General features: G+C 43.5%; 1 protein-coding gene across 1 annotated transcript; it reads right to left on the minus strand.

Moving 5' to 3' along the window:
• Positions 1–21,111: 21,111 nt before the first annotated feature.
• Positions 21,112–42,002, minus strand: LOC126426922 (uncharacterized). Its single transcript, XM_050089025.1, has 3 exons — positions 41,840–42,002; positions 34,015–34,223; positions 21,112–23,633 (listed from the first exon to the last, which is right to left on the minus strand). The coding sequence occupies exons 1-3, from the start codon at positions 41,968–41,970 to the stop codon at positions 22,156–22,158; spliced, it is 1,818 nt and encodes a 605-aa protein (XP_049944982.1). The 5' UTR covers positions 41,971–42,002; the 3' UTR covers positions 21,112–22,155.
• Between the last annotated feature and the right edge of the window lie 30,087 nt (positions 42,003–72,089).

Genomic DNA, 72,089 nt, shown 5'->3' on the forward strand with positions numbered 1-72,089 from the left:
AACCTCCATCCTGATCTTCAGCGACGGAGCAACCTAGAATTTATCTGAAAACTTAATCTCTGCAATGTGAGTGTGGGCTACTGAAAATCCTCATGAAATTGCGGCGCACGAACCAGATTCTCATATGGTTAATGTTTTCTGTCGAGTGTCACAGACAATGCTTGAATGGGCCGTTTTTATTCTGTGAAGGAACTACGACGATCCTCGGTACGCCACACTCTCACATGGCGGAGATAAACATTTTCGGATAAATGCGAGGTTGCTTCGTTACTGAATATGAGAATGGGGACGAAATGTCCATCAACCGGTCCGTGCATTGTGGCGCAAATCTGAAGGCGCCGGCTGCAACCTTCTGCTTCTAATAGTTGTGAGAAATGCAGACGTCGCGGTTCGATGTGTGACCGCCGACGCACGGTGTTCCACACACTTTGCTGCGGTATTTAGAGTTCGCGGCTTGTCGCTGCTGTTGACTTCTGTGGACCGCGTACAGAAATCTCGTTCATCCCCCTACACGGTTGCAGCTGCCACATTTGGTCAAATATCCCGCATATTACAACACGAGAAAACTATTCTCTCGCTTTGTCGGCATTTTGGCAAGGCGCTGCATTGTTAATGTGAGGTGGTCAGCACAGTTTAAACTCGCCGAGTTTGCTGTTATATTCGTGCTCCAATCATATTTCTACATGTAATATTTCGGAAAATTTAGAATTCTGGAAACGAGTGAATGATTCATGGCAGCTCTGTATTTCGCCTTCTGTCTGTCGTCTTCCGTTTCTCTAACAGTATGGTCACTGAGCGACTCAACTCATGGTTTCGATCCGCTTGCTGGTTTTATGTTATGCCAAAAGTTAGTTCAATTTTTAGTCAGATTGGTTGACAATATTGTATTTACGAATTCTTTGAATAACGTAGGTATATTTTTGCAGATATTCTGTCTCCAAGAACACCCCCTACAATGTTTACAAACAAAATACTTCCGCGCCCTTACTATTAGTCACAGCAGCGCCTAACATTTCTTTCACAGAACGTGCTCGCACTTTGCCCCTTCCTGACCACACAGCGCCGACACTGAAGGTACCGCCTCTGATGCCAGTACTTACACTGTGTACGTTACTGTCCGGAAGCTTTCCGTAAGCAATGACCGATTACGTACGTAAATGGTGAGAATATGCCTACTTGTATCGGACCCACAATACTCCTTTCTGGTACACAACTTATGTACGTACAGTCATGCTCAAAAGTATCCGAACGAACTGAATTGCATTTCGCCGGATTCGCATGCAACCCGCATACCGCAGCTGTTTAGCAGGTCCTCTAATCGCCCCTCAGTACAGTCGTTTGACTGTTGAAAATGGTTCCAACAAGTCACCACTAGGAAACACTGCTCTGTATCGCAGTAACTCAAGATGTAAAGTAATACCACGACACTACAAATATCAGGGAACCCCTTATCACATATAAACTGTCCTTAACGCTTGTAAGCTCACATTTATTACAATAAATGACATACCTCAAATGTTACCACTCTCATTGTTACGTCGGATAGGTAATGCACGTAGTAAGTTCGTCATATTCATGGTTTTTTCTTGAAAGTAACATACCGTACTTATTATTTAACGCAAAATGCCATTAAAAATAAAAGTTGTTCACGAGCAGCTAGTTGAGAATATCTATGGACTTCAAATGACACGACGAACCGTCTCGTTCTGCATATGGATTCAAACCCAGGTCATGTAGACTAAGCAAAGATTTCGTGACTGACGGAAACCTACAGTCATTCCTGACTAGGCATACAGAGATTGATATGCCTCGATTTTAGACAGTATCAGTTAGCAAATATCAACTATAAATTACATAATGTAAACATTTTTAATGGACGCGGATTCCTACCCAGCATCTATTGTCCTTGTTAACGAACTACGAGAGATGTTAAATATTGCTTCTTCACATGTAACTTATTTGAAATGCCGTGACGTGAAGCTTTGTGTTGGACTGGGGTTCGAACCCAGAACCTATTCTCAGCAACATTTCTCCTCACACTGTCAGCCGTCTACTCCTGTTCCGCTCGCGAATGTCGCGTGGTTGGGGCGATCCTCGGCAGGGCCTCTTATATTGGCTGCAATTCCTCATTTTTTATCGTCGTGGTCATTTCGCTGCAAGCCTGAAAGCCTCGAGGAGACGCGTTGGCACGCCACTTTTTCAATTACAGGCCACACGTCCTGTGGATACATTCAGTCGAGACCGTTCATAGCGACATCACTTTTAACGACTTATTGGCTCTAACATCGAAATCTAATGGTTCTATCTAAACCTCACATCAATGCTGTATTTAGGCTATAACACAGGAATCTAATGGTCCCATCTAAACCCTATATGAACTCTGTATTTATAAAGTCCCTTAGGACGTCTCTTTTTACGACTTACCCATAAAAACTGCGTGTTTTTATTCCATTTTAGGACAATTGTATCGGCTGTAAGATCCAATGTTAGTTTTTTCTTGTTGCTTATTTCGGGAGGTAACTCTGATTTTCAAACATTCGATTTCTGCAGATTTTTGGTTTCAAATCAGGCGTCACAACGAATACATCGTCAAATGCAAAGTGAATACGTTGATCTTACGTGCTAAAAGCAAACTAATGTAACAGATTACGTTAAGTAGGGCACTATATTTTAGTACGTGTTGCTGTACAGCGTATAGTCCAGGATCGCTAACAAGAGATCAATTTTTTGCATTCACATGATACAATTGTATCGTCAGTTGTTTTTCTGTTTTCAGGAGTGAAAATTTTTTTGATTGATTCAAATACTTCTTTCCCAGGTGTACTTCTTCTCTAAGGTTTATGGGCCAAGTTCGCAGAACCACTTTTACATATTCTTGGAGCTGCTTCTGGATGCACTCTACCAGAACTTGTAGCATTTTGGGAGTGTTGTCTGTGTGCATTGTTTCTTCATTGCCCCCCCCCCCCCCCCCCGTATCTTCTTTATTTGTATTCTCTTCAATGTCTATATAATTCGACTCGAAATCCTGTAACTCGGATACTTGTTCGTGTATTAGATGTTGAGCGAAAATTTCCGCCTCGTTCCGGTCTCTATGACTCAATGTAGAAATTTTCCTCAAACGAAACACGTTTTCTCTACTCTGACAAACTGCTAATAATAGTGGTTAGTCTATAAATCAACCATGAAAATGAAACTAAGCAACTAGACATTCAACAATGCGCCATCAATCTTGCATTCTCTGTTGCCAAAAGAAATTTAGACCGAATTAGAATTGCAGTCGCAGGTGGCGTCAACCCAGTGCAAGAAATGCCCTTGGGCATAAAAGTTACACTTTTTCTCGTTATTATTTCCCATTTCCAAAAGGGATGATGGGCGATCTGTTATGTTAAAATGTGTGGATAAAAATCGTATTTCAAGATCGCTAAAACTCCTCTACTGATTACTAGTTTCAGATCATTGACGAGACTTCTTCAGATCAAAAACACAAAAAGGTAGCATAACAGAGGTCAACTATAGCATAATATGTTTTATGCTTAAAATTCCATTCACACACAGAAGTAGTAATATTTATTGGTACGTATCAGCCACCAGGCATTACACAGCGCCGTAATCTGTTGAGCTGAATCGCTCTTGTTGCCATGCACACACTGAAAAATTTTATATACAGTGAGAAAAATAATGACATGATGTGCACTTGGTAAGTGGTGTACAGCTTTAACCTCAGCTAGTGCTTGATTTGTAAAAAACGGGTTCCGATACTGTGGTAACCTTCCAGGGTGACACTGGGGGGGGGGGGGGGGGGGGGGGGGCAGGGGGGTCTGGTGTGTGTTTCTGCAATTGACCTCTTCAGACGGTATTTTAACGATTTTCTGCGCATTTCAAGATTGACAGTACAACTTCTTTACTACTAAAAAGATAATGTTATATCATACCACATCTCAAAATTTGCAGTATCGATCGTTTTTTTTTTTTTTTACCCAAAACCGAGACACCAGTGGGGAGTACCTATGCGTACCGTCACAAATCAAGCACTGAACTTGCCAAAAGTAGGTCGTACTGGATACGCAGTGTGCAACGTCAGCCATACAGGTCCACTGCTCATAATGCCACTATTGTGTTGGAATGGACAGACAGTGACAGAGGTAACCGTCACACAGCCCATGTGCGGATGTAGGTATGGCCCGTCACTCGCAACGCTGCAGGAACCAGGGAGTGGCTGTACTACGCCCGTCAGGGAACTGGCCACGTATGTAATGTATATATGTATGTATGTTTTTACTACACGAAAGCGCCGACTACCGGATGGCGCCGCTAACCATGGAGTGTGTAAGCTCGATTCACAAAAATCTGCTAACGCTATTGACATCAGTTTATGGAGAGGCAAAGTACAGGTGAATTTCACAATTCTATATATTTACTCATTTTGAGGTGTAAAAGAATCTTTTAGTGATTTCAAAATGTACTAGAACATAGGATGTTACTTTATTGACGTCATTTACGTCGCATCAGTTCACCTTGCTACCAGATGATGGAATGGAAAAAAAACAAAGTGAGGATTTGCTCAGAATAGTCCTGTTACATAAAAACTGACACTTTAGCCTCAGAAAACGAAGTAGGGCAAAAGTTCTACAAATGGTAGACAGCAGAGTTTGACTATATAAAATTACCTGTTAAGGGCAAGCGTTGGTCAAAGTAAAAACGGCACCAGTCATAGTTGTAGAAGTGTGTCTGTACTCTGGCAACCCGTTAACAGCGTCAGTGAACTACAACCGACGTGGCACAGTACAGAACCGTTTCACATAGACATGAGCGTACGGCGTAGATAAACATTCCACGTCTAGATGTGTTTTGACCAGTGTCGTTAGATGTGGCCGGGCTGCTCATCCAGTAAAAAGTTAGGGTCAAGGTTCAAGGCTGAAGTGTCATGTAGGACACGAAAGTCTGACCGGTTGACGACTGGGCAGGTAGATCGCCATCGCGAAACAGTTGACTGCCGGCTAGTGATGGGGAGCTCGTGAATGAGTCGTTCAAATGAACGCTACACTCCAGTGGACTGTGAACTAACCACTCAATTTCAATGATCTGGTACTTCAAACTCTTCACAGATAGCACACTCCACACTTTTCTCTAGTTCACTCACTCTCTTCCCCTCTCCCTCTCCCACTACATCGGCGCTACGTCACTCATCCTCCCTTCACTTCAGTCCTCCCTCTACTGCCTGTCGACGTATCGCGCGGCGTTTGTGGGGAACGACAGGTTTAGGAAGGGTTGGGGATGTGAGGGGCGAGAGGAAGGCAGCCTCAGCTGCTTCCTGCAGGGCTGACAACGTCACCCGTGACTATTTGTGCAGTTATACTTCGCGTCTACGGGTACCCTACCGTTGGCAGCGCTTGCGGACAAATGAATATTAAAGATACAAACGAAGAGGCTGCCTGTGTGAGCACGCACAGCCAATATGAAAGTAAAATGCTTACCTTCTGAGTCTGGAACTGAAGCATGAGTCGAATCAACGCTTGAAAGATAATCGTTCATGTTGGATTGTTTATCTCGTACACATTATTGAAATAATTACACTAAATGTCAATTTAAGGATTGTCCTAATTATATTAAAAAATACATATATATTTACGAATAAACATCAACGGATTTGGCGAATGTTCAGAGATTTCCGTTTGATGACATGATTTGTTCCACTTTTTCCTGTCAGGTGATTTCTTCTGTCAGTTATAAGATGTCCTGCCTTCGACACTCTTTCACACGGCGTGGAGGTTGCAACAATACAGAGTCGTATTTCTGCAAGTTCAAAGAGCGAGGGGTATACTGACAGCCGTTCAGACCACCACTGAAGTCGATTGCCTTGTCTCTGTAGCAGGGGCTCTTGTAAATATTTGTCCACTTCCACCATTGCAGCAGCTCTCGGGTGTGGACTACTCTGCAGCCTGGAAAACACTTCGTCAAATTCGAGCCAGAGACTTGAAGTAGATTCAGTGGTTGGAACTGAGATTGTTGCAGTAGCAGTGGATGTGTTCGTCACAAATTTCACACAGTGCCTGATCAGGTTTAATTTCACCTTCTCAGCAGAATTTTTATCAGAAAAGCCATGTAATTTGAACCGGGGATTTAATGAAGTTGCTTTTGCGAAACTGGAATTTTCCTCTACATTTCGAAACCGTCATTTTAGGTCCTTAGCTAGCTTTTCGGCCATTTGCTGCACGTCTACATGAATTTCAGTGTTATTAACAAACCTGCAACACCATTTTTCCAATGGGCGACTAAGGAGTATTGCTTTAGAAGCAGTGTCAACATTTTCACTTGACTTTTCCTTCCTGCAGTCTTTGAAAACTTTTAACAGGTCACAGGCCTGTGTTATACTTTCAATGTTCTCTGCAGTCAGACTTGGAAGATCCGGATAATTCAGAGTGATAACTGTCATTAGGGAATTCTTAACCTCGATTATTCTTCTCAGCATATCATGGGTTGAATTACATCTTGTAACAGTGTCCTGTCTTTGTGTCAGAACTGGCTCATTTAACTGTTCCTGCATCATTTTCAGTTTCGTGCAGGCCTGTAAACTTCTTTTAAAAATTGAACAATTTGTTTTTACTTTATTCAGAATGGGTTGAATGTGCGGAAGCCCATTCTGAACAATTAAATTGAGTGTGTGCGCAAAGCAGGGGATGTGTTTCCAGGCTGTAAGTCTTATAGCTGCCACAATATTAGCAGCATTGTCGCTGACATCACACACGACTTTTTCTTGAATGCCCCATTCCCTTGTGACACGACACAGTTCTTCGGAGAGTTTTTCTGACGTGTGCCTTTCGTCGTATTTAAAGCACTCTAGGAGGGAAGACGCCAGCTCCAGGTCTTTAACGTAGTGTGCTGTCACCGACAAATAACTCTCATCTGTGGCTGAGGTGCACCCATCCATTGTCAGCACAACCGCTTCCGCAGAATTAATTTTGACTCTCACAATGTCTTTCATCATGGCGTACTGTTGTTGTACTAGTGTACTGGAAATGGTCTTCCGAGCTGGCATTCTCTAAGCACCATTCAGTTTCATGTCCATTATAATTATCCGGGCTGTTATGCCGTGGTCGGTTGATGAATTCTGTGTCGATTCCCAACGTTTCGTCTCCGACTGCGGGAGACACCTTCAAGGGGGTCCGTAGCTCGATGGAAGGTCCAACACACCCACTGGCTCGCTACTGACTGCCGCTAAATTCCGTGTCCGCCCACCCCGCGCCGCGGCGTGACGTCACGTGTTTTGAAAACGTCAGTGCAATTGGCCGCTGTCCGTCGCCGTCGATCGCCGTTGCCATCACCCAGTAGTGAACGGGTGGTACACATCTTCTTTAACACCGGCATCCATATACCGTTTAATTTCACGCCCTCCTCCTTTCGGTTGAAATTATTTGGGTGTTTAGCGATTTCGATTGACTCCCTGTAAAGCCTTTCGCAATATCCGCATGTGGCCGCTAGTACTTGGCGTCTCCTCGAAACGAATATTGTGGTTCCCTGGCTGGAAAGCATGCTCCGCAACAGCTGATCGTTCCGTTTCTCCTCTTCTACAATTTCCCTTGTGCTCTTCCAAACGTTTAGAAACAGTTCTTTTAGTGGTACCCACATAAACATCACCACAGCTGCATGGAATCCTATACACTCCAGCTTTTTCCAATGGTTTGCGAGCGTCCTTGGCAGGCTTAAGGTATTCCTGTATCTTCCTGGTGGGCTTGTAAATTACGGTAATATTCCGCTTCGTCAAGATCCTCCCTATTCTTTCCGTTACATTTTTAACAAACGGCAGGAAAACCTTAGATTTTGCAGTAGCCTGTACGTCAGTATGATTTCTGCGTGGCTGCCTCAACGCACGTTTTATTTCGGCGGACGATTATCCGTTCTTCATTAGTGCATTGTGGAGATGTTCCATATCAGCGTCGAGCAACTCAGGTTCACAAATGTTTTAGCTCTGTCCGCTAACTTGATAACACCGCGCTTCTGTTGTGGGTGGTGGTTCGAATCCCGGTGCAAATAACGGTCCGTGTGCGTGGGTTTGCGGTACACTGAGTGGCCCAAACTACCATTTTCGTGTCTAAAAACAAGCACATCGAGGAAATGTAATTTGCCGTCTACCTCCTCCTCCATTGTAAACTGAATTCTCGTGTTTATACTGTTCAGATGTTCGTGGAACAGGCTTAGTTCCTCCCTACCATGTCTCCACAGCACAAACGTGTCATCCACGTATCGAAACCATACATTTGGTTTTTTGCTGGCAGTACCTAAGGCCTGTTCTTCGAATTTCTCGATAAAGAAGTTTGCAATTACGGGACTTAGGGGGCTTCCCATAGTCACGTCATCCGTTTGCTCATAAAACTGTTCATTCCACTTGAAATACGTGGTCGTCAAACAACACTTAAACAGTTCTGAAATGTCGGCAGGAAAAATTCGATCCAGCTGTTCCAATACATCATTAAGTGGGACCATAGTAAACAGCGATACCACATCGAAGCTCACCAATATGTCCTCCGGCTGGACCACTATGCCATTCAATCTGCTGATGAAATGTGTCGAATTCTTTATATAAGAGTCCGAACGGCCCACATGTGGTTGTAACAGCGTAGTCAAAAACTTGGCTAACGAGTAGGTGGGCGAACCAATGGCACTTGGTATCGGTCTTAACGGCACATTTTCATTATGAATTTTGGGCAATCCATAAAGCCTCTGTGGTAGCACAACCGAATTGCAGAGACCTTTCTGTACACTCTCCTCAATGGAGGACTTTTTTATTAACCGTGACACAGTTCTGAGAAAGTTGTTAGTGGGGTCCTTATTCAGCTTCCTATATGCTTGCGGATCCAGTAGATCAGTGATAGTCGGCCACATCCATAACCACCGTTGCGCTTCCTTTGTCAGCTGGGAGAACCAAAATACTATCGTCGTCATTCAGGAGTTTTCGAGCTCTTCTCTCACCCACAGTTATATTACTTTTCGGCGGTTTTGCATTGGCTAATATTCTCACTGTTTCTATACGGATTTCTTCAGCTGTTACAGAATCCACACTGCGAATTCCTGCTTCTACACTGGCTATAATTTCTTCCGTGGGCACAAAACGCTGACTAACAGCAAAATTTCCTCCCTTGGCAAGCACAGATGTCTTATCGTCAGATAACGAACGTTTGGACAAATTGATAACGGTCCGGGAAACGTCTAAATGCCGAACAGTCTGATTAGGTAGCAAATTATCAAACTTCTTCTTCTGTCTACTAGACGTTGTCAACATACGCTTCCCCATGGTATCATGCAGTAGTCTATCAATTTTATCCCAGTCACCGCTGCACAGTTTATTACTGATCGTAATATGGAGAGACATTAACTTACACCACCCACAACAGAAGCTGGGTGTTATCAAGACGTTAGCGGACAGAGCTAGAAACATTTGTGAACCTGAGTTGCTCGACGATAAGATGAAACATCTCCACAATGCACTAATGAAGAACGGATATTCGTCCGCCGAAATAAAACGTGCGTTGAGGCAGCCACGCAGAAATCATACTGACGTACAGGCTACTGCAAAATCTAAGGTTTTCCTGCCGTTTGTTAAAAATGTAACGGAAAGAATAGGGAAGATCTTGACGAAGCGGAATATTACCGTAATTTACAAGCCCACCAGGAAGATACAGGAATACCTTAAGCCTGCCAAGGACGCTCGCAAACCATTGGTAAAAGCTGGAGTGTATAGGATCCCATGCAGCTGTGGTGATGTTTATGTGGGTACCACTAAAAGAAAGGTTTCTAAACGTTGCTAGCCATTGTATAAGAGAGTGTTGGGACGAGACGACGCCACCGCTCGGCTGATAACCCGAGGAGAATTCGTCGAGTGACCCCTCGGTTTCCAGGCCCACCAGACTCAACTGTCTCAGCAAGCTGGAGAGAGCCTTTAATCTCCCCTGCACAGCCGACACAGCTGTAAGACTAGGCGACAGTGGTAAATGGTAGAATGGCGATGTTGAACAGCTGAAAAAAATTTTTTTTGCCATAGTCTCTTTCATGGTTTCACACCACTCTTTCTCACTTCTCTTTCGCACTGCATTTGTCATTTCCTCACTGACACAAAATTTCCACTCTAGTTTCGTGTTGCACTTTCTCGCTCTTTGGCCAGCTTGTGTCCTAATTCATTCACAGGACTGCAGACTTCTGATCATTCCAAGATGAGGTGCCACTTCCCCTTGCGCAGTTCTCATTTATGCCCTTATTTATCTAAGATTGCTGTAATTTTTCAGGGAATCCAGCGTAACTGGACTGTCTGTGCATATTTCTCGTGAGTCGTCCTGAGCTTCTGTGCCTATATCCGTAACAAGCAGCATTTTCTAAAATATATTTTCCAGTTCCTAAAATTATTCTCTGTTCCATGGCTCGAAATGCCTCGATAATGCCCACGCGTAGCTCATACATGTCAACAGTCACAGTTACTTTCATCATTTCCACCGCAAGATAGCGATGGATTTGCAGGTATGTGGGCAAACTGAGGAAGTAACTTAATGAACCATGATCGTTGCACCTCAGAACTCTGACGATGCTGAAATGACGGTCGAGCGGAGGATGATTAAACTTTGCTATCAGCACACAAGTGACTGGCCTTTTCCACAACTATAGACGTATTCGTAAGGTACAAAGAACGAAAGACAAAAGGACTGACACGTCAAAAAGAGCGAGAGGTAAACTATTTAGTGCTCGTTCCACAGGATCGAACGTGAAAAAGTGCTCATAGCTCATAAGGTATGCATTTTAGAACTTCGTTTACTGGACCGTTTCTCCCTGATCGCCCTTTATAGAAGTGTCCATTCTTATTCTACTGAACTGGATAATGCGCTATATTGCAGTATTAGTAGCTTCAGAGACATTTAAGCTTGCCTCTCCGTTACTTAGTACTTACGTATTCCACTTTTTTGCGTATTGTTTCTTCCTGACTAATGTTTCAAACTTCAGTCTACTCTTCACCACTATTAAATTGTGCTATAACTGCTCCTGGGTATGCGTTACAATCCAATACCTGATTTCGGAACCTCTGCCTGACTATAACATAATGTAACTGGAATTCTCCTGTATTCACGGCCAGCATGTTCTCCAGACATAAGCCCTATCGAACATGACGTGACCCACCAACCACTCTGAGGGATCTACGCTGAATCGCTGTTGAGGAGTGGGACAATCTGGACCAACAGTGCCTTGATGAACTTGTGGACAGTATGCCACGTTGAATGCAGGCATGCATCATTGCAAGAGGACGTGCTACTGCGTATTAGAGATACCGTTGTGCACAGCAATCTAGACCACCACCTCTGAAGGTCACGCTGTATGGTGGAACAATATGCAATGTGTGGTTTTCATGACCAATATAAAGAGCGGAAATGATGTTTATCTTGATTCTATTCCAGTTTTCTGTACAGGTTCTGGATCTCTCGGAACCGAGGTGATGTAATACATTTTGATGTGTGTATCTACAGGCAGATCAGATTTGCAAACCTTTTCAGCATCAAATGCTAAGCATTGTCCTAACAGAAAGCCTGAAGGTAGTATTAGTGGACCTCCATTTACAAAGTCAATACCCTCTTCGATTGCTCATATATCAGTTTTAAGTATGTGGGTATTTGCAAGTAACTTGAACCCTTTATAAACTGTTTTAAATGTGTGTTTATATCGTCGAAAGTTATTGACAGTGTACCATAGTGGCTCTGTTCACTCAATGAGAGAATATATTTACTGTATATATGATTTAGGGTTTGCGGAATAGTATGACGTGTTTATCATATCTGTGAACATCTTGCATAATATTTGTTTTGCACTGGTGCTCTTACAATGAAAGACAAGTACACATTGTAAATAACTTTGTTTATTTACGTTTTGTACATGCAGCAAATAAAATAATAATTGTTGACACATTTCTTATTATTCATTCTATCTTATATCCCTACATTATTCTTTAAATAACTGTTCTTTTTACGCTATAAATTCTGCTTCCATTGTGTTCAAACCAACAGGAGCAACGACGTATTTCCGTTCTCTGTCTGTAAACAAGGCTCTACAGTTTCAATATTTATAGGGCATCGGTGCTGCAAGCATACATATATTTACATATTCTTCTAAATCATCTTATATGCAACATTCACTTACATAACATACAACATCGTTTAATAACGCTTTCAAATATAGTTGACAACGTATTTGTCTGTTGTACTGCATAGAGCACTGTATAACCAATACAACTTCACGACACTTCAAAGTTTTAAATAAACACACTGTGAAGAGTCCTCTGCTGACGATGAGAACTTTAATTAGGAGTTTTATACAGGTCGATGATGGTTGCCTTATTGCTACAGATGTTCATGCCAACAGGAAGTTGAAATGGATCGTAGTGTGTTGTCATCAACCTCTCAGTGTGCTTCATCGGCCAACATTGCTCGCCCTAACTCGTATCTGTAAATTGTGTTTTACATTACGACGGACATCAACAGTTTCTACTATAACTCTACACTCACGATCACAACTTAATCCTACATTTACATGTTTTGAACCATAAGCTAACATGTATGTACTGGTAAAGAGTAGCATTCTGAAATGAACTGACAATATAAGAGAGCTGTATGGTTTACATACCTCTCTGCAGTCTAGATGACCTCGAAATCGCAAGCCTTAATGCAGTAAAATGTAAAAATTATATAGCACAATGGCAGGGGAGTTAACACACTTTGTGAGCAGTGAAGACATAGTGAAAATGACACTGTGCAACGACTCTCGTCGGTAAGTACTATTTCAGTATCCACGGCCCAGTTCACCTCAGGATACAGAGACCAAGACCATAGGAGAAGCATAATTGATAAAAACGTATGTAATTATTTGATGAAATTATGATATACATCTCAGGATCCAGAAGACAGCCCCAGGGTAATTACATATCATGATAATTAAGCATGCATATAATCGAATCAGCACGTTTGATGATAAAAGATCTCTGCAATTAGCACGATTTGATCATCATGTGACGTCACAGCAGCGGGCAGGGCATGCAGCTGCCTCAAGGGTGTTGCAACATGTGACCCTGTTTCTGTTATGATAATACTGAGACCATTGAAACTGGAATATTTAGAAAGCGACATTGAATTGTCTGTAAAAAGAACACTTACCCCATACTTAAGATAAACACGTCAGCGTTCTCCGCTGCTAATCCATTTCAAGATCCTCTACTGATGTCTGGGGAGACGTGGGTCCTTGACTAGATGCTTATTGACTACTATGACGGATCCCACTGAATTTTCCGTGAATGGTTGACAATCAAAGAGGACACAACAAGGATTTCTGCTGTGCATGATGAGGGTTTCCTTGATCTCAAGTGTTGATGTTCTGGCTGTGCAGCATCTCGATGACTGGCTAGCTGAGGATTCTTCAGAATGTTTTTCCAGACCTTTAGGAGAGCTGGTCTTCTTAGAGGTGGAGCTGGGATGATGCTGAGAACAGTGATTGCACTCTGAATACATCTCGTAAGGCCTGATTCAGTTGGGCATCTATCTTCTTAGTATGGGCACTATTGATCCTGATCGAACAGTAATCTTCAGCAACGGAGCACCTATGATAGGGTTAGAGCTATGGATCTCAAAACACGAGCATTAGCTCCGCATAAGATAGCACCAAATTTTTGAAGACTGTGGTTTCTCGTTTTGACTTTGAGTGCTACTTGTAAGTCAAGAGTTCTATCTAGCGCTGTTCCTATGTATTACGGTGTAATGCAGTACAACGAGACTTGGTCTCTGAATCTGTCTTCTGGTGTCACTCTGACTGTCTTCTGCATAGATGTGATGTAGATACAATTATTTTCTGTGGATTTAGGTGGAGCCACTATTTCTTGATGTATACATCCAAGACGTTCATGTCAGTGGATAAAGAGGTTTCAGCATCAGAAACGTTGGAGATATGAGCCACGAAGCAAATGTCATCCGCATAAATCAATTGTTTTGAATAGGTTTTGGTAAGCTACCAAAGAGGTAGTGGATTCAGAACAGACATTTGAAGTAAACTATCATTTGTTTTAAGTACCCTGCATCTGTTATTATCAGAATAGATATGAAATGCTCTATTGCTTAGCATGTTGTTAAGAAAGTCCTTAAATTTACGACACAATCGTGAATTTCTAAAGAAGTGCTTCTCACCAAGCAGTGTCGAGAGCAGCTGATAGGGCCAGAAAGGCAGCTACACTTACTAATTTCTGCTCATACTCATTTTCGATATAAGTAACTAGAGAGAGTGTCTCTTCCTTAAATTACTTTCGCTTCTTAGGCTGGGCTAGCGCCTTTATTCTTAACGAAAGAATGTGTTTTGATTGTTGCTATATGTTGAGAGTTGCACTCTGTAACTTCGTTGGTGTAACCAATAGTCTATGGAAAATGTGGTTCATTAGTCAGTATGGTATGTTTTCATTATTTCTATTTGCTTATTTCTTCAATATCTGAAAACAGTTTACTATTCACATTCACCTGATAGGTACTTTCGAATTACTTACACAGCTCCACGAAATGCTATTAGATGATGGGGCTCAAGCCTACAGAATTCTTAGCCAGGTAGTATTTACCATGATTGGCAAATCATCACGCAATACTAAGTAACTTTATTAAATTTGACTAAATCTAAGGCAATTCCCTGTTTATTGTTTCTTTTACAAGCCTGACAATAGTTGATTGGCAACCAAAACGTGTAATGAATGGTAAAGCAATGTGTTTTTGCGATCAAGAAAATTAAAAAGGTTTCATAATTTAGTTTTAATCTTTTAGTAATACATAAGATCACTTATCTCCAGGCCCTGAGGAGTCAGATCTTAATAACATGTGACTATGGTCAAGATCATTCGTCGACTACTTCAGACTGACTTTGTTAAAAAATATCTGTTTCTGATCCCAATTACAGTCACAGTTGACAGGAGAGGTGAAAATGAAAATGTTTAAGTTTAGTAGAAGCAGTAATGTGGCTTACCAAACGTGTTACTCTTTGAATGGAAATGTGCTTAATGAGCTGGCCAGTGTGGCTGAGTGGTTCTAGGCGCTTCAGTCTGGGGCCGCGCGACCACTACAGTCGCAGGTTCGAATCCTGCCTCGGGCATGGATGTATGTGATGTCCTTAGGTTAGTTAGGTTTAAGTAGTTCTAAGTTCTAGGGGACTGATGACCTCAGATGTTGAGTCCCATAGTGCTCAGAGCCATTTGAACCATTTTTTGTGCTTAATGATGTGGTGACGGTGTTCATCTTTAATCTGAGGCTCTTATTTGGTTTGGACGCAGCGAGTAATCCTGGCGGATTGGAGGACGATGTTATTCTTACAGCTCAGTCCTGGCATTCGCCTTATGAGTGGGTTAAAACCTTCCTTTAAAAAAGCAGCACCTGCGTTTATTTGTCCATCGTTAAGGCATTTTGTTTCCTGTTACATTGTATTGTTAGTCTTTAAGACAAATGCTTAGAAACTAATCTCTAGTATGATACGAAGGGATTTGTAAGACAACTTTGTAAGTCGGAGGTAAGTGGTATGTTATGTAGGAGAAACTGCTGTCTGAATGGTGTAGTGATCTATGTCTTTGTATAGTCAATAGCATAGCTACATCATATTTATAATTGCTGCTGTCATGACATTACATAGGTTTTGTTTTCAGCAAATGTAGTTATGTCAGTTATATATCACTGAAGGTAATATTATAGATAGGGAAGTGGTCATGGATGTAAATGAGGTGGGAGATGTAACTGTGCGAAATCAAATTTGACAGTGTTCTGAAATATCTAAGTCGAAACGAGGCCCAGGGAGTAAACAGTCTTCAGGCAGGATTACAGGCAGCCTCGGGAGAGCCGGCCACGGCGGAGCTCTCCCACCTGTTGTGCCCGGCGTATGAGACAGGCGAAGTACCCACAGACCTTAAGAAGAATGTAATGTTATCAATTCCAAAGAAAGCAGTTGCTGGTAGGTGTGAAAATTACTGAACTATCGGTTTAATAACTCGTCGTTGTAAAATACTAACTCAAATTCTTTACAGAAGAATGAAAAAACTGGTAGACGCTGACCTCATGGAAGATAAGTTTGGATTACCGAGAAACGTGGGAACATGCGAGGCGCAACTTGACCAAATGGAGGGGCGGTTGGTAGGACACGTTCCGAGACGTCGACAGGTAATCAATTTAGTTTTGAAGTGAAGTGTGGGTGAAAATCGTAGAGGAAGACCAGGTGGTGAATACAGTAAGGAGATTGGGATGGATGTGGGCTGCAGTATGTACTTGGAGATGAAGAGGCCTCCAAGTTGTATAGTAGAATGGAGAGCTATTTTTAAAACCAGTCTTCACACTGAGGGGCGGAACAACATCTCTCTTTGTTATAACATCTTATTTTCCAGTTGGCGTATTTCTTCATTGTTTATAACTGACTGTCAGAGTACCTCTGAAGATGACGTGAGGAATACATATTTATTTAAAGTACGGGTAGTTGAAGATCACAGGTTGGCGATGAAGGATAGATTTCGTGGATCCACTGTATTTTAATCTACTCGACTTGCTTAGCGATGATTCCTGCTTGTTTGTGAAGGGGCTGACCTGCTCGTTAATTATGGCGCATGTCTGGCCCTGACAACAGTAGGCAGTGTCGTCTGTGTACAGGGCTCTTCTTTCGATCCTCGACCTTCAGCGATGTCAGCCGTGTTGTTGGTGTGTAGCAGTGGAGGCGTGACTGTCCCACGTGGCGTCTGTGCTTCTGGCTTAATATTTGTCGAATGGTGATCACCAAGCAGCGCTAGTACTTACTTACCTGTTTCCAGCAACGTTTTTAGTACACTGCACACTTTGGGGTGGGAAGTTCAAAAGTAACGTTTCAAAGAGCAGCCCAGCATGCCACAACCAATGGAAGCTTTCCCTGTCACTGAGAGCACGGTAATCTGTGGTTTGGTGTTGTTTTTTGGTCTTTCGGGTTGGGAAATCATCTTGATTTTAGCTTGCCTGTATTTTAGAGAGACTATTTTCAGTTTCATGGCCGCGATGAAGAAACGTCTGATGTGTTTGAGGCAGGTGTCTTGTGAAGGGAGTGATTTATTTTGTTATCTTCCAGTGCCTCCAGTCTCTGAGCTGCTTTCTTTCCATTTCATATTCGTCAAACTTATAAAGTAGTGGATGTTAAGCGGTTGCATTCGGATTTTCGAGTATTATTTCTTCGTCGGTTTCTTCCAATTTTGGATACCATGGATGACCGTGAATGTTTTTCTAGCACTTTGAGGAACTTTTTTGAGGTCGTCAGTAATGAATGACATTCTCATCTGCTATTAAGGATGGCTGTTCGCAAATGGTGTGCTATGACCTGTTGGAACGTTTTTCCAAAAACTACTGCTATTGTGGGACCTAATTCTTGTGATTACCTCGCGCATCATTTGGTGGGTTTCTCTTCTTATTAGGTCATTGAAATCGTTCAAGCCAATCGTAGCATATCCATTTGGTTAGTGCCGTATGGTCTACAGAATTTTCCTACTGTTTAATTTTGTTTCCTATGTGCGTCAGGAGTCTGTCTCTTTGTTATGTTAGGTTTTTTTTAGGTATAGCAGGTTGTATTGCTTCCACTTGTATTTGGTGATTACAATATGTTATAAGGAGTGGTTTGAATAGTTGATTCGTTAGGTTTTGTGTTAAAACGTATCAATCCGAATTTTTCGACTATCCGATTTCGTGAGTTTATGATCGTTTTAAGTTTTTTCCTAGTTTTTGTGGTTCACAGCATAATAAATGTGAGGTATTCGTTTGCTATGCAGTCGCCAAATTCAGTATAGCTTCAGAATCTGAGTGGCTATGTTGTACGTAGTATATGTTCTAAGATAGACGTGCCATAATGATTGGTAAAAGGCGGCGAGTCATTTCTGAGTCTTGCGTGATTCAAAATGGCTACAACAGTTTTAATATCTTTCTTGTTCAATTTTTCAGCAAATATCGCAGATCTAGCACTGAGTCTCCTGTTCCTTTAGCTGGGCAAAATGGGAGTATATAATTAACGAGATCAGTTGGCAGTTCCTCTGCAGGATACATCATTGTGGTGTTTTATGTGAAAGACTCTGAAGCGTCTATCTCAGATTCTACTACGGTCTGGTTTGCGTGACAGATATAGTTATCTAGATTGATTTCTCTACCTGCTCCTGAGGTATGTGCTGAGACTGTAATACCAACTTCTTTCTCTCTTAATATGCTTTTAGGGAGTTTGTTTTTAGAGCAGAAACCCAGTGTGTTGACAATGCAGATAGTGGCAATATCTTTCTCAGGCTTGAATGTGAAGGTTAATTCTTGTTTGCTGGTGTCTCAGGCCAGGTTGGGCATAGGCCTCCTTGTCTATCAATATGGCGATATAGACGTGGATCCGTGTTCGCCAAAGAACGTAGTAGGAGCTTTTTAGAAGCTGCTGTTATTATTTCCCTTCTTTCAAATACCATGTAGGGAAGGGCTGTAGTGAAGACTCAGAGTATGTTTCCCGTTTGATTGTTTTCGTGACATTCTTGGACGAAGACCGTGATAGTTTGATCAATGCGCTTAATGTTTTCAGTTTTGTTTGCTGAGATAGGCTGTTTCGGTCTTTCTTTGCAACTCTCATCACTATTAACGTTATCAGTGTTGCAGCTCCTGCATTTTGGTGCTTCTTGTTTCGGGTCTATTTTGCAATTAAAAATTCGATGCGCTTGACTCCGTTCTTCACATCTCAATTTATATCGCAGCTCTTCGTGTCTTATTGGAAAGTGTTGCAATATGGACGTCGCTGTTATTGAGGAGGTAGTGTTTAAATAGTCCAACCTTGTGAGGTACACAGTGCATTCTGAAATGGTGAACAAGTAGCTTGTTAGTTGGTTCTTTGTAACTATAGATGACTGGAAGGAATAGCGGGGAATTTTGATTTAGTTTCCCGGTACCTTTAGGTCCCGTTCAGTTTTTTCGTTTGTTGTATCACGGTCAAAATTGGTTATCACAAAGGCGAGCGTGAGTCTGTGTGGTTTCTCTTTTGCTTAGTGTTTGGCGTGCGGTGTGATTTCTGTTACTGTTGCTTCAGATCGGTAAGTAACTCAAACTGTTCTCTCGGGTTTCGATATCTGATGGCTGTGTTGTGATGATGTCAAATTTTTTCGGATTTTTTTGTGAACGACTTGGTGGCCCAGACAACTGTTTTAGTGCAGGTTACAACGATTTGGCGGTTTCTTTGCCACCTTCTTAGTGTATAGTTTATTGCAGGGTTTGCTAATGTGGCATAAGTTGTGTTAGATGTGCTTTAATTCCATCTGCACCCAAACAGTTGTAAACCTTTGTCTTCGTGAGATGTATTTGGATGAGTGTAAACTTTTTGTAATTGGTGTATTGTGTTTGTGGCGGCTTTGCCTGTTTACTTCGGGTTTCTTGTCCGGGTTTTCGGCTAGTTCGCGTAGCGTTGCGGTTCTGGAGACCTACTGGAGACAGAGTTCTCTACTTCAGTCTGGTGCGCTGAAAACTGTTGTTGCATATCGGAAACAGGACGATCCATAGTCCCCACGCCCTGCTTGAGAACGCTCGCAGTCAGCGTTGAGTTCTGTGCCTTTAGCCTCGGCAGATGCGAGTTGATCGTCCCTGTCTCAAAGTGTGGCGGTTGTGCAGACTGCCGATCCCAAGTCTGAATCGCTCTGACAATGCTGCGTTTGACGACAGTGGCGCGAGTAACGCATGATGCACTTTGCAGGGGACATCGTCTGAGTAACACGTGCGCTGTCGAACAACTACGTACATATAACAACAGTTCAAGCAGTTTCGACTGCGAGAATGCTTGCCTCCAGATATATCAGGGGAAAGCCCTTAATAAGCATATCGGTTGCAGAAGTTAATGCTTGATACCCCACGAGTGAAAGGGTTGTAACAGGTGATTCCCTGACCACCCATATCTGCTCGCTGGTTCGCCTTTTTGAAGACCAGAACGTGACAGCAGCGGCTGTAAGCAGCAGCAGGGAGTGGCCAGTGGTGGGGCTTGCAGTCCTCTGCTGCTCCTGATTGGCTGAAAGGCCCACGTGTAGAAGGATTTCGTGGAGAGGCTCGGAGCTCGGGGAATCGAGAGCTGGCCGTCGGCGCCCGTGTGGCCGACGTGGCGGGTCGCGGGCGCTCTGGAGCGGAGTTCTGTGTCGCGGCGCACAGTGTTCTCGAGTTTCCAAACGCGTTCTCGTTTGCGCGCATCCATTACCGCTTAAGAGCTTTGCTGCCGTTATCTGCGAATGTTGAAATAGTAATTAGTGTGGGCGTTTACGGCGAATTGTAGCTCAGGGAAAACTTGGTGATGTTAGCTAAGTGGCAGTGGTGCTCCGACTCAAAGTGACTGACTTGGCTGGCGTAATTGGATAGCGATAATCTCAGTTTGTTATCCAAATTTGGGAGTAATGTTTTTTGAGTGACCGTCTTCCTCTTGACTTTGAACTGTGTATTTCGTACAGCCAGTCGAAAGTAATTTCCTGGACTTGGCTGTGAATGTTCCCAGTACTGCGGTCGGAACTCGGGATCTTGCCTGGGGGTAAGCAGGTAGCACGAGGGCCGTTACCTACTGGCTTTCGAGCGATGAGGTTCGATACTTTCCAGCGGGTCGAGGCTCGGCTGGCGACCACTGTGTCGGACCGACTTTACGCGTGTCCCGGTGGTGCAGGACGCTTGTGTGGGTGGGCCCCGTGTCGGCTCTGGCCACCACCACCTAAAGAGAAGGCCGCGGCGCGCTCATGTGACGTCACGCAAAGCGGGCCAGGGTTGGCTTCGCGCTGCGCTGACAGAATCGAGGCGCACGGCCTGCAAATCTTCGTCAAACGGTATTACAGAACCTGTTGAGCTGCCGGCGCCCCCCTGCGGCCAGGCGGGCTGTACCCGGCACCTGCCTCCCTCGTGGCGCTGCGGCCTCTGGTTCCACTGCGTCCAGCACGGAAATCGCGGTTAACACTGCGGGTGCTTGGTAAGTGCGGGAAGATTGCTGTACTTTCGCAATTCACGAAAATCACTCCACGTAGTACTATTTATCACAGGATTTTCAGATGGGCTGGATACTAAATTCACACAGACACTCCTTTACTTTGCTCACTCAGGTTTTATTTGAACAAATGGGAGATCGTCTATTGATTACGAATCACAACAATTTAGGCGTACTGTGTGCTTCTAGTGAAGCTACTATGGCACATGTTTTCCAGGACTCACAGTACTGGCACAAGTTTATCCTTCCACAGTACTGTTTCTGTAAATACGTCTTTAAGTAATGTTCTTCCTTGCTCAAGAGTGGCACATGGAACATTAACTTTTAACATCTGCCATAGTACCCTTACAAACCTCTAGCTTAACAAATCACCATCTTGTCTCACAAACCCAATAATGCTAATCTCATATAACTCTGCCATTCGACACTTTGCGTTCACTTCAAGCCACATTTCACACAAGTCATCTGTTACTTTATCACCATACCTGTTTGAGCCACTCAATGTAATCGAACCACTAATAAGCTCAACAAACCCATTTACACTTTCATGCACACACCACTTCAGTCATTGGCCCCTCTCTTTTGATTTTATAAGTATCTGAATGTCTCTTGTCATGGTACTTGAATTACAAATCATGTAAAAGTACATCTTTCACACACATATGGAAAATTTCCTTGTTTCAGACATAATATGATATATACTAATATCATACATTATACATTAATAAAATCGACAAACTGCAAAGACAGATCCTCGACGGAAAACGGAGAAAAAACGGCCTACGAACATGTGTCCAGAAATGCACCATCGCCACGGTAGATGACACTGACGAACGGGAATTCCTCTGACAACGTGCTGCGTTTTCCTTGTATATAACAGGCCGTGTGATTGACGCAGCCTATTGTATACACAAAGCATTTCCCAACAATTTTAGTAAGTAGTCTCAGTGCATTAGAATAGGTAGACAGAGGCTACCACTCACAAATAAGCACACAGTTATAAATGAAGGAGACGTTAGGAAAGAGAAGTACTGGCTGTACGATATCAGATTTAATGACATTTAATATTGTCATACCAGGTAGAGTCCATTTTTATTTCTGGGTTTAGTGCAGTGTAGTGTGGAGGCAGTTATTTGCGAAAAATACTGAAGGAGGCTACAGCGAGGATTCTGAAAAGGGAGACTGTTCATTGTTTCTCCTGGCCAGATTCCTCTCGGCTGCCGAACACAGCTCTAGACCTGCAGGGATGTTGGTTGGGTTCCACCAAAGAAGTATCCTGTTCTTCAGTATGGGGAGCGTCGTTCCATTGCAAACGAAACAGACGAAGAGCACTGGTCCTTGCACCATCGTAGCTAGATGCATATAGTATACAAACTGAGCTATTCCCTGAGCCTGGTGGAACCCAGTCCTAATAATAATTCCTGTTCCACTTATTATAATGGCCTTAACTGACATAAAAAGACATTGCTTCTTTGAGGCAAATTTCTTGTTATCAACAATTTCGAGTTGCCGCATGGAGCACCGATTACGTAGGTACATGTATCCAAGCAGTCCGAGACAAACCAAATTGAATGCCACAGACACTGAAATCCCTGCAAGGACTACTATACGACTGTAGATCAGGTAATATTTACTCGTCTTTTCCAAAGCAACAGCTGCCACACATACTATACTCCACGGTATAAACACACACAGCACCTCACGACGGAATAACTGGCTTACTTCAGCAGGTAGTAGCTGGTTAGGAAGCCTGAGATGGCGAACACAAGCATACATGTGGTAGCAGAATGAGTTCAGCCACATACAGCTGAGAAGTGTGAGGGCGCTGTCTATCAGCAGTGCTGTAGGTAAGTCAGGGACGCCTGCCATACGATACACGACCTCAGAACATAGGATCTGGGTTATGCACGTGATCTGAAAGGACAAAAAAATCTTTCCAGGCAAGTTGCGTAACTGGGGAAGGTACATGTATACCCCGGCAGTCGAAAAACGGAAAATGATATTTACCAGTATAAATGACATTTCTAAAGGCTTCAAGCTGTCGATTTTAAAATCCTTGTATTTCAAGGTGGCATTGGTTAAACTGTTTTTGTAGTTCAGTGTTTCTTCTGTTAGCTTTTGATACAGTACACTGCTACCACTATGCAATAATGGCAATCCGACACTTAGGAACGTACAATTATAGGAAGTCCTAATGGAGGAAAAGTCGCGACACTTTAGCAACAGAATAGCTCTGGAAACAGAGCAGATGGCGTCTGTAGCGTTCGACTGCAGACATGATTGATCGTCAGGACTATCGAAATAGCAGCGAGCATCGTGCACCGACTGTATCATACTAAACGGGACGTCCTGACAAATGCCGTACGAGTTGACAGCCATCCAGGCCAGCAGACAGAGGTTGACGTTTATCCTCTGCGTGTAGGCCAGGTAGCTGGTGACGGGTATGTGGGGCGACCTCTGCACCACGTCGTCCCACAGCTGCTCGCGGCACCGCTCGCGCTGCTTCACGGCTTCCAGTGGCAGGTCTTCCAGCGGACACGTGGGGTGGTCCAGGGCGTTCACCAACAGCTGCACGCAGTCAGTGTCCACGGAGAGCGTATCGTGGCTTCTGTCCTCCAGCTGCCACTCCTCGTCTGCAAGAAAACGACAGCAAGTAGGTGGTGGCCGTACACTGCAGGCAGCTGATTCCAAAGTCTTCTCTGGATGACGAGCCTGAAGTGTTGTTTACCCACATTACCCAGGTTCAGTTACCCAGAACTATGTAAGGCGGCATGTCAACACAAAGTAAGAGTATTAACAAAGACAGATATCATGTTACTATGCACGTCTATTTCATTTACAGGGTGTCCAAGAAGTCCCTGTATCGCTCTTGACATAGTAAAAATGAGGAAGTAAATAGGTTTCATTGATATTCCTGCATTGGAGATGGAAAAAAAGAATGTTATCAGAATTATATTTTTGTTTCAGCACTGCAGTCTTTGAGTTCCGAATCCATGGACCAACATTTATCTTGTAAAGGAGAGATTAGTGGAGGATTCGTGGGTGCATGAACATCCGCAGATAGGAAAAACTATGTAAGGCATGATGAGACCATTTGCCTCAGTCCCCCTCGTAAAGTAGCCATGCCTGATTGAGATAAATGTCCTGTATTTTCAGGCTGTCTCAGACCACATATTGAAAGCAATAAAAAGTGACAGGAACGTGTGTCACCCACTCTTAATCAGATGAGCAGTTTCCAATGAAAACCATTTGCAAAAGAGCAGTTCGACTTCAAGCATCTTGTTCAAAAATGAACGACCATATTGAAAAAATATGAATACGAAAGGATTTAGGCCCATGTTTGTTACTGAATTATCTGACAGTAGTGTGGAGCAACGATTTGTAACCCACCGCACTTTGTTGTGGCGACTTCTGCCATGTCTCGCTCAAGAGTGTTGTTTACTTATAAATGTGCCATATACCACTGTTTGCTCAGGAAAAATATTGTTTTCTTGTCTAAGGAAAGTACCCATTATTACTGAGAGTTGGAAAGGAACCTACCTCACCTTATGTGGGCTACTGTGTGATCAGAATACCTGTTAGGACCACATTCTTTTGAAGCTTGCATGAATGGGAACTTCCATTTCTCTGTACAACAGAAGTTTTCAGTATCTCAGCTCCATGACAAGGCAATCACGGATCTTGTGTGGTTGTAGAAGGAAGGAGCTTGAGTCTCATTTTGTTGTTCAGATGTGTGGGTTTCTTAATGAACAACTTATTCTCGGATTGTATTTGGTTCTGCAGCATTTAAAGACATATTAAAATGGTTACCACGAAATCCCAACATTACCACCTCAACAACCTTTTGAAATCGTCATGACAAACTTTTGATCTTACCACGCAAATAACTGAATATGAAGAATAATAAAGCCTTATGTGGCTCAACGTTGAAAGATTAATGGAAAATTGACAGAAGTGTTGAAGAAGTCTTTCTAAGCAGAATTACTAGAACGATCCGCAATAAAGCAAGGGGGACAGCGAGACACACAGATATCTGAGGAAGGTGTGATCGTCCATACACTGATCCGTTGGATACGTATTTTTTTATATCTAACTACGTCCGTATAGAATATACTCTTTTGACATAACTCCATTGGCGTCCTGTACAAAGAAATAGGATGCAGGCTGAATTCTCGTCTTTGTGATATTTCACTTTCCTCCGTGAACTTAGTGACCCCATCACGGAGCGTAAAAAAAAGTGATGGAGCATATTTGTCATCTGTTTGTTTCGTTAGCACGAGATTGTCGAGAAAAAGCACAACAAAATACAGTAACTGACGATTTTGGGAGTTCCTTTACCACAATGAACGATTTACTGTTAATACTCTGTTTGCATACATTCAAAAACACGCAGAGAAATGTAATTACTTCGTCTCACCCGTACCTTGTGTAATGATAGTAACGCAGCAATAAATGCAATTGGGACATATATGCCTCAGCTGCTGAGTGGATGAATGTGGGATTACAACTCCAGAGATTTGGGATTCATGCATTGCTCCCGAGATTCCTTCTGTCACTTATGCCTTCTTTCAAGACACTGATTTATGGAAAACGAAAATGATGTAGCTGTAGAATTGTTCGGAGACCCAATAATTAACTGTGTCCCACAATTATTAACTGGGTAAGTTAGTTCAGAAGTAGGAAGACGGCGAGTGACCACAACCTGCAGTAGGAGAGTGGCTCACGAAGCACTGTGGTGAGCAAACCAGGCCTCAGATTGATGACGGCTTTACCTACTGCATTCTGAGAAGTCCTGATGGTCGTTGTCCTCGAGCGCTATTCCTGTTCAGAGAACAAATCAAAGGAGAATGATACTGATATGCTACACATCATCCAATGTATATAGTTCATTGGCGTGTTGAGCGCAAATGTATACCCAGTAAGACGAATAAGTTATGAAAGATTCTTATACACAGGCAGATTCTGTGAAAGGCCGAATGCACGACTTTGTCGTAAACACTCCATTTTCTTTGTTATTCATTCCACTCCCACCACATTATCGTGTGGTGCGCAAGCTTCGGACACTTTGCTGCTCTTCAGCCTATCGAAGTTAGGCCAGTATAGCTTTTATGGGAGAATGAATAAAATGATAGGTTTCAAAAAAATAAAAGCCATAGCGGTTCTACATAAACACATGTGCATTGAAGCAGATGATGGTGCTATGGTGAAGATAAGGCTCGTGCTTCTGGCAAGTCACTGGCAGTCAGTTCCCAATAACTACTACGAGGGTAATACAGTATGATGCAGGTGCCGGCCAGAAAGGGTGTATGTATTCGAGGTGTTGGAGTGGGGTGGGAAGTATGATTGACAAGTTGATGTGGGTAGAGGGAGGTGTGAGGGAGGGATGACAGTGGTCAGGAGGCTGGAAGCGGGATCATCTACATATTGAAGAGGCGTAGACGCTAGGATTATAGCTGGTTGGAGGAGTAAGTGTCTTCATACTATTCTGGAACAGGAAGAACCAGTCAGCTGAAGTTCGGCTCGAATAGGATACAGAAGGGGCGGGCAAGTGGAGGATGGTTATGACATGTTGGTATAGGCGCACCAGAAGCCTAGGTATCCAGAGAATAGCCGAGAAAAATTGCTTTTGTTCCCCACGTTAATGGAACGTTTACAATTTGTGACAAAGTCTGAGGAACTTCAGAAGAGAGGGCAATGTAATCAGCTGGTAGAGGTTGCGTCTGAGACAGCAAAAATATGATACAGAGTGCAAGGTGTTCTAAGACTGTAAGGAATGGTAAATTTTTGAGAGTGCTGAGATCCAAGCTATATTGGCGAAAGTAACACTGGGGCCACTAAGGCTTTTGGAAAGACGAAGGAAGAAACAAGATCAGGGGTTATCGTCCTGTTGGTCAAACAGCTATTAGAGCATAACCCAGAATTGGGAAGAACGGGGAAGCAGGACAGCTGCGTCCATCCATAGGAACCGTCGTGTCATTCACCTTAAGCTGTGTAGAGACATCGCAGAGAAACTAAATATAGTCGAAAATCAAGTTTGGAGCCAACAGCTTACCACAGCATCGCCTCGTTCAGTGGGTTTTACCCAAGTACAGAGGATGGCTGAATGATGGAGTCCCCACATAGTCAAGTTTCCTGTCTTATTAATTTGAGTTTGTTGTAAGCTGAGGATGCGTGATTATTCCAAGATATGAGAAAGTGAGAGTCCTCTGCCCATGTCAGCAGAGAGGAATGGAGCAGCAGGTCCACCGCCTTACTGCAAGCGCTTATCTTCCTCCTTGTAATTGGGCACTGTCCTTGCATTGTGAGAGAACTGTGACTCGGAGTTATCTGTTGAGTGTACGTGACTGTAATGGATGACACACATGTTGTTGTGTCATGCTTTTAATAAATTTACAAGCAGATAAATGAAACAGTCAATGATCAGAACGCCTTATTGTTTGGAAAGCAATACACTTATCTGTAGCTCCTCGTGGCTGTGGCTGTGTGAGCACGTGTGGTATTAATTGGGGTCCAAATACACAGGAGCTGCTGAAAACACTGAGCGGCATTACAGTGCAAGTCTGCAGATGATGAGCACTGAACGTTTACTACAACTGTGCCAAATATGTGTCTGTTGTTGGCCCTCGACTCTCTGTACGTGCATGCTTGGCCTAGGCTTGACTGAGTGACGTTACGCCGACACTGCACTCTGAAGGCAGAAATTCGTCGCTTGTCTGCAGTCGTCATGGAACTGTTGATACCCTCGTAGACAGAACAGAAGTCAGGCTGGACTCAGGCAGAACTCGTACGAGGCACTGGCAGAGCTGGAAATACTTGTCGTGTGTGGCGCCTCGAAGTTACAGGAGGCGTGGCTTACTACTTCTTTCTCATAGGCGGTGGCGATGCTGCTTGGGTGTACAGCATCTCTACGGTAGTCGATTGACGATTTGCTGCAGGCGAGTATCGTCGACACCACATGTGTCACCTTCAACAGTGTCACAGGCATCAGTGTATCATGATACACTGAGGAGAGGGAATGTAATGCAGAACACTGACACGAGGTCTGGTGATGGGAAACTTTATGCTTCAATTCCCCTCCCATTACTGGGGAAATACCAGCAATGCAAACTTCCTTCCCTCACCTGGATTCGAACCAGTTTACCTTTGAAGAGAGTACCACCACAGAGTCATGTTTATGTGTGCCATGGTGGAAGTTAGGGAGAGAGAAATGGTTGGTGGTATCTATTGTAATAATTCCTTGGGTTTTTAACATAAGTGATTTTGATGTAGCAGAGGCTACACCAAGAGGTGAAGTTATCGAGGCAGATGAAGATATGCTGTTGAGTAAGATTTACAGTAACAAAAGAAGCATGGTGTGCCAGACAAGGAGCTATACAGTAAACATAATTCACTGGGACACCTGGCACTTGCCAGTTTCCTCCCAGAGATCCGAATGTGCGACTATTGCGGAATATTTCGCCAATGGAGCAGTCATCATACCACTTTTCAATTATAGGCCACATGTCCTGTGGACAGACACCAGTGGTTCCCATTACCTTCTGCATTCTCATGCCTTTGAGCCCTGCTGACTCTTCAGGGTTTTAGGAGCAGGGGAAGAAAGTGCCTTGAAGCTCTATCCGCCCATCCATCATTACTGACGATTTTTGTTCTAAATTTAAGCAGTAGCGAGGTTTGAACCTGGGTCCCATGACGTTTTGATTAGTATACAAAGACACTACCCTTAAATCATAGGTGAGCCGTGGGATATAAACTTGCATATAGTATGATATCACCCAACTTGACTAGAGCCAGTAGGAAATAAGAGTTTTTTTTTTTTTTTTTTAAGAAGGTTGAAAGTAATGGAGTCATGAGCAGCCTATCATAAGAATTTCCTGAAATTGTAAGACGTCGTGGTCTCCTTCATTGCTTTCATATTCCGCCCTCACAATCATATTCTGCACACCAAGACGCTTCATTCGAGCCCAAACTCGATAAGATAAAGTCAGTATTATATGAATTCATGTAAACGATAAGCAAATAACTAATAAATCGCAAGTGCGCACCGTGGTTGAAATACTCGAGACTGACGTACACACATACATTCCAGACACGACGGTCACAGGAGCTTTTAGCTCGAGAGAGGCAACTGCACCCCAGGAGGCCGGTCCCAAGCTATCTACGTCGGCCAGTGACCTCCTGTAGAGCAGACAGCGTTAGCCCGAGTGAAAGGACGATCTCGTGTTTGGCTTAAAAGCAAATTCCGCTACATTGTGTGGGAGCGGTTAGCCTACGCATTCTTTACACATAGCACGCAGTTTCAGAGATTTTCACAGGGAGACAGCAAACGCCAAACACCGATACTACAGATTTCCGGATTGGTCGCCTTAAACAAAACGTCATTCTCGCGTTTTAGAACAGCAATTCTGATTGGCAGACGATATTTCTGACGCCTTGAGCTGAAGGAGTAATGGGAGAGATCGAAAGGTATACCGCTTCTCGTCTGGCGTGCAGAGGGGCCATTCCGTTGTCGCTCTTGGAGCGAGAACACTTAACGAGAGCGTGCGCGCTCGTACATGTACTCGAGAGAGCGAGGAACAAGTCTCTCCTCAGTACTTCACTGGGAGAGCACCTCTGTCGAGAGCGAATCGAAGTGCAACTGTATATTGAGTCCTTGCGATTAAGCATTGTTCACTGTGTTGGCCGCCACACTTATTGTGCGGTGTGAATGGACAGAGTAATAGTTAAACGCCTGCGAGCGAATTTTTGAGTGGCATCGCGGTGGACTGGTTATCTGACCGGTGTACCACGCCAATAGTTAGACTAGGGGCGAATAGGAATCCTTGACTTCATCAAGGCGTAGGGAGAGTTTGATTGGCGGAGGTCAAGTTATAGAACGAGAGTTATCTTATTTGTCGGCAGCGAGCAGCGCAGACAGCAGTCATCACAGCTACAGCTCTTGCGACCCCCACATTTCCTCCACAACAGTACCCTTCACTGCATATCACACGTGACAACCTCGACTGTACCTAGCAACATTCTAACCGATAATTATTTAAGTTGAGTAGGTGCTGCTCTCAGCCATTCTGCCAAGTCAATAACAATCTTAAACTTTGTATAGAAATTTAATTACCGAATCCTATCCTTAAGAGGTAACTTCACATTCTGAAAAGAACCTGCAAATAACGTGTTCAATTCATAACTAAAAGTGCTATGGTGATTTCTCAGAATTTTTGCAAAATAAATAATATTTTTCGTTACTTTCATGTGTTTCTTACTTTAACTAGCACTACTCCAGTACCCAAGTATCCCACTAGTTACGTAAGACATTTTGTGAATTTTTGTGTCATTTCCTTACTGTGGACGACTCCAGAAGGTATTTATTGCCGAAAGTTTTTCAGGCATTTCTCTTTAGAACGTTAAGACTGTCCGTCTGACTTTTGTAGTAGTGTGGGGGTGGAAATTGCATCTTGCAGGGGCCAAAGGGTAAACGGTACATCTCAGATTAATCTGTTGCGCAGAATGACAGAATAGCACCAACCCACACACTCACAAAGTGTGTGGCTTTATAGTCTTGTGTTGTAAATGCTATATTTAATTCGTTTTGTGGCGTTATAGACAGGTATTTTAAACTGGGACCAAGAGACATGGTGGTCGTATTTGTGTGACACTGTATGTACCGAATTGTCGAGCAGTCATTAGATACAGTGAGTATATCTTTAAGATATGAAGCACTGAGTCTGCGTTGTTGAGGTTGTTTGGTAACGTGTGGTTGTTATGGATGAGAGGAGAATGAATCCTTTTTCAATAGATTGTTCAGTTTATGGAAAATGTGGCAGTGTTTTTGTTCATGTGTATTACCAATCCCAGGGTTTCTGATGTGCGGAATGAGGTGCTGGTATCAGGATATCTCACAAGCACCCATTGGCAGTACCATCTGATTGTATGTTGTAGCAATTATCTGTGCTTTGTAGAGTGTATAGTGACTGGGACTGTGTTACGTGACTGTAACAATTTGCATTAAAATATAGTTGTAGCATTGAGATAACATGTGAGTGATGAAGATCTCGTTGGAGCTGACGGAACAGACATATGGATGGAATGCTATGCTGCTGCTTTGTCTTGATGTTTTATGTGGCGAAACAAGGTTAGGTATAGGTTTTAAGCTGATGTTTTGGTGTGGCTGAAGATAAAGTTGGATTGCTTTTTGGAATAGGTGACTTGGATGTTAAAATGGAAGGTGACTGTGGCTGTTATCGTCATCTGTTGGACGATATGGGGACGCTGAAAGAATGTTGTGGGAAACAGTGGTTCTAAACTGGATGTCTTTCATGTTAGGGATGCGACATAAGAAACTGTTGGGATGATGACGGTGAGCTCGACTGACGGTGTAGAAAACTGTGGATCTGAACTCAATATCTTTGATGGTGAGGATGCAATGTATGTAGTTGTTGGGATGCGGAATGTAAGTTTAGTGTCGTGAATAATGCGTTTACTTTATATTTATTAGATCATTCGAGTCGAGGCTGTGTAGATGATGCAGTTGTGCAAGGATTGTAGATTTGGGCACAGTTAATATGGGAGGTTTAACGAACTTCCAGTATGCTGCAGTAGTTTGGGTCAGCAACTTCTGGTAATCAGTGAACGAAAAACCGTTCCAAGTTTTTGTTCGTTCGGTGAGTTATCTCTATGCACTGTAAATGTCCATTGCACGTTTTTGACATCTTCATAAATGCATTTTCGACTATGTTATGGTGATTTGAAAATTGGTCTCGGTCCGAAACAAATCATCGAATGAATAAAAAATAAAAATTTGCAACTTGGACTGGTCTTGTTTGTAACTGGGATAGGCCAGGTGGTTCTGCAATACTGGGTCAGATAGTCGTCACACTGGAAGTATTTGTGAGATCTGTAGGCTTGAATTTGCGATTTAGGTGATTTTACACAATGGCAGCGACAACAGATCAGGGCTCAGTTCTTGATACGTTGGTCTGTTGTGGGCAAGCATCTAGTTCTGCTGGACAGTGATGCGTAAAGAAGCCGGCAGAGAAGCGCCACGGTTTTAATAGTGGCGAGGGCAACTCTTTCAGACAGGGGCGTTGTAGCAGCCTGCTGGATGGTGCAAACCATTTCGAACATCGCCACGTGCTCAGAAGAGATTCGTACCAGTTTCTTCTTTCCCTCCCCCTCCCCCCCCCCCCCCTCCCCATCTCGACCGATTTGCCACGACCTCTCCGATCTCTCTGGATTATCACGACCACTTTCCCCTGAAGATAAAATGGCTCTGAGCATGATGGGGCTTAACATCTGAGGTCATCAGTCCCCTAGAACTTAGAACTACTTAAACCTAAGTAACCTAAGGACATCACACACATCCATGCCCCAGGCAGGATTCGTACCTACGACCGTAGCGGTCACACGGTTGCAGACTGAAGCGCCTAGAACCGTACGGCCACACCGGTCGGCCCCTGAAGATATCTTCAATGTCGGGCTTAAAGTTAGCTTCCAGACAAACGGCTAGTGGTCCACAACTCTGTAAGGTCTTGTCGCGGCTCATTCTTTAATATCTTGTAGCGGCTCGTGATGAATTGAAACATCAACTACAGCTCACACGTTTGTTCTCGGTGTCCATAACAGTTTCAGTCATCATTATAGACATGCTGCAGAGTGCAGCTCAGTCTAGCAACAGATGGGGTAAGAGTCTCCTTGTTTAGTAACTTGCTAACAATGCGTATTTCCTTTTATGTGCCAGTATTATTCTTGTGAGTGTCTGCAGTAAATTATCGGCGACAGCCGAAATTTTGGAAAGGCCTTTCTTCTCAGTATTACAGTTCCTGGTTCTACTATACGGATATTTTTGTGATAACTTACTTCCTTATCTGTTGTAACCCTTTTCGACCACCTTAGTTTCTTAATTAGTCAGCTTACTACCAATGAAAACCCTGCAACTCGTTTCATGTCTGGTGCACGATAGATAGATGATCGAGTAAGAGATAAAGCCCAGTAACGAGAGTAAAATAATAAATTAAAAAAATATAGTGATTCGAACAAATAGAGTTGTTTAGCAGACAGATGCGATAGCTGTGTTTCCTCAGTCCTACTACAGTTCATAGTATTAACATTTCTAAGGATAATATTAACAGTGTATCTGATAAAATTAACTGTTCAGGTACAAATCGAAATATTATTCGTCAAAGAAAATTAGTAAATACGAACAGTATCATGCCAGGATCATAGATGAGAAATGTAGAACTCTACACAAGTTACAGTATTGACAAAACATTAGCTTGTCTGTAGCCGTTAAGTTGCAGAAACCATTCGCCATTTTTAAAACAAGTCTTAGACTGGGTCTCAAAAAAAACTACGTATACACAATTTTAGAGCGTTTATAGAAGATAAGAAGGAACACTTTTTTATATGAGGCACGTGTCGCACACGTATGAAGGTCTTATCTGCACTGGCGTTCAGAGACGGAGTTCAAAGTGCTGTGGGATGGGCCCTGTTTTAGAGGTGCTGCGTGCCTCCTACGGGAGGGAGACGAGTTGTTCAGTGTACCAGACACTGGCAGACACCACAGGTGAGGTGGTTGCCTGTTAGGCTGAGGCTGCAAACATTATTTGTGAGACACCCACTTGTTTCGAGTGTGTTGCGCAATCGTTAGCACCCAGCTGGCACTTGAGTAACGTCTCCAAAACATGACACCTGTGACATTTGTGTCACATAAAATTTGTTCTTTTTAATCTTCTCTAAACACTCCAAAATTTTGTCTACGTAGTCTTTTTTAGTCCCTGCATAATGAAGAAGTCAATAATACATCGAAATGAAGTAGTTAGCTTGTCATAGATCCAGACGGAGAGTTGCCGAGGAATCTAAACACTGACTTTGGAAAGAGCACCAGAGATTATCTTGCGTGGCATGCAAAATCACGCAAGAGCTAAAACTACAAATTCAGAAGGGTATTAGAATCTCATTCCTCGAACAACTGAACAGTTGTCAGCGCATAACCGTGAAGTGGCCGGGTCCCAGTATTAAACTTACCTACAATCTTGAAATCATCTTCGTAGACTGAATCGATGTACTCAGCTGTAGTGTACCAGGAGACACGATGGAAGGCGTACAGTTCGTCAGCGAGGCTGAACATTTGCGACGCCTCTGGCTGCCGCTCCTTGCACAGCGCACTGAAGTCGTCGTCAAAGGAGAGGTTCCACGGCTGATAGCGCAGCAGGCGTACACTCAACAGCGGCCGCCTGTAGCACACAAAGTGCCAGGTTAAAAGTTAAAAACTTAGCATGTATAGTCTAGCAAGGACGTACAAGTATCCAAAAATGTGTGTGAAATTTTATGGGACTTAACTGCTAAGGCCATCAGTCCCTAAGCTTACACACTACTTAACCTACATTATCCTAAGGACACACACACGCACACACCCATGCCCGAGGGAGGGCTCGAACCTCCGCCGGGACCAGCCGCACAGCCCGACTGCAGCGCCCCTTGACCGCTCGGCTAATCCCGCGCGGCTAAAAGTATCCCGAGCGGATTTCCACTCAGCAGTGGATTATAAACTTCCTGATAGATGAGTACTATGTACCAGACTGGGACACAAACCTGGAACTTTTTCATTCTTTAAAGGATGCATAGTAACACAGCAAACAATCGCAAATCCATTGGTCTTTTTAGCATTTTAGCGCATCGAGATTTCATCTTTAGATTTCAGAGCACTTGAGTGATATACCGATTGTAACTATTTCTTGCAGATCATCCACTCCGTTCTGTGCTGCTATATCGTTTTAACTGGTTTCAGACACATCAAACAGCAGAGCTGCAGCGCTTGCCGCAGAATACCTCTTTTCTTTAAAGAAGAATTTCGTATGCTTTGCAAGCGAGTGAACATGTGATATTTATGTTAAAGATATGAATGACTTGTTCAAATTTGTTATAGATGATTTTACACGATGACATGTGGACATGTCTGTCATGAGCTGAAGCAAAATCGTCCTCATTACCGCTTGATAATGGCTCAAAAGGCCGAAACTGCAATTGTAAAACAATTTCTAAAGTCAATTATGACGTCCTTAAAAAAATAGACATCGAGCTGGACAGGCAGGAACCGAGAGCCGCCGTGACAGCCTTACTTCCGCCAGTACCTCAGCCGCTGCCTTCCAGCCGTCACAGAAGCTCCCCTGCACGGCTGGCGGGACCAGCGCTCCCGGAAGGATGGGCACTGCAGTGACCAGAGGCCTCGGGAGTTGCTTCCTGGACGAATCCTCACTCTGCAGTGGAGAGTGCACGTAGCGGATCCGACACACGGCTCTGACCTGCCAGGGAGTTTCCTTTACGCTTTAGGTGATGTGACATCTGCGATAATTTTCCGTAAAGACTGTATGACACAGGAAGATGAGTTCAGTGGACAAACGTGAATGTACCGTCAAGCAGGTCCACTTATTCAGTCCCTTTCAGCTGATCCAACGGCTAAGGACAGCGCGATACGATGACTTAAACTATTTCAAATCCGTCTTTGCAAATACCAAACATGTGTTTTTATTTCACAATACGTGTTTTGTTTTACTCATTATCAGTTGTGGCATTTTTATAATGTTTCAGCTTACATCCGGCAGTGTGCATCCCACCATCTCACAGTGCTATGCTTGACGTGCGGAAGTACATGTTTGCTGACGTAATATTGCATAAAAATGTTTGCTTACTTGGCTCTGAAGCATTCGCTCCGTCTCGCTTCGTGATTGGTTGGCGCGGGTCTCTAGTTTGGCAGTGAAAATTATCATACAGAAATTGTTGGCCGTAAAACTTTGTCCTAAGGTCAGTGTTCCGTACATCGATTCGATGCATATGTGTCAGGTACATGTTGTGATGAGAATGGAGCCCTCAGAATCGGGTATGAGACAATTTTTTCCTGATTAATCTACGACTGCATTCCCTATAGCCCATCAACGATGGAAAGTTTCCATACTGCCAGATATAACGCAGGACAATCAGTACTCCCTGTACTCCTTGTAGTATGGTCCTTGGTTATCACTGTTACTTGACAACGACGTTGCCAATTAAAGCATAAAGCTGCATCATAATGAGTTCCGTGTGATGTCTGGGTCCCCAGTTTGACCGGAGAGCTGTCCCTCCCATAAGACATGTGGTGCCATGGTGCTAAGGCTCGCAAATCATTCCCACGTGACGTACACCAGCACGCTGTTCTGCTTGGAGCTACAGTACCACACCTACTCCACTGACAAGCTGGGACTCAGAATCCGTGCCGTGATGAAAATCATCATTTTTACGCCACAGATGGAGGATGTACGTGCATACTGACAATGATCTGAATAAACATTATACGGAGATTTGGTTGTGGAAGAATTTCGGGAAAGGGCTGTTTTTAATGTAATGGAGCCTTCATTCCATAAGGCAGCGAAAGAACGGATTTAAATGCAGCAAGGAAGTGAACAAACAATATCCACTGAAACAAGCTCTAAAGAAAATCTCGAAACTTCTGGACAGTTGCGAATGTACTACACTGCTATAATGATACAAAACTGACTGCCATATTCAGTTTAGGAGCAAGTGCGTTGCAACACAAAGTGGCAAATCAACAGAGGACGCAATAAATACTCGCCACATGGAGCTGGAGTGTCGACAAGCGGGGCAGACCACTGCCACGGAAGGCAATCGTCGACAATTTGCGTTCAGAGGCAGGGTCAGTGTGCTATAGGCGGCTTTGGCCTGTAGTGCTGGAGCCATTTCTGAACGTACCATGCGAGTCCAGTAATGAAGTGGATTGACGGAATTTAGAAATGACCGACTGTAAATGGCGATACGTGAACTACAGAAGAGGCACGAAATGGTGCGCTGCCTGGACTAGGAGGGCGGTACATAAGTTCCACCACTGCCGCTGTGGCCCCTCATGCGTCTTTGGTTATCGCCTTTGTACTGACATCCAACAGAAGGTAAACACGCTGGGTCGTATGAATAAACAAGACGACGTTCTCTGGAGAAGATTCTCCAAGCAAAAGAACATTCTCAGGGAAAGTTCTTACGAGCAAAACATTTGAAGCCATAATCTGTGACGAGAGGGTTCCTTTTTCTCACTACCTCTGCTCCCTGCTGAGTTCTCGGTGTGTGTGGTCTGCCGTGTCCGGCACAGAAAGCACGCGCAGTGTCACGTTTCATTCAGCTCGCTCAAACGGGCGACATGTCTGGAACCGGCATCAGTGTGTTCAGGCAGAGTTGCACTACGTTTCATTTTGTTTATTTTATCTGTAGCAACAAATTATTGCCGGCCGCGGTGGTCTAGCGGTTCTAGGCGCTCAGTCTGGAACCGAGCGACCACTACGGTTGCAGGTTCGAATCCTGCCTCGGGCATGGATGTGTGTGATGTCCTTAGGTTAGTTAGGTTTAAGTAGTTTAAGTTCTAGGGGACTGATGATCATAGATGTTAAGTCCCATAGTGCTCAGAGCCATTAGCCAACAAATTATTGAGACAAATACGTACAGTTTACGAAAATGTATTTACTTGCGATGTTACCGAATTTACAACATGTGGAAAACTTTTCAGTTATAGATGTTAGGTGAACACATTATGCGAACGAAATCTTAAAATTAAATGACACCAAATCGGAACTCTGTCACAGTTCTCCAACACGAGATAATTTTGGTTAAATACGGCGCACAACTGTCAGCTCGCGTGGCAAGCACGTAAGCGCCCCACCATGCGTTGCTTACGAGTAACAAGTCGCTAGGTGTGCAATAAACCAGTTATTAATTTTTCTGGTAACCCTACATATTTCTAACACCAGACTATATAAGACTTATGCTGTGAGATGACATGAAGGTGAACGTCTCGAAACGTCAGCGACACGGTTGTTTGGTGTAGGCCTACAGCTAAATGTTCTCGTACGTCAGTCTGAAAACTTGGGTCTAGTAAATAGCAATAAAAATGTTTCAATTTTCACTTCTTTTGAGAGGTAGTCCGCAGATGATGTTCTTATTGTCAAAGCGATATAAACTTCTACAGCTCCTCAATTCAGCACTTCGTTCGGCTATATATTTCTTTTTTTGCCTCCCAAGCAATATGAATTCTGCCATCATTGCCAAAATGTAGGTAAAACTTAACAGAACTTACTCAGCCCGAAGAATGCTACAGATCTCGCTTCAATATTTTCCGGTTGTGAGAAGCACCTCTAGTTTTGTTCACACGAAATCGGAGAACGTTCTTTGTTTTGAGCAACGTCCCTCACCCTTTTACTCGCGATGAGTACATTCTCGGCTGGAATATATTCTCTGACTCGCTTTACTCATGTTAACCCCAAAATGTCCTCTCAATATTTCCAGTACGAAGTATATCCTCCGTTTTACTGACACGCCTCACTATACTTCGCCAGCACCTCAGCTCTCACCTGGACTCTCCCAGTGGTTCTTCGCCGATCATCTCCCACCCTTCGTCGTCGTCTTCATTGCTTCACCACTCACAGAGAGCCGTAGTCTGGCAGCCCCTTCGCCACTGCCTCCGTCAAATGCTCCACCACCGTCGCCGCCACCTGCACCACAGTCGACTCCCTCTCCAGCAGCGTCGCTGGCTCTGTCGCCAACACCGTCGCCAGCCCCAAACCGCGGCCCGCCCCATCGCCCGCACCACTGCCGGAGCCAGAAGTTCCAACCACATCCACCACCACTGTAGCTTCGTCACCGCCGTCATAAACTCCTGTCAATGTCCTCATCTACACGCAACTGGGGCCACCTATTACGCCACAGCCCTCATGCATGCACTCATAAGACCAAACAAATGAAATAGAATAGATAAAACATCACGATTCCAAATGAAACCAAGCCAAAAGTGTTTTCACTAAATTTACGGACATGAAACCAATAATTCCTCTCAACTGTCGTCCTTTGTGTCTACATCTACATACATAATCCGCAAGCCACCGTGCAGTGCGTGGCGGAGGGTACCCTGTTCCACAACTAGTCGTTTCCTTTCCTGTTCCGCTCGCTGACAGAGCGAGGGACAGACGCCTGTCTATATGCCTCCTTAGGAGCCGTAATTCCTCGTATCTTGTCTTCGTGGTCCCTACCAGAAATGTATGCTGGCGTCATTAGGATCGTTCTGCAGCCAGGTTCTCTACACTGCTAACTCGCAACTACAAGCTCTCGCGACTCGCTACGTACAACAACTTTCTCGCAACTGAACTCTCGCGCGGTCAAGCGCAGACTAGCAACGATAAATAACTCTCTGGTCAGAGATTCTGTTGCCTCGCAATCGATGCTACTGAATACATACGCGTTTCAATCTCTACAAATCTTTCTGTCCTCATTTGCGCGTTCTCTTTTGAACCGAGAATGTAACAGCATTTCGTTCCTCAGCATTTTAGGAATTATGTTATTAAAGCACGATGAGTCTTTTCCGCCCTTGATCCACTTAGTAGGCGCATACGTTTCCGGATCACGATTTACAGTCTCTTTAAACTTTAGCCATAATTCCTCTATGGCCATAATTCTGGAATTAAATGATTGTATTTTATTGTCTACGTGAGACGCTGACAACTGCATATCAACTCTCCTAGCGTTCTCGACTGATTTACTGAATTTCGTAACCATAGTTGTTATGATAACATCATGATCACTAATCCCCATCTCTATGCTGACGCCATCGATAAGGTCCTGCCTGTTTGTGCTGGCTGACGAACTAGCTGCTCAACGCAGTTTTCGGAAAATGTGTTCAAGAGTCCTTCACAAGACTGTCTGTCTGCACGACCTGCAGTGAATCCATAGACGTCCCAGTCTATACTCGGTAGGTTAAGGTCACCGCCAGCTAGTGTCGCGTGATCTGGATATTTATGCAATGCTGACTATTTATCTTCTTTGAATGGCTCCACATCTGTCCCAGCGGAGTCGGGTGGGTGGTAAAAACAGCCAACAACTAATATGGTTTCACCTAGTCCTGTTATGTGCGACCACGTAACCTCACTATTACACTCAAATTCAACCTCAGTAAAGAGAATATTTTTTGTCAACTGCAATGAACACTTCCCCTCCTACGGCGTCGAATATGTCTTTCCGATAAATATTCCAAGACTCGCTAAATATCTCAGAGTTTTTTTACTTTGGGTCTTAGCCAGCTCTCAATTCAAGAATAATTTGAGGCTGAGAACGTTCATGGAGGAGAGCATATTTGGGAACTATGTTACAAATACTTCGACAGTTGACTGATAATAGTTTCAGAGTCGAACTGACTTTACTCTGAAAGCTATCTGATTTCCCTAAATGTGTACCAACTGGCGAGTGTTCATGAGAGTACTTCAAACTACTGGCCAGTCTGAAACCCCCCATGTGCACTCCACAGGTACTCTGCTATCCGATCAGCTGCTTCCTTTGTGTAGTGCACCCCTGTCTTCAAATCTACCCATCTCCGATTTTCAGTTCACCTTCCCAACCAGTTACCTTCATTCCCACTGCCTGACACAATGTCGATATTTTTATTCCGTCACACTATCTGCATGTGTCCGTACACAGTGAACCGGTCACCCACTCACAGTTCTGATGACAGATGTAGAGTAGCAAACCAAAAATCCCCACACAATAAACATTGTGGAGTAACAATACCGTTCCTCAAAAACAGCTCCTGTTGGCTGCAAATCATGTTCAATCATCCTGCATAATACTTTATCCTGATTGTGTATTTTACCACTCTGACCGTGATCTGTCCTACTGCCTGTCTCTGTCATCATCCTATAGCACATAATTTCGCTCCTCACACTAACCACTGCCTCTCCACAGCTGTTTACCCACATCAATTCTCATGATGAACTTAACTGTGGATGTCGGTTGATCACCTTCGTTTCAGAAGACCTAGTCCATTTCCCAGACACACTCATCCCAAAGTGACTCCCCTACCGACCTCTTCAGATATAACTGCAGAAGTCTTTCATCCAATTGATAGCAATCACGACTGAGTCTAATTGTCCATTCTAATCCACGTCTTCCACCTCCATAGCTACCCCACAATAAGCCACCTAAAAGAATCCAACAACACCACCACAAGACCTGTGGTGCCTGCTGGGAGCTTGCCCATTCCCACACAGGAAGCCACCTGGTCACCCTCCACAGTGCCAACATATCTCCTACAATACTCCATTCCACGGCCCCATATGTCAACCACACGAGAGACTATTCCGCTTTCCTCCCGCTCGCAACCTCCAGTATTTACGCTCTATGCTACGGACTGATTTAAACACACCAAACACAGGACAAAATATAAGAACGATGGCCATCCGCTTCCTGCCCTCATCGCTGTTTGGATTTTTCCTCCATCTATTGAGATGAACATGACTTGTGGCCTCTTTTCCTGACCGACTGGATGCCAGTATCTGGACTAGAGTCGCTACTACATGGTATTACCGTAATTTCTCCCCAAGTGTTTTTTTTTCTTTTTCTTTTTTTTTTGTCCCGAATAAGACGAGGACACGCTCACTTTTCGTTGCAGGTTCCACATCATTGTTTCCACAAATTATGAAAACTTCGGAAGTATCTGTAACCATCAATACTTTCTCTAGTAATTCCAGTAACATCGTTTTTTGTGTGAGTTTTCTCCGCTGGTCTGTTACGTAATACGTGGCACATTTTAAGACACAATGCGAATCAAAAAATCGAAGGCTAAACGGAGTCAAAAACCTTTGTAAATCACGAGTTTCTGTAACCATGTCCTTCACTACTGTCTATTAATGCTAGTTCTTTACTCCATTTTGAATTAAATGATCCCTGTGTTTTCTATAACTTTAATGAATACTTCCATGGATAAAAGTGAGATAAACTCCAATAAACCATAGTGAGTACGACAGACATTTGAGTGTACACTGGTTTATACCTGAGTATCAAGTCCCCTGGCCCGTCCTTGTCTTCTTCCATCTCGTAGTGCTCCACCTGTTTGCTGGCGAATTGCAAGTCCTGTACCCATCCGGTTAATTTCGTGCGCAGCATGTCTTTCACACGTTCCATGTCCTTAATCCAACCGTGGAGTTGCTGATCACTTGCGTTGTTACCCTGAGACTCACAGAAAATAGTTCAAATTACTTTCATAACATCCACAAGCAGCAGCCTGTCTTAGTATACAGTTACATGTAGCACTATTACATGACACTGAAATTACTGCCAGAGCGTGAGTGTAGTACATTCAGTTTTGTACAGGCATAAAAACATTAATGCACAGCAGATGCCTAGTGGGGTTTTATTAAATAAATACATTTCTCAAACTGTGACATCCGAAAGAGAGGTGCAGATATTTATTGGTATTTGACATTACAGACGTCTGAATGTATGAATGTATACTCCCGTGATGATGTATCCAACTGAAATGTTCTGGAGCTTCCAGCAGCGTCGAGTCCCTACGTGTAAAGCCACATGGCGTGGCTGGAACTCTGACGAGATTCTATTCAAACTTTTGAACGATTTTCGAAAATAGAATGGCCACACTGTTGACAAATACGTCAAAATCCTACTCGTTACCTACGCTGTGAGAATCCTGAACACATGTTTTGACCTTCTACAAACGCAACGATAGACATCAGCCGCTCCATATCTGAAACATTGTCTGAGTTAATTGTGCACACACGAAATGTCAGTTTGACTCAAAAGTTTGTAGCGTTTGTCTGTCGTCTGGCTGATCGCTTTTGCCGAAAATTTGCGTTTGTAGCTCGTCGTCTAACACGATGTCGTCTGTATCTCGAATATTGCAGATTTGAAGGAATGTATTGACTGTCCGAGTGTTAAGATCATTTTTTCTGGACCATTTTCGGGTACGAAGTTCACATTTGTGTCACATATTAAGGTCTATGTTACTTTGGCGTTGTAAAAATCGTAAGCTTCTAAGTCAATGCAATAAAGATACGACCATTTAAATTATATATTTTGATACTCGAAACATCACTCATAAAATCAATATGGTGCTCCCTTTTGATTTAGAATCATGACATTTTGAAAGAAGCCAGATTTCACAGTGCAAATAAAGGAAAAAATCTTAAAATCCATAATTGGTAACTATATAACTCTACAAAATACTTTTCGTATTATTTTTTATCAGTCTGTCTATTTGTCTGTCCATCTGTTAGGAATCTTTTTCTCTGGATACGTTCTGGGTATCATGTTCAAATTATGTCACATACAAACGTATACGGACCCTTGGCGGCGTAAAAACTGTAACCTTATAACTGACTCCAGTCAACAGATACGGCCGTTTATGTCTCGTGTTTCGATAATCGAAAACTCAGTCATCGAAACCTATAGGGTGCTCTCCATTGACTTGGAATCGTGAGATTTGGCAACAACTAAGTTTTCCGGTACAAGTAAAGCAAAAAATCTGAAACTTGTTAACTTGTAATTATATCACATAAAAATGTCGTTTTCGATTTGGACATACATTGTATTCATGACCTGTTGAAAGTATAACATACGAACATTACTGCATCCAAACATAAAATGTATGTTGTATTCATGATTTAGTACGTAAACGGAAATATGTTATTAAATCTTCTCTCCCTACATACATAAACTAAAGTCCTCTGCTTGCTTGTTCTTGTTTGTTTGGGCTGGGCTGACGAAATAACGTAGAATTTCTGGACCGATCTTGGTATTGCTGGGAGCAGTATCTTGCCAGTAAAGCTACAGAGTCTCGATAACAGGCAAAAATCATTGGGAATCTCGATTCCCAGGATGGGGAGTTTGTACAGAACCCTTAGTGCGTGAGTCCCTCTCGCACTTGCCCATTCCGTTTTCCTTTCTTCTATCTACCCTAGCATCACCCAGTATGTTGTTCTGGAAGGTGAGTGCTCACCACAGACATGGGTGCCGTCGGGAGAGTCTGAGAGAAGTGGGACAGAACTGCTCTTGTTCTCTGTACGTGGATTCCCTAATCCTTTTGGGTCACACTGAAACAGGTGACAGTGGTTGCACAATAGATTACATTGAGGTAGGGAACCAATACTCGAAAGTGCATATTTATTGTGTTAAGACATACACAGCATACACCACCTAACAACAATGTAGCTCATAGCAATTCTTCTAAGCAACGACTGTCAGTCTGAATGAATGCATGTATTGCAATGAGGCCTGCAGCTCTTCACACTCTGGCAAAGATCTCGGGTGTCCGTTGTGCACTCGAACAGTAGCAGCTGATAAACAGTGTACACACCTGACCACCAAACGGACCTACTGTGCACAACTAGGCTCGTAGCACTCAAGCATCGCAGTGGCGCATTAACCTGTGCCGCAAGCACACCACTGACCCTGCTGTCAGCTGTCCATTGCATCAGATAGCTTGTGTCGTGTTCATGGTGAGGTGTGTTGCTGTGTACACTGCACAATGAGTAATCAAAGATGAAATGTGCAAGCACTGCGACGAACGGATTTTGAGCCCTATGTCTGCTTGTGTCAATCCAGTATCGTTCACTGCGCTGTAGTGTCCAACTTCATACAGTTTGTATTGTTTGTGGGTGAGGCCTCATTCATCCGTGATGTTGTTTTCAAAAGCCAAACAGGCAGATCTAGAATGAGGACAACACCCACGCCACCCATATGGGAGGCCAACAGCAAAGATTCTCAGTCAAGGTATTTTAGGGCATTATCCAAGATCATTCCACTTTGATGTTAGTGTCTGCAAGCACCAAGCACCTGAAGAATACTCACACTCATTGTAGGACTGGAAAGGGGGGGTCCTCTCTGATGGCCATTGCGATCGCTGGATCTTACGACCCTTGACTGCACTCTCTGAGGTTATGCCAAGATGTAGATGTACAAAACACCTGTAGATACAGCTGAAGACCTGCTTGCCAGGGTCCAAGCTGCCCGCCTCCTGGTACAACATTGTTGCTCACGGGCGACGCCTCCACGACGAGTGCGGCCGCTTCATGTTTAAAGATGATTAAAGATGTAGCTGTTGTCACACGCGTCGACTCAGTCTGTGTTTCGACAAGTTTCTACAAAGTTGTCACTTCTGCCCAGCTGCTCAGAACAATAAAGTGTGACATGTCTTGGAAGACAGTAGCGTGATTGACTCGATTCCACTATCGCAGTAGCCGCCACGATACAGGAATGACCTGTGAGGATATGCTGACGTCACTCCGAAACTGTGATCACAGAGAGAGCGTCATGCACGTCAAAGGTCGTGAGGTGGTGGTGTGAATGTGGGATATTTTCAAGAACACTGCCATCCTGAATTTGGAATCATTCAACTGTATGTCAGTCCGACACCTTAAGCAAGTGTACGGTGCTGGAGAGGAAAATGGATTTTCTTGTGTTGCAGATATGTGCAAATATTACTTTCTTAATAAAAATTTTGTACTTGTTTAGATACTCCCGAGCTCATTTTTTGCAGTTCTTTTGTCAGCTGTGTTTATTTACCAGGTGACATCTACACTCTTTTTGGAGAACTGTCGAGATGATTTCCCAAGTTTCTGCAATGTGTCGCTCAAAACGTAGCCGATCAGCAGCTACTTGCAGCCAGCATATTCCATTTCGTGCGTTTCTGTCACAGCACTATCCCACTCGTTTAATATGTGGAAGTTCTTCTTCTTACGAGAAATAAACCCGTTTGTGCTGCCTTGCGTCCTCACTTGGTAAGTAGTGAGAGTAGTAGCAAGTTGAGAGAGGCATGTTCAAATGTGTACCAACACGCTGGGCACTGTCGTAATGCGCTATGTGTAAGTAATGTTAGTGGGGAGAGAAGAAGCGTGATGGATTGCCACTTGAATTGCTGATCAGCGCACGCTGCGTGGCCCTGCGGAGGGCGACCCGTGTCTCGCTCCCTCTCCGACTGCCAGCCAGCCCTGATATCGGAGTCAAGCGCTCGTGCGGTATCCGTGACGACGATGGTGACTGCAGTCATGGCCACGCACGTTGGACAACAATGATGACACCGCACTGTTGTCACTGTTTACCGACGACGCTGTGATGTCATTCATCGTGGTCACCTTGGCTGAGGATGAAAGCAAGTATACATATTTTCTATAGTGTTTTTGTTTATACAGTACTGGCCATTAAAATAGCTACACCACGAAGATGACGTGCTACAGAAGCGGAATTTAACCGACAGGAAGAAGATGCTGTGATATGCAAATGATTAGCTTTTCAGAGCATTCACACAATGTTGGCGCCGGTGGCGACACCTACAACGTGCTGACATGAGGAAGGTTCCCAACTGATTTCTCATACACAAACAGCAGTTGACCGGCGTTGCCTGGTGAAACGTTGATATGATGCCTCGTGTAAGGAGGAGAAATGCGTACCGTCACGTTTCCGACTTTGATAAATGTCGGATTGTAGCCTATCGCGATTGCGGTTTATCGTATCGCGACATTTCTGCTCGCTTTGGTAGAGATCCGATGACTGTTAGCAGAATATGGAATCGGTGGGTTCGGGAGGGTAATACGGAACGCCGTGCTGGATCCCGACGGCCTCGTATCACTAGCAGTCGAGATGACAGGCATCTTATCCGCATTGGTGTAACGGATCGTGCAGCCACGTCTCGATCCCTGAGTCAACAGATGGGGACGTTTGCAAGACGACAACCATCTGCACGAACAGTTCGTCGACGCTTGCAGTAGCATGGACTATCAGCTTGGAGACTGTGGCTGCGGTTACCCTTGACGCTGCTGGTGAAACGTTGTTGTGATGCCTCGTGTAAGGAGGAGAAATGCGTACCGTCACGTTTCCGACTTTGATAAAGGTCGGATTGTAGCCTATCGCGATTGCGGTTCATCGTATCGCGACATTTCTGCTCGCTTTGGTAGAGATCCGATGACTGTTAGCAGAATATGGAATCGGTGGGTTCGGGAGGGTAATACGGAACGCCGTGCTGGATCCCGACGGCCTCGTATCACTAGCAGTCGAGATGACAGGCATCTTATCCGCACGGCTGTAACGCATCGTGCAGCCACGTCCCGATCCCTGAGTCAACAGATGGGGACGTTTGCAATACAACAACCATCTGCACGAACAGTTCGACGACGCTTGCATTAGCATGGACTATCAGCTTGGAGACTGTGGCTGCGGTTACCCTTAACGCTGCGTCACACACAGGAGCGCCTGCTATGGTGTACTCGACGACGAACCTGGGTGCACGAATGGCAAAACGTCATTTTTTCGGATGAATCCAGGTTCCGTTTACAGCATCATGATGGTCGCATGCGTGTTTGGCGACATCGCGGTGAACGCACATTGGAAGCGTGTATTCGTCATCGCCATACTGGCGTATCACCCGGCGTGATGATACGGGGTGCCATTGTTTACACGTCTCTGTCACCTCTTGTTCGCACTGACGGCACTTTGAACAGTGAACGTTACATTTGAGATGTCTTACGACCCGTGGCTCTACCCTTCATTCGGTCCCTGCGAAATCCTACATTTCAGCAGGATAATGCACGACCGCATGTTGCAGGTGCTGTACGGGCCTTTCTGGATAGAGAAATGTTCGACTGCTGCCCTGGCCAGCACATTCTCTAGATCTCTCACCAATTGAAAACGTCAGGTCAATGGTGGCCGAGCAACTGGCTCGTCACAATACGCCAGTCACTACTCTCTATGAACTGTGGTATCGTGTTGAAGCTGCACGGGCAGGTGTACCTGCACACGCCATCGACGCTCTGTTTGACTCAATGCGCAGACGTATCAAGGCCGTTATTACGGCCAGAGGTGGTTGTTCTGGGTGCTCATTTCCCAGGATCTATGCACCCAAATTGCGTGAAAATGTAATCACATGTCAGTTCTGGAATAATATATTTGTCCAATGAATACCCGTTTATCATCTGCATTTCTTCTCGGTGTAGCAATTTTAATGGGCAGTTGTGTAAGCGATTCTTATTGGTTCTACTTCTTCTTTTCTAGGTACGACCTGGCGTTACTCGCTGTGGGATCTGAACCCAGCAGCTGATAATGATGATGACGACGATGATGATGATGGTGATCTCTGGGGAACGACTTCGATTGTTCAGAGGCAGATATGTGAGTATTCTAAAGTATTAAATTTTTTGTTGTTATTTTTGAGATGCTCTTGTTTGTAGATGTGCTCAATGCGAATATCGGTGTTGTGACAACTACCAGCTACTAGTTCTTTAGCACCTGTGTTTTCGTTTGGGTTTGTTCATATTCTCTTAGACACATTCACCTACCGACGTCATAAACCTCCTCTAGTACCCATGCTGGATATGCCCTTAATGACAAACATGCCCACTGATGATGAGATGCTGGAAGTGTATTCCAGTAATGAACACAACAACAGTTTTACGTGTAAGTAGTCAGAATTTATTATTATTATTATACGAATACGGATTTTTATTTCTCCTTCCTTAGATACTTATCAACTGCGTCTCTTTCTCCTTCTCGTGTGCAGAATTATTAGGAGTTGGACGTGTTGTTGAGGGGAAGGGCATTGTCCAAGTTAGGGGGAGAGCTGTCGTGACATCATGGGGTGAGTCGATACCAGAGTGGTCATGCTGAGTCACTTTTCTGAGGTGCAGGAAAGGGGGTCCTGTAAGACACTCAGCTGTATGCTCTGCCTTGATTTATGTTCATAAGATTTTGATCAACTTATTGTGGGGTCCAGTTACATCTCTTTTTAAAAGTATACATTGCTTAAAAAAGCATGTCCTAATGCCCAGAATCATGATGACAGGAATTTAAATTGATTTCCATGGTTGCTTCTCGCTAGCGATAGAAATTACCCTAAAAATACAGGGCATACAGATACACAACAAACACCAGATATCCACTGACGATCTAATTTCTCGTATATGTTGGAAAGCCATAAGGAGAAGACAAATATTAACACACTGTGTGGCATATCGACAAAGAAGTCAAGCGTAAATTAGGTGGTCCCTTCTTCTTGTCCATATTAGCTGAGAAACATCCAAAAAGTGTAGACCTGCTGCTAATCTCTGAAGGCGATAAGCAACACAGCGTTTGGATCAAATGCATGTCCCACCTACGTTCCTCTGAAATGAAAACAGAAAAGGTGCAAGACATTTTTGCTGTGGATGTCTCGTTTACCAAGAGCATGTATGTTGAAAGACACCTGATTGACTGCTAGAGCCAGGAAACAATACGTGTGGAATTGCTTATCAAGGATAAACGGTTCTAGAAGTTTAAGAATGCCTCTCACCAACACTTCTGTCCCTTCGTCGTTTACGTCGATTTAGAGCGCCTCCTAGCTCCTGTGGTACAGTGTGAACGTGGTGCCTCTGCCTCCCGTATCACTGCCACAAAATGATGATTGTGACATGTGGCTACCCATCAAGTTCTGTGCACGTATAACTCTAAAATTAAAATCTTATGTCAAGGGAATAGTGCGAGATGGTTGCTCACTGAGCTTGAAAGTCTTGTCCGGGATGTTTATAACATTTATAGTGAAAACGTCCTCATGACCAACGTGAAGGATCATGATGCACTGTACAAGCAGGCAGCTGATCGTTATACCTGGCGACTGTGACTGGACAGAGGTGAGGAAGCTCCCTGTAGAGACTGTTGCCACGTAACGGGGAAGTACCAGAGTACAGCCGACAACCCGTGTAACCTTAAGTACCAACTGCCACAGCACACAGCCATCTTTTCCACAATTTAGGTGAGCATGATGCCCACTTTCTAGTTCAGCACTTTGACGAGTCTGGGTAGTAGGATGATAGGACCAGTGTCATTGTTGACACCGTTGACAGATACATGCCGCTTCACAGAGGATCACACCACTTCCTGGATTCACAACGCTTCATGCTCACGTCTCTTTAGAAATTTGCTGAACCAACGCGTCCTGAAGATATTCTTAGGTAAGGGAGCCACTTATCTCGATGATGTAGAGTTTCAAGAGTTTCAACTTGTGATGGAGAAGGGGTCTTTCCATACGAATATCTGGATTCTCTAGTAAACTAAGAGGCATTTCCATAATGAATGGAAAGAACGGGCACTTGGTGAATGAACAGCAGGACTTCGGCATCTCTGATTTATCAGAACATGTAAAATGATGAACACGAATGTACATCTGACCGGCAACATCTTCGAGAAGCTCTGTAGCATATGGCTGAGATTTCGTGGGATGCCATGTTAAGAAAGACACAAGCCATCATCGAATTCTTGACCAACGTTGACATGCTTGTCTTCCTGGAACATGCCAACGTGTGCGCAGGTACGCCAAGGCAAATAACCTGCAAATGATCGAGGGGGAGTACAGGTTGTCTGACGATTTCAGTATCATCCTTTACCTGGATGTAAACTGTCTCTACAGGCAAACCATGCAACAAAGTGTACCTTTTCAAGGGCTCTCATGGATGTCCAGAGGGGAAATCACCAGACTGAGGAAAGAGATCAAATATGTGGCTGCTGATGCTGTTGAGGGATATGTCCTAGAGGTAGAGCTGGACTATCCCACAAGTCTGCATGACAGACACGGTGATTTGCACAGCCCGAAAGACTTTCACGTTCAGGGACTTCAACAGGTGCCTCCTCTAGGGCATTGGCGCTGCACCACAAATGCTTATCAGGAGCCATTTCGACCGAGGTTATATACTCAGGTATATACTGCAATTCCAGCTGGAAGCAGGGGTGTCCTATCACGATCACAAGTGGTTCATCGGGAGGCATAGGTGTGGAAATCTGCTCCACCCAGACTATTTACTGACGTGTCTGGGTGGGTTTATTTGTTAGTAAAAAGGTAAAAAGGTGTTCCACGTGACTGGGTGTGTGTGGAATAGTTTGATGAGCTGTTTCTCACAGTTCTGACTGCATGTTTGAGATTATGAATGTTTCATTGCACACTGCGTGCGTCCATGTGTGTGTGTGTGTGTGTGTGTGTGTGTGTGTGTGGGACGTGCGTCACGTCCTCGCTGTGACAGCGTGCGGATAGCGGTCAGCGGGCAGCCTACATCCCATTTGTGTTCTGAGCCGCTTCCAGTTTCCGCCAGCCCGGCTGTGGGCGTCACAGCAACACAGGGCGAGGGAGGCCAGCGGGGGACACGGGCCGAGTCCACACAGTAGGGGGCCCGGCGTACGGACAAACCCAAAATCACTGTAGTGGTGACACGTGGCTGCAGTCGACTCTTACCTGTACGTCGATAAGCAGTACAGAAAACGAGAAACAAAATTCAGAATTTCCATCGTTGTGCAGGAGCAGTGAATTGGAAGGTGGTACACACTTTTGAATCGGCACCTTCCAATACGTTGAATCCGTCGTCCTTGCCATGGCGCCACTGCGCTTTCTGCCATCTAGACCTAATCTATGCCGGCTGGTGTGGCCGAGCGGTTCTAAACGCTTCAGTCTGGAACCGCGCGACTGCTACGGTCGCAGGTTCGAATCCTGCCTCTGGCATGGATGTGTGTGATGTCCTTAGGTTAGTTAGGTTTAAGTAGTTCTAAGTTCTAGGGGACTGAGGACCTCAGAAGTTAAGTCCCATAGTGCCCAGAGCCATTTGAACTATTCTGACCATACATACATACATATTTGTGCACAGTATTATGTGAGAGCCCAGTTACCAGGGGCACAGGATCAAAATCGTGAGCTGCGTCGTTACCTGGGCCACAGCACGCCCTGCCGTACTACTCTGCAGGGCTGTAGTGAAGAACCACGAGAGGAATTATCTCGAATACGAATACATCGAGACTGCTGCAGCTGTCTGAAGACTCAAGTTTCATTCAGAAAGCAAAGTGTGTCTTTAAATCGAAACTATCTGTACAACATTGGTTTCACGGAATAACTTTTCGCAATTACACTTTTCCTAAGCAGGTGCAGTGTATGATGAACGAAGCGTATCTGCACCGCAAATGTAATAAAGAAGTCGTCCTTTAAACATTCTCGCAAGCTGTGAGGTACTAACTCTACAAAATATTGGATACGTATCAGGTAAATTGGCTTTGCTGCAGTGAAATGCTTGGATGATGGTAACGAAAACAAGATGCAATGACAGGACACGATATGATGTCGGCAGAAACCATTCTTAAATACGGAACCCGCTACTATCAATCGTTGAAATTACCATCCAGCAAACATCCGTAATATTTATAGGAAAAAGATTTAACCTACCCAGAACCTCTTCAGTTCACTAAAACAGGTATCGCCTAATTCTCCTCTCAAGGATTCAACATGAGGCTCACACGATACTTTAGGGACTGGCACGTTGCTACATACGCCACCAAAAGTTACACAAAGACACAGATCATACTGCGTCCTTTTACTTGCCATGTATACTACTGTCAGAATCCAAACAGTCATAATGCACAGTGGCCATTCTATGTGTTAAGGCTGGGTTGTTTGGGGAAGGAGACCAGACAGCAAGGTCATCGGTCTCATCGGATTAGGGAAGGATGGGGAAAGAAGTCGGCCGTGCCCTAAATCAGAATGGCCGGACACGGGATTGAACCGTCGTTCTCCCGAATGCGAGTCCAGTGTATGTGTTAAGACCACATAGCTGTTATTCTCGGTAGTGGGAAAATCACTGGTGGTAGTGTTCATAAATCATAGGCAGAGAATTCAGACTCGTTAATGGTTCGAGTTAGGCCACGAGACACGTGCAGAAAAGATAACGACTGAGATGAATGCTCTCAGAAAGCAGCATCCGGTTTCAGGTTAGTCTGACAGAAATTTTCATTGGCCTTGACATATTCATAAAATGTTCTGGTTGTGACTGTAGTAGCACAGTGCCTTTAACAAAGCCACTCGCAGACGCAAGACGCGCTAACTGGTGGACCCCAGCTGCAGGTTTTCGTTATTGACGCGCGTCCTCTGTGGCTGCGGCGGCTGGGGCATTGCCGTGTCACACGGACAGTGCTGGCTGGCGGTGGTGAGCACAGGGGGCCACCAATGGCGTCGAGCCACAGGTGTCAGCTGCTCTATCGTCTTGTCATGGAGTCGTGGGAAATGGTCACGTGAATGTTAAGGTGGGAAGACGTTGAACAGTTGTGTCGAAATGTATGAATTATGTGGTATGTATACAGGTTCATTACGAGATTTGAAGTTGGCGAACCTCCATGTTGAGAGAAGTAATTTTATAGGCCTTCCATATGGAGTAGAGATTCTTAGGAAGAGAAGATGCTGATCGAGACTTGAAATGCCACACTGAGACTCTAGACCACTCTCCATTAAATATGAAGCTAACATGCTTCAGCTTGTAAAGCAGGATTGGATGCAAAGTTAATCTGTTAAAGAAGTACCTAGCAAATACGAGAAAAGAAAGATACAGACGATTTTCTTCGATCTCTAACCATTCCGAGCTTAGCCTCCCTGTATCATAGCCCCAAAAGGCTCACAGAAGTAGAGGTTGGTTCAGAATTCTTCCAGATGGTTAGTATTAGAACTGGAGAGCCAAAGATAGCTACAGTGTGAAGAAGGTAAACTGGGAAACACTCCCCAGGAACTGACCAGGTGGTGTGTGTCATTTTCTCACCCCCTGTACGTATAATACAGTTTATAAGAGGAGGAAAAAACTCCACTTACCATACTTTTGAATGCGAGGGGAACCAACAGCTGTGAGGTGTGCGTCGCACTGAGTGAGAGCAGCTGCGCCAAGTCCCGCCAGTAGCTGGAGAGTCGCTCCCGGAAAACAGCCGCCTGGGCCTGCAGTTCTGCACAAGACGGGAGACGACGGACTGGTGAACAAGCCAGTGGATCAGACTTCTGTAGGAAGCACAGCTTTCACTTTCTGCCCCCACAAAGCGTATGCAGGTAGCATTTACCTTTTGAAACTAGATCAATATACAATGTCAGTAATCGTATGAGTTATAGCACGGACACCTTGACCGGACGTTACAAAGCTCATATTCCAGCGACAAATTTAAAGAGCACATCAAGCAAAGAGAGCGTACCATCACCTAACGTAGATCCAGTAATAAAAATTAACCTAAGGGTAGAAGTATCAAAATACCTGAAGAAGTGGAAATATACAACTATTTCAAAAATCACCCACACAGCTTGCCCAACAATAAGACAGATTTAAGAAATAAGAGACCTCGAGATAAATTCCAGTCAGTTTTACGTGCTAATAATAGAAAGTAACATAAATGAGAATGCATAGTTTGGCTATTTGACTTTGACTTACTGACAAGCATAGGACGTAACGATTTGCACAGAATCGTGTCTATGCTGGTTTTATAATATGAGTAGTCTTTACTATGTTTCCCGTGACTTGTATGATATGTATGGAAATGAGGAAGAATTATGTCCACTCATAAACGTTTTTATATTTAGGATGTATTTATTTTAACATAAGCAAGATATTTTAGTAATTCAGTAAAAAATTGAATAAGGTGTTTTGCAAGTGTAGCTGAAAAAGCCATTCTCGGCCTAAACTTTCTAAGGAGCATGGAAATGTATGACTACATTTGTACTGGTACAGTACCTTACATATTAACAGTACATTTTACAATTACATGATGATACACATAATGTTCTGTAATGTGTGACATGTATCCCATCACATGTTTTTATCTCTTTTTTTGTACTCCTTTTTCTTTTTATTTGTCCACCGGATCAATTCATGTACGAATGTTGTTGTGAATGCGATTTATACCTTTGTGATGTTACTGTGGTACAAAGAATACACATGTAAAATTATAATATATATATATATATATATATATATATATATATATATATATATATATATATGATTATTACTGCCATGTTTTTATGAGCAGCCAAGCTACTGTAAGCCTTTGACGATGGATACCATATGTACTATTACGCACTATCACAGTAAAGAAATGTCTTATGTTTTTTCTTTACGCGAAATGCTTGTATCGTAAACAGAATGCCAAATTTTGTTAACAAATGTAAACACGATATTAAGATACTATGGTATAAAACCTTTATTGTGGGATGTACAATCACTGCTAAGGGCAAAGAAGAAACGACTTGTGAATATGTTCCCCACCAACCGCCTCAGTTGTCATATGAACAACATGAACAGTGGTTAGAGGGGATTCATGTTAGTGATGTTAACATCAGTAACAATAAATTTACCTGATGCCATTGCTGTGATCCTTACGCTCATCTAAAGTTGATGTACTCTCGGAGTTAGGAGACTCAACATACAGAGACAACAGTGAGATATACACACGTCAGAAGATTTGTAAATTTTGACACCTCCAGTGGCCCGATGCAAGAGATGTGCTGTTTTTAGCATTTTTTGTAATATAACTGCCTCATGTATGGGATGATAGTGGCGTTCTATACATGCCATCTGCACTTCACGTTTCGGTTATTGCTGTATACCTGTATAAAGGGCACAGGATCGAAAATGTAGTCGTGAAAACAAATAATGTTACAGTTAATGGCAGACACAACGTCTTTAAGAAAAATACTGCATTATTTTTATGCCCGTGCCAGATTTTTGGCATTTCGTTCTTATGCGAGCCTATTTTCAGTACAAAAAAGACATCGCTACAGATGGAGAATGATGTTTGTACACGATGTTTGTTCTGTTCCTAATGCTATTGGAATTACTCAGCGCAAATCACAAAAGAGAAAGTCCAAAGAACGTGCATCCTAATGACTTTGTAAAAAAAAACGAATCATCGGCATGAGGGACTTGAGAGCATCGTACCGACACATTACACTGGCATCTGGCTGTAGGGCAACGACTGCAGAATGTATAGCCACGGGTTGGGAGAAGTTCACCAGCCATCACAGACAGACCGGTGTAACCTGGGTTGAGATCTGTGGCTACCACTGACACCACACCACAAGCAGCATAGTGTAGGGCGTTCTGTGGTGTTCAGCGGCGGGAGTCGCTTTTGCCTGTGGCGGTCAGGTCGACGCTGCTCTGTCCTCAGGTGGCCTCGTGAGACGTCACGGGAAGCAGCGGCCGTCGAGGGGCCTACCTCCCCAGCCCACAGAAACAAACAGGGGTCAGGAAGACTCGCGATCAAATCATGTGGAAGGCATATGGAACAGTTCTTAGGAATGTCGAAAATTTGGAAGCCAAATTATTATTCAAACTGGTTCTCCAGATAAACAATCAGTATCTCTTGAAAATATCATTCACATAGTTCTGTATGTTCAAGGACAGATAAGTGCGAGGACATCCGCACAATTACCTAAAGCGCTCTCACACTCAAGTTGCTGACAAGAATATGTGTATAAGAGGAAAAAGTAGATTGAGGAAGTGCTAGATGACGATCAATTTGGTTTTAGGAAAGATAAAGGCATCAGCGAAGGACTTCTCAGTTGGCGATTGATGATTAAAGCGAGACTTAAGGAAAATCTAGGCATTTCCGTAGGATTTGTAGTTAGATAAAAATCGTACGATAATTTAAAATGTTGCAGGATTTCCGAAACTCTAAGGAAAATGGGTGTAACCTCTAGGGAAAGAAGGGTTACGTGCAATTTGTACATCAAACAAGAGGATAAAGTAGGAAGACCAATAACAAACAGACTAGGTTAAGAAAGGTAAAAGACATACATCTAATCGCCCCTACGATTCAATCTGTACATCGAAGAAGCAATGACGGAATTAAAAATGGGGTTCAGAAATGGAATTAAAATTCATGTTGAAAGGTTATCAGTGACAGGAATAGCTGAGGTCATTGCTGTTCTCAATGGAAGTCAGAGGTAACAGTAGGAGATGTTGAGTAGAATGAACAATCTAATGGGTAGACTCTATGAATTAAGACTAAACCAAAGAAAGATAAAATTAATGATGTCTAACAGAAATCAGATCAGTGTTCAACTTGTAGAATTGTAGACGAGGATCAAGACGAACTGAAAGAATTCTGCTACCTTGAGGACATAGTGGCCGGTTCAAGTGGCCGTGCGGTTCTAGGCGGTGCAGTCTGGAACCGTGAGACTGCTACGGTCGCAGGTTCGAATCCTGCCTCGGGCATGGATGTGTGTGATGTCCTTAGGTTAGTTAGGTTTAACTAGTTCTAAGTTCTAGGGGACTAATGACCTCAGAAGTTGAGTCCCATAGTGCTCAGAGCCATTTTAACCGAGGACAAACTAACTCATAATGGAAAAATGAAAGAGAACATGAAGAGTAGAGAAGAACATTCAAAGAGGATGTTCACGGCCAAACGAAGTCAACTAACATCAACTGTCAGTTTTGTAACAACGAAATCAAAGAATCATTGATAAAATTATTTAATAGGATAGATAAAAGAATCGACTCACGAAGCAGCGGCAGAACACACATAGAAACTGTTGTGATTGGCAAGCTTTCGGAGCCAGTGGCTCCTTCTGCAGGTAAAAGGTTTGAAACGGAAAAGAAGGGTTAAGGAAAAGGACTGGACAGGTCTAGGAAAAGGGGGAAAAGGGGTAGATTTTGGGAAAGTCACCCAGAACCGCGGGTAAGAGGAGACTTACCGTACAAGATGAGAAGGAATGTTGGGGACCGCATCCAGGGAGCTTAAAGGTGGAAGATAGGTTAATATACAAGACAGAGGTTACTGCTAAAACATTGATCTCGAGTTAACAAGAGTGTGTCCTCCTATAATAGCCCTGTAACTGGCAAAACGTATTCTATCAAAGGGAGAGCCAGCTGCGAAAAGATACAAGTCATATTCCAGCTACTGCGTAAACACTGTTTAGCCTTCTACATAGGCATGACTACCATCACATTATCAATTAGGACGAATGGGCATAGGCTGAGGGTGTATACTGGTAACTCACAATATCCTGTTGCAGAGCATGGACTACGACGTGACATCCGTGACACCAGCGCCTGTTTCACCACCTGGATTCCTCCCCCAGGCACCAGTATCTCAGGACTCCGTAGGTGAAAACTAACTCTACAACGTGTCCTTGGTTCTCGCCATCCAGCTTTTTATCACTGTAACTACTCTTTTATTCACTCCGTTTCAGTTTCCTGCATCTTTCAATGTCATTCCCATCTATTTTTCACCGCCCCATCCCACCTCTGTCATGTACAATGTGCTTACCTTCTCACTCTTAATAACTTGTGATCAATGTTTTAGCAGTAATCTCTGTCGTGCATATCACCTTGTCTTAAGCTCTTAGGTTTTCAAATCTCGTCCGATGCAGTCCTTTAACAATTAGTCTTCCCTTCTCATCTCGTACAGTAAGTTACCCCTGACCCACAGTTCTGGGCGACTTTCCCAAAATCTACGCCATAAGTTTTGAGCACAGTATTCTGTGAAAGTGAAACATGGACAGTGGGAAAACCGGGACGGAAGAGAATCGAAGCGTTTGAGATGTGGTGCTAGAGAAGAATTTCGAAAATTAGATGGACTGATAAAAGAAAAAATGATTAGGTTCTCAGGAGTATCGGTGAAGAATGGAACATACCAAACGCTTTGGTAGGAAGATGGGACAGTATTTTGTTCTTGGTCATGCAACCTTATTGTTTCCTCTTGGTTCTTGTACGTATTACCCGTCTTTTTTTGCAACTTACTCTTATTTTTCTCAATATTCCGAACATTTTGCAGAATTTTACATTTCCGGATGCTTTTCCTTTCAGGGCCTATGAATGTGTCCATTTTATCTTCCAAGTTTTGCTTCCCGCATCAGTTACAATGTCAGACGTGCCGCCCTCTTGTGCTATTAGCCTTCTGACAGTCAAAATGATCGTCATCTATCATATCCTCTATTATCTTTTCCATTCCTCTGTATATATTATTCCTGTCGACAAATTCCATACATGAGGTGTTATGCTCATTGTGCGGTAGGCCTCGCAACTATCTGCTTATATCTTCAGGGTTGTATCTAATGCTATAGCGCCATTCTCGTATATTCTAGACGCCAACTTCAATAATTCTTGGTTGACACTTTCGCCAATGATTTGCTGATCAATTGCTGTGTTTTTTTCTGTTTCCCAAGGTTTCTTTTCCGTTAGCTCCTTATATCTATCTTTGTTTGTCCAATTCCTACGATGCCCTTTTCATAGGTGTCCATTTCTGTTCAAATGAACTGCCTGTGTGGTATTCATCAACGTAATATCTACAGCCCAAGAGAAATTCAAATGAAGTTCGTGATTGCTTTGCACTTTAGTGTCCCACTCCTTTCCGCGTTTTGTTCTTCCAGACCATTCTCTTAAACTTCAATCCACCCTTGATCGCAATTCAACTGACATCTGAGCTTATATCTGGCCCTAGGTGTGCCACACAATCGAAGAGCAGGATTTAGAAAACGATAGATTTCGACTTCTAGACATAGATAATCGGACAATTCTTCCCATAAATACAGATGTGCGAGTATTAAGAAGAGTCTCGCCAGGACGTAACCTCAGATGGAACTTTCCTGTGCCTCGATCGTTTTCGAAGCATACCTCCCGTGGGGAAGCGAGAGTTTTCTGTAGCTACCGACGGTTGCGAGTTAAAACAAAGAGCGACAGAAGGAGAGAGAAAGCGACTCCCCTCTCTTCCACTCCGCTCCAAGGCCAAACGTCGTGTGCAATCATGACTGTTTGTACTGAAGCCATAATGTTATGTAATTGCAGTACGTGAAGTTTTGATATTTTTATCATTGTGTAATTTGTTAAAAGAAAGGCGAACAAACATGTAAAAGTAATGCATCCACAGTTTGAAACAGTTACACTGTTTTACATCTAAGTCAACTTGAAGATGCAGAGCTACAATTTTTGTAGTATGTGTATTCTGATATAAAGCATAACATGTGGAATTTATGAAACCCCGTACATTAATTTCTGTCATCAGTGATAATACCTGCTGCAGTTGCAAAATTGTACATCAGCAGTTGATTTTATCACTGGGATGTGTATCAACAGTTGTGCATGTCCCATCAAGAGAAACGTGTGTTCTTATGTGTCTCCACTGTTGTTGTTGTTGTTGTTGTTGTTGTTGTTAGCAGAAGTAGTATAATTATCACCACCGTAAGCTGCCCGTGTCCTTCACATGTCGTAATGTTGACCCATTGAGATGTCAGGTTATATATAAGAGAGTGCACTAATGCCTTAATTTTATCAGGTGGAATAAACGCATAAATAAGTAAATAAATGTACACAATGTGCCAAATTCCGCTACTTTTTATAACGCACTTTACACTATTTCTAAGGACACGGGCTCTGTCGTTTCTTGCAACTCTTAGTGTCTGTTTTGCTGGGGTTGGCATCGTGTAGTGGATCCCCGTACGCTCTGTAGCATATGGCATTAAAGGTCTAAAAATTTCGTAAAAGTTACAGTACCTTCCTGCACTGTCACTTTTATCGCAACGACAATGAACGAGAGTCTTAAAACGTCACGTGTCTCAGATCTGTGCTGAAGTTTAGTGAGCGAGCAGTCTAGATCGCATCACATCGCATAGTGATTTTTTAATCCGGACCTGTGCGCTACCTTCGTGCTGAGTACCTTGGGGACGCTCCCAAGACAGCAGCCGTGTTCACAGACCGCGTGGACACGCTCCTGGCTGGACGGCCGAACACTCAGCCGTCCTGCCGCATCCCGACATGCCCGCTAAGCCATCCGGTCTCAGCCTCACAGGAAATGTCTGGCACCAGCGTGTGGACAGCGGCGGTCTCAACGTCGCTGCGATCTGGCGGCTGGCTCTACGGGACCTGCTGAGTGACGTCGGCTGAACAAGACACAACTGGAGAGACTCGTGGACTCTCTTTGTCGGCGAACTCAGGCCCTTGTCAGGGCTAGAGGCGGTGTGCTCTACTCCTGTGTCAGCATGATCTCTCTTTATGTGACACCGAATGAAATCTGTCCTCAACCTTCATGTTTATTACTTGTAACCCACCACATAAACATAACTAACTCGACCTTGTTTTGTAAGGAGAAAAACGTACACTTGCGAGATCTCAACCCTAGATACCAAACACCAGCCCACTCTTAAAATAAATGGCCATACTTATGATAATAGTCATTTTAGACGTCTTGAATGCAGAGTTTTTAGAGTTCTGCATGTGCAGGTTGCCTCCCACTGGCTGCGCCCCACTGCAGCTGCCTGATGCACGAGTGCAGAGTACTGTGCAGCGGGGTGACGTCCAGAGCCCTCAGACCCGCTTCACGTCGCAAGTGTGGGAAGACGTGTGTGGAGCCGGTCACGTCTGCCCCATGTGTTTCGAAACTTTGTTCTTCAAGTAGAACACACGTTATTTAACATGAAAAACGGGTAAGCAATATGAGCATATAATATTTCAATGCAATGCGCATATATGGTCAACACTGTTTAGCAATATTTTAGGACATATTCTGCAGCAGTTTTTTATAAAACACACACACACACACACAGATCTCTGTTACGGACAGAGGCAAGGTGAAATCTGACAATATTACTTCTTCAAAGCAAGCTTCCTAAACAGTCGGTGAATTTACGTCTCCGTCACATTGTGCCAATGAAGTTGTTTGACGACAATGATCGTGGTGAAAGGGTATCGTCATGATTGTCACCACCATCCTCTCATAAAGAATAGTCTAACGTCAATCAACTATTCTTCTCTCCATTTAACGGGTCTTCTGTATGACTGCCGCAACTAAATCGCAAGGTACAAATAGTAGCACAAAGAAACGCTCATAGAGTTTCTTTTGCCTCGTGTAAGAGTTAGTCGAATAGCCACATATAAAGACGCTTACCGGTCACAACTGTCGCGAGCTTTGACGTTTAAACGTGGCAATTTGACCGTCACTGTATACTGCTCCTGGAGTTGCCACACTGTCGCTTGTCGGTTCACCGGCACTATAAACGCGAACCTCTTACTCACCGTACCGTACAGTAGTTCGAGCTCCGACAATCGGCGAACGCAGTGGAACGTGCCAGAAACAAGTGGTACACGAGCGTTGAAAAGCTATGTGTTCAGAAGGTCTTAACTGCGTACAATCGTCCAAATCTCCGCGCGACATACACAGCTGGGGCTCACACCTTGCAAGTGAGCGTTTTGTATGTGAGACCAGGTTGGTCATCTTCTCTTGTTAGATGCAATCGGTTGTGATTAGATAACTGTTTCTTTTCTTCAGTGTGATTATTATTTAGTTCCTATGTTCTTATTTCTGTGCACTTTAATTAGGACAGAATTTTCAAATGTGGTGCAGCTCCATCACCATGCGTTGATTAACTTCGACAAGAGTTTTTACAGAAAACCTAAATGAGCACATTACGCTTTATTTAACAATAACGAACTTCCAAATAATATACTCACCAAGTTTATCCAACCACACTAACTGAACATGACGCCGCCACTCACAATTCATCCTGCTGGCCGTGGCTCTTGTGATGCGCCGAACAGCAAGCACTGACTGGGACAGGATATGATGCCTCAGATCATCCGCTTGCAGCGCTGTCACGTTCCATTCCATGTTGTTCAATCTTTCAAAATAAAATGGAGTCAGCTTATGTGACAGATGATATTCTGAAACTTGACTGTATTTTGTAGACTAGAATAGTGAAAACTAAACTGAACTTGCCTCTCTCCAGCTTTTACGTTTCCCATTGATAGAGGTCGCCAGCCCATTAGAGACGAATCGAGGTGTCAGACAGGAATTACGGCTGGTATGCGAGTCTGCTAACATATTCTGGCGAACTGATCATTTCTGATGAAATACAACAATTCGCATACAAACATGCAGCCAGAACTATGATTGGACAAGCACGGCAGACCGCCTTCAAAGGCATGGAGTGGGCGCTCCCCCACAACATGGCTCACCGTCTGCTCCTGGGCGCCATAGTCACGAGCAGCACCTCCACTATAATACCACGTTTTCAAGACGTTGCCATGTCTCTCCTGTGCCGTTTGGATGAGGTTGAATCTTGGTCTTTCGTGACAAGAAAGACCATACTGCGCTACCTTACTCAGTTGGACTGAATACTTATTGCACCCTGTCTTAGGAATTAGTACCTTCGCATCCTTGATTGTGAGATTAGCAGGGACAAAATTTGACAGAACATGCAACCCCTAAGTGGGAGCTGTTGTAGCAATGTCATTAAGAGTCAACATGGCTCCTTACGTCTTAACTGTGTGAGTGCCATTCTCCCACGCTTTAGCACAATATGCGACAGCTCAATAACCAAGACAAATTACAGCGTTGTCTTTTTGTCTGCATTTGCTCCCCAGTTTTTTGCAGGAATGTAGTGCAGTTGATTTAGAATAGAACCAAACGACTTTCACAGGTCCGTGCAGTGCTGCATAAATGACAGTGACAGGAAGAGGGAGGCACCAAGGTAATTAAGGAAGTGGCTGCAGGAAATTTTGGTCCTATCCAGGGGCACATATGACTGCCTGTGTGCCTCTGTATCATGGAGGTAGAACTCTGTGGGATCAGTTCCGCTTGTGTTTTGCTCGAGTCTCTGTTTTTAAAAGTACTCCCTCTGTTTGGTGTCAACTCCGAGGCTCGTCGACACAGTCAGTAAGTAACCAGTTTCACTCGATGAATGTGGTCAGTAGGCGACCACTACGAACAACAATAAAAAACTACCTGGGACCTTGGAGTGCGAAGAAATTGGCTAAGGGGACACGTGAAACGGAATCTGGATCAGTGGAGTGGGCTTGTGTTCACCGGCGAGCACAGGTTTCGAACGTCGACTGGGGATCGTCGTACAAGGCTGTGTAGGTGACCAGGCACCGGTGCAGGTCTCTATCCATGGGTTCTGCTGTGGGGCGGGACTGTCGTATTTTGGGCTTCTATTATGGTAATATCAACAGTAGCACGAAACAGTATAATGGAAGTAGGATTCTTTAGGAAGGTAGAGCAGAGAGTGTGTTACAGTGAACAGTTCAGTGATACAGTTACGCTTATCACAATAGACAGCAAACCAACACCCACAACGATAGTTCAGATACTACATGCCGACGTCGGAAGCTTAAGATGAAGAGACAGAAAAAAGTATATGACGGTATTGAAAGGGTAATACAGGACGTGAAGGGAGATGAAACTCCATTACCCATGGGACACTGGAATGCAGTTGTATGGGAAAACGTGGAAGAAATGGTTACTGGAGAATATGGGGTTGGGATAGGGAATGAGAGAGAAGAAAGACTCAGTCCTGTAATAAATTTCGGCTAGTAATAGCGAATACTCTTACTCGCAAGAGGGGTATGTATAATTGGAAAAGGCTGGGTGATATGGGGAACTACAGTTAGATTACATCATGGTCCGACAGAGATTCCGAAAAGATATAGTGGATTGTAAGGCATACGCAGGAGCAGATATAGACTCATATCACAATGTAGTAATGATAAACAGTACGTTGAAGTTTGAAAGATAAGTCAGAAAGAATCGATACGCAAATGTGTCAGTTTCAGAAGTACTAAGGAATGACGAGATACTCTTGAAGATCTGCAAGGCTATGGATACAGCAACAAGGAATATCCCAGTAGGCAGTCCACTTGAACAGGAATGGATATCTCTGAAAAGGACAATAATAAAAGTTGGAAAGAAAAACATAGGTACAAAGAAAGTAACTGCGAAGAAACCATGGGAAATAAAAAAAATAACTGAAGTATTTCTTTTATTACCCATGATGAAAGAAGGAAGTTCAAAAATGTTCAGGGAAATTCAGGAATACAGAAATGCAAGTCCTGAGGGATGAAATAGACAGGATGTGTAGGAAAGCTAAGACGAAATGGCTGCCTGAAAAATGTGAAGAAATCGAAAAAGAAATGATTGTTGGAAGGACTGAGTCAGCGCATAAGAAAGTCAAAGCAACCTTGAGTGAAATTGTTAGCAAATGGTGGTAACATTAAGAGTGCAGTGGGAATTTCACCGTCAAAAAAGGAGGAGGAAGTGGATATATGGAAAGAGTACATTGAAGGCCTCCATGAGGAGGGAAGATTTGTCTGATGTGATAGAAGAAGAAAGAAGAGTCGATTTAGAAGAGATAGATCCAGTAATAGAATCAGATTTTAAAAGAGCTTTGGAGGACTTATGATCAAATAAGGCAGAAGGGGTAGATAACTTTCCATCAGGATGTCTAAAATCATTGGGGGGAACTGGCGACAAAGCCACTATTCATGTTGGTGTGTAAAATGTATGAGTCCGCCGACATACCATCTAGCTTTCGGAAAAATACCATCCACACAATTCCTAAGACTGCAAGAGCTGACAAGTGCGACAATTATCGAACAGCCTGCTTAACAGCTAATACATCCGAATTGCTGACAAGAATAATATATTGGAGAATGGAAAAGAAAATTGAGGATGAGTTAGATGACTATCAGTTTGGCCTTAGGAAAGGTAAATGCAACAGAGAGGCAATTCCGACGTTGCTGTCGGTGATAGAAGCAAGACTAAACAATGATAAAGTTACGTTTATAGGATTTGTCGACCTGGAAAAGGCGTTGAGTAATGTAAAATGGCGCAACGTGTTAGAAATTGTGAACAAACGGGGGTAAGCTGTTGGGAGCCATGGGTAATACACAATATGTACAAAAGCCAAGAGGGAAAAATAAGAGTGGATGACCAAGAATGAAGTGTTCGGATTAAAAAGGATGTAGGCGGGGGTGTAGTGTTTCGCCCGTATTCTCAGTATGTACATCGATGAAGCAATGATGGAAATACAAGAAAGGTTCAGGAGTGGGATTAAAATTCAAGTTGAAAGGGCATGAATGATACGATTCTTTGATGACATTGCTATCGTGAAAGTGAAGAAGAATTACGTGATGGGGTGAATGGAATGGACAGTCTAATGAGTACAAAATATGGCTTGAGAATAAATCGAAGAAAGATGTAAGGAATTGGAAGTAGCAGAAATGAGAACAGAGATAAACATAACATCAGGATAAATTGTCACGAAGTATATCAAATTAAGGAATTCTACTACCTAGGCAGCAAAATAACCAATGACAGATGGAGCCAGGAGGACATCGAAAGCAGATTAGCACCGGTGAAAAAGCATTCCTGACCAAGCGAAGTCTATTAGTATCAAAGATAGGCCTTAATTTTAGGAAGAATTTTCTGAGAATGTACGTTTGGAGCAGAACCTTGAATGCTAGTGAAACATGGACTGTGGGAAAACCGGAAAAGGAGAGAATCAAAGCATTTGAGATGATGTACTACAGACGAATGCTGAAAATTAGGTCAACTTACAAAGTAAGGAATGAGGAGGTTCTGCGCAGAATGGAAGAGGAAAGAAATATGTGGAAGGGACGCGATTATAGGACATCTGCTAAGACATCAGGGAATGACTTCCATGGTACGAAATTGGAGAATACATCCAGCAAATAATTGAGGACGTGGGTCGCAAGTGCTGGTCTGAGTTGAAGAGGTTGGCATAGGAGAGGAATTTGTAGTGGACCACATCAAACGAATGAGAAGACAGATGACTCAAAAAAAAAAAAAAATGGAAAGGTCTCTAACGTTTCGTCTCCAAATGCTGGAGACATCTTCAGCGGCTATAAAGGCTCAGGCAGCAGTTTGAAACTTCTATAAACTCTACAAGCTGAACTGTTTGTTCGGATCCCTGTCACAGTCGGGCTGTGATGTCATCAGACGGCTGCTTAAGAGCGCAGAGTCACGAGTGCGTGTGTTGTCGAGCTTCTGCTGGGGAACACTTGGCGCTGGTTTCTGTATTCAGCACTGAGGTCAGCAACTAGTCTAATTTCTCTCATTTCTCTTTCCGTTAAAGTTGCTTTCGTGCTTTGGAATTTGAATGCCCTCTCTGTAAATTCAAGCACAGTAATATTGGTTCTGTATTGCAGAGACGAATTTTTAGTTTCCCTGGTCCCAGTGGATGTTCTGCAACTGCCGATTTATTGCTATTTCGCAAATGACAACTGCTCTTCTGTTCCTTAAGCAAGAAATGAGTACTACACATGTGTGCTTCTCTGTGTGTGCAAGACAATTTATATATTCCTCCTGTGGCAAGTGCTGGCCGTACATTCTTTACAGTGTTCGAAACATTCACGCTCCTTCATAATTGGTATAAACACTGCATCAATACTATGTATTCCTCGTACTCTGATCATGTGAACCATGGGTGCTTTTACGAATGGGAGTAAATCTTTGTTTCTTCTTCATGAGACGCTCCATATCTTTATGGACTTATTGCCCTATTTATCTCTTTCTCAGATTAATCATTTATTCTGAAAGTAGTGTTTAAATGGTCGGAGCATTCCTCCAACTACTCTGGTGACATATTATTTAAGCCAAGCCCACCAATGTTCTCATCACTGCTCTTTTCAGCTTGGGACAATGACTGGAATTTTTGTGAATGTATCCACATGTGTGAGTGAGGTTTTTGCAGACCTTCTGTGCCTAACATCTGTGGATTTTCTAAGTAGCCGTACATTTTAAAATATTTCAACTTCTTTCTCTTTTTCTATACTGGATTTTATATTATAACTAATATCATTCGGGAAGTTTAGAAATTCTTTTTGCCCATGAGGCTATATAACGAAGTATGAGTATCATCAATATAACAAAGCCAACGATAGTGATTTTTCTTGCTGGGCTGATGAGCTGTTCCTTCCAGTTTTACATGTAGAACTCCGTTGTAACTGTGCTGAGTGTGTTTCCTGTAATGTTGTAATGAATACAGTTTCAGAAAACTGGATGATTTATTCCAGAGCCTCACAAACTGAGCGAAGTCAGTAACGCCTTGGTCCGCCTCTGTTATTCGGCTGCGCATCTATTGGCAGAGCTGTGGAATGTCCTCCTGGGGGACATCGTTCGAGATCATGTCCAGCTGGCAGGTTAAGTCATGAAAACCCCGAGATGGTTGGAGGGCCCTGCCAGGTATGCCCCAAACGTTGTCAGTTGGGGAGAGGTTTGGTGCTCTTCCTAGTCAAGGTATGTTAGGCGAGCAATAGAAACACTCGTTGTGTGTGTGGGCGGGCATTACCTTGCTGATATGTAATGTCAGTATGGCTTGCCATGAAGGACAACAAAACTGGACGTGGAACATCGAATATCGTCGACGTATCGCTCTGCTGTGTGGGTGACTACTAAAGTGGTCCCGCTATGAAAGTGAACGGCACCCCAGACCATCACTCTCGGTTGTTGGGCTTCATGGCGGGCGACAGTCAGGTTGATACCCCCCCGTCTCCAAGGCATCTCCAGACACATCTTGCTGGACATTGGGGCTCAATTAGAAGCGAGGCTCATCATAGAAGACTGTTCCAGTCAATGAGATTCCTGGCCGAAGTCGCATCTGGAGATGCCCCAGATGGTCGTGGTATACCAATCTTACTGTCGTCCGCCATATGGTCTGACAACCTCGAGTGATGGTGTGGGGTGTCATTTTTTTTCACAGCAGGATTTCTTTGGTTTTAATCTGTGGTACCCTTACAGCACAGCAGTTCGTCTATGCTGTTCTACACCCCGTTTTGCTGCCTTTACGGTAAGCCATTCTTGGCTAACTTTTTTTCCAAGATAATGCCCTCTCGCATATGGGACGAGTTTTTACTATTTGTTTTTAGACTTTCCAAACCCTACCTTGGCCAACAAGGTTGCCAGACTTCTTCCCAATTGAGAATAATTGGAGCGATATAGGCAGGGACGTCCTACCAGGTCGGGATTTTGACGATCTACCGCAGAATTTGGACAAAATATGGCATGATGTTCCTCAGGGAGCCATCCAACAACTCTGTCAATCAATGTCAAGATGAAATATTGCTTACATAAGGACGCATTATTGACTTACTTAACTTGTTAAGCTTCCCTCTTGACTAAGTCATCCACTTGTTTGTCTGCTCATGTACAGCACAACTACTACTTGCTGTATCTTTCGGATATTTCCTTCACGGAGTGTTCCTTTTTTTGTCTACGAGTGTAAATGCCATATGTGACATCGTTTTATTAAGAGCAACTATAGTAAGCAGTAATAGAACGTCTAAATGGGCTAATATCTGATGGACATGAAGGATTCTATTTTTTGTATAATGAACTGAACCTTTTATACGTCTTTTTTTGCTACAGAGGTCTGTAGAAGACTGTCCTGGTATTTGGCAGTCAGGCTTGTCGAACAGTCCATAGCGCTAACAACTGGTCTTAATGGAATGACGGGTTTGTGAATTTTTGGTATACTACACAATCTTGATGGGACCAGTTCTGATTTAGTAAGACATTTCTAGTTGGTGAGAGAAATCAAAGACGCTTTTACTAGCTGATGCGTTATCCTAAGTACTGATCTTGAGAGATTGCTTTTAATCTCACTGTACCTTCATGGTTGTAATACAACGCAAGTTTTTCTGCAGTAGGTTCATTATTTCATGAGCATTGTAGCGTTGCCCTTATCTGCTGGAAGCTCTAGAATACGTCAAAATTGAAATCTCGGATAGGTCTGTTTCCACAAGTTAGTGTTGTGTCATTGTTTATTGCCTCTGGTGGTGCCTCTGGTGGTGCCTCCACATGTAGGAGACGAAGTCTTAGGCACAGAAATATGCCATGGACAGTGGCCTAATACCCATTAAGCAAAATTCACCAGTAGGTTGTATTTAAATTAGTTACCAGTACGAGTACAGGTGTTAGTGTTTGAAGGAATTACAAAAGAAACGAGGAGTGTGGAAATGGGGTGGCCAAGACATCAGCTCACGGGCCATGCCCAGGCACAAGTGCATTTGGCTCGTTATATACACCTCCCAAATTAACATTTATTAAATTTTCTCTGAAGTGTTCAATAAACACTGGGCTGAGCAACCTTACAGTTTTATTTCATGGTTTCTGAACTGTACACCTTGCTGTGTTTTCTAATTTAATCAATTGTACATCATGGGCTGATAATCCATTTATCAATGTGAAAGCATGTGTTAGTTTTACACCCTCTTGCTGTACAAATACATTATCTATTAGAGCGCTACTGCCTTGAGCTATACGTGTAGGGAAATTGATAGCTGATTCTATGTTATATGCAATTAATAACACTTACACTTTTCCCATGTGAACTGGTTAGAAAGGTTACATAGGAATCATCACAGATTAACAACTTCCTGTTTTTGTCTGACAGACAGCGTAATAGGTCATCTTCATATGCTAACAGATCATCTACTTCATTTTTTATTCCCCTGATATTCTGATGAGGTAAGTTGATACTACCCTTAGCTTCATCCCTATTTACTGTATATGAAGCTTCTGTTATTCTATTTTCCTTGAGTGTTGCCTGTTTGGACTTTGACCTTAACATAAAAAACCTGTCTACCTGGTCCCATTAACCACAGGGGCCACCCTCGTGTGACTGACGCTCCCCCTTACAGTGTCTGCTAATAGAGAAGCTGACGTATCTTTCCCCTTCCTATTTAGGTGCAGGCCATGCGTAGTGTGTCCTCACCTACCAGTAGTATCAACAGGAACATCGCGTGTGTGAGGTTTTGGCGGTATATGGAACGTCACGTTCCTCCACTACTTCAGATAGCAAGCCAGAGTGTTAACACGCCTTACAGCAGTGTTTACGCAGGACCGAACATGGCGCTGAAAGACCTCCACAGACACCACATTTGTGTGGCCAGTTCACGTTCCTATTTCATCCAAGTCTCTCGCAATAGTACACCTTGGATTCATACCACAGGCTGTTTCCTGCTGCCCCAACTGTAATTACCTCATCTCCCTAGCATTTGTTTTCACAAAACTTGTGACCTGGTACGCTGCACCTAATTCCTCCTGACGCTCCTGGCCTTGACTGTTAACTAGAAGCAATAATATTCTTCTTTCACTATTCTGATTTGATCCCTACATGTCTTTTTTTCTTGAAGCTAATATTCTGCTTCAAAATACATTCAACTACATCTGGATGATGCCCTTCCTCCGCTACTTCAGATAGCAAGCCAAACAGTTTTACTAACTGAATTTCGAAGTTTTTTCAACAGTTGCTCTTTTTGCTTCTACCTTTCCCGTCCCTGTTTCTTCCCTTAGCCTATATAATTCCAAGTCCTCATTTTCTAATTCAGCGTTAAGGGCACAAATTTTTGCCTCCTTTTCAGCGACTTTTCTGTCCTTCCTACATAACGTACGTTGCCATGGAGAGCGTCTCATCTATCCAGTTTCCTCGCCGCGACACTCGCCCCAATAAACTATAACCTACACAGTCTTCACATCCCCGCCTTCAGATTTCTACAGCAAACATTGCATTTGCTAGACATGTTTTGACAGAAAAATTTACACAAAGGGAGAGGATAACTTGGCACAAGAGCGCTGATGTTACGTAACCTGTATTAATACGCAATGAAGCGCTAATGTAAACAAACCTTTAAAAATCTCAAAAATTTTATAAAACTGCCCTTGTAATTCTTTCTAAGCCACAACGTATTCTTCAAACTCCGTATTTCCTTTAACACCGGTGATCTTAGGGAACTTCACTGTCTTTGTCAGAATGTGTCCGTTCCAGAAACGCGATTTTCTTTTTAAATCCATCCCATCAAATGAGGAAAAAGTTACCTTGCAGCGCATTACTGTGGGCAGTGTGCAGTCAAGTCCTGTTAAAATGTGAAATCTGCACTAGGTTGCACATGTTTTAATTTTCGTTCCTGCATTCCTTTATTAAACGCTAGCAAGTTTTAAGTCGTTCTAGGTATGTCTCACGACATAACCTACGTACTTTGCAGTACGATATGAAGTCTCCATAGGAATCGTTTAGTTTCACTGAAAACCGTTGCAGCTGAAAACGGAAGATGCGTGTGACTTCAGCAATTATACTATGCTTTCTTCCAATTTCGCTATGTGCCAAAGGCCTGCAAATTTAGCAAAGTGCTTTTTGATGTACAAAACAAGGAATCTCGTCTGTCGACATTCGTGATTTAATCCTGTTTCATTGTCAATCAAATCTTTAAACTCTTTCTGCATATTCCAGAATCTGAATCAAGAACAGTTCTCCACATGAGTAACCTAGAGGCAGATATCCTCCGATTTGTGAGGCAACTTAAATCACTTAATAACAGCAAGTCTTCCGGTCCGTACTGTACACCAATTACGTTTCCTTCAGAGTATGCTGATGCAACAGCTCCATACATAACGACCTTATACAGCCGTCCGCTGGACGAAAGATCCGTATGAAAAGATTGGAAAGCTGCACAGGTTACACCAATATTCAAGAACGGTGGAAGGAGTAATCCAGTAAATTACAGGTCCATATTATTAACTTCGGTATCCAGTAGGATTTTGGAACATATATTGCGTATGAGGGCTATGAATTACCTCGAAGAAAACGGTCTATTAACACACAGTAAAGACGGATTCAGAAAACATCATTATTGTGAAGCGCGAGGTGTTGAGTGCTATCGACAAGGATTTCGAAAAGGCCTTTGACACTGTACCAG

This window comes from Schistocerca serialis, chromosome 11 (assembly GCF_023864345.2).
Source record: "Schistocerca serialis cubense isolate TAMUIC-IGC-003099 chromosome 11, iqSchSeri2.2, whole genome shotgun sequence".
Lineage (NCBI taxonomy): Eukaryota > Metazoa > Arthropoda > Insecta > Orthoptera > Acrididae > Schistocerca > Schistocerca serialis.

Coding starts and splice junctions, on each gene's coding strand:
- LOC126426922 (XM_050089025.1), bottom strand. CDS start 41,970: ATGGAACGTGTGAAAGACATGCTGCGCACGAAATTAACCGGATGGGTA. Junction 34,224..41,839: donor CCAGGGGACTTGATACTCAG/GTATAAACCAGT, acceptor TGTGTGCTACAG/GCGGCCGCTGTTGAGTGTAC. Junction 23,634..34,014: donor AGATGATTTCAAGATTGTAG/GTAAGTTTAATA, acceptor GTTTTCTTGCAG/ACGAGGAGTGGCAGCTGGAG.